The 60,948-nt window shown below is 41.7% G+C and overlaps 2 protein-coding genes and 1 long non-coding RNA gene across 3 annotated transcripts; 2 read left to right on the forward strand and 1 right to left on the reverse strand.

Annotated features, from left to right (window-relative positions):
- Window positions 1-39,294: 39,294 nt before the first annotated feature.
- Window positions 39,295-44,625, reverse strand: LOC133206699 (uncharacterized). The gene is made up of 3 exons (XR_009723841.1): window positions 44,471-44,625; window positions 41,624-41,813; window positions 39,295-39,499 (listed from the first exon to the last, which is right to left on the reverse strand). It is a non-coding gene; the product is annotated as an uncharacterized LOC133206699 (long non-coding RNA).
- A 3,420-nt stretch (window positions 44,626-48,045) lies between these two features.
- On the forward strand, window positions 48,046-50,038 carry LOC133206776 (transcription factor SOX-17-like). Its single transcript, XM_061343029.1, has 2 exons — window positions 48,046-48,416; window positions 48,744-50,038. Exons 1-2 carry the CDS (start codon window positions 48,119-48,121, stop codon window positions 49,649-49,651), a joined length of 1,206 nt encoding a protein of 401 aa, XP_061199013.1. The 5' UTR covers window positions 48,046-48,118; the 3' UTR covers window positions 49,652-50,038.
- A 6,599-nt stretch (window positions 50,039-56,637) lies between these two features.
- On the forward strand, window positions 56,638-58,362 carry LOC133206643 (transcription factor SOX-17-like). The gene is made up of 2 exons (XM_061342776.1): window positions 56,638-57,031; window positions 57,359-58,362. Exons 1-2 carry the CDS (start codon window positions 56,734-56,736, stop codon window positions 58,264-58,266), a joined length of 1,206 nt encoding a protein of 401 aa, XP_061198760.1. The 5' UTR covers window positions 56,638-56,733; the 3' UTR covers window positions 58,267-58,362.
- The last annotated feature ends 2,586 nt before the right edge of the window (window positions 58,363-60,948 follow it).

Genomic DNA, 60,948 nt, shown 5'->3' on the forward strand with positions numbered 1-60,948 from the left:
GTGTTTGCCCACATTTGTAAAGGTGCTATGAGACTTGTGGATGCTATTGAAATCCAGTTATTTTATAGTAATAAGAGACAATGAGTGGATTTATTTCACAGCCTAAGCATGGGTGCAATCTACCAATGGATGTGATAAAGCCGATTGAACTGGCACCTCAACCTCCCTTCAGCTGGCAAAAGAAAGAATTCCTGAGTGGGAGTTCCCCTACCAAACTTTCCTTAGCAGAAAAAGATAACAATACTTTAGAGTCATAACCTCATCCAGTTTAGGCATAGCCTCCTTCCTGATTAGTCAGTTGGAATATTGTAATCAGTGACATCATGGTAATGATGATAGTAGAGCATCTGTAAGAAAACACTTAGATGAACGGTCCAGAGGTTGGATAGTCTAAAATCAAACTCTTCTCTGAACAATGTTAATTCTTTTCAACCAATTTTGCAAATAAACTACTGGGATCTCTAAAAACAAGGAATGTGCCTCACGTATCAAAGAATACTGGTATTGAGTGGCTTAAAATCTTCTATGCTCTCTTAAATGAGCCTATCTCTAAAATGTCAAAGCTTGAAGTTTTCCAGGAACTCTTGCATCATGAAGGATAAGGTCAGAAAGAATAAGCACCATTTAAATGGAATCCCATTTATTTCCACACTTGGTAAGCATAATTCCTGAGTGATCCTTATTAATGCCACACACACTTGCTGACCAAAGCTTTTGGATTTGGTTTTGGTAATGTAACGTGAATTTGTTGCAACGGTTGATCCAAAAAAGGAGAGGGAGATAATATGATAATCTTTTAAAACAATCTAAAGAGTACTATGAAGAGAAAATGTATATACTGTCTGCTCAGGCCCAGTATTAAACACATCTGCCCCATCAACTGTGCCCTGCTCTGGTTCTCAGTTGTGACTTTTAGCTGTGTAGTTGTGTAGTGACCTCTGGATCCCAAGATTGGATGCAGTGTGAGAAGAGAGTCTGTGTGCTTGGTCCTCCTCCTGGTTTATGCCCGATGAATAGACAGTAAGGGATGAAAAATGAGGCATTTAAGTCTACCTATGCACTGGCCAAGGAAGATAGACTTGCATCTGGGCAAATACATTGTTCTTTGCAAAAAAAAATTTTCAGCATACATTAGAATGTTATGACCTTTGCCTTTTGTATGCTATGCCCCTGAAAAAGTCATGCACAGCTTTCAATGAATGTTATAAATGATCTTTTTGATACAGGCAATTTTTTTAATTAACGAAAAGTCACCATACTCTTCAGAGGCTATGATGACAAAAGAACTAGTGAAGTTAGATTGTTCTTATTTATCCACCTGGTTATTTAGTACCCATCTCTAAAGTGTCCGATAGCTGCACAGTCATTCCTGGATTTTACTTTCACTGTATTCTTGTGAGGCAGGGAACTAATCCCCTCTTTAGAATAAATGGACAACAATTCATTGACTTTCTACTGAAGGTTAGGACAATGAAATGCCATTTTTGAAAATGCAGTATTATGAGAGACTGTGAACCTAAACATATTATGAACCGTGGTAGTTGCTGGTAGTCTCTGAAATTAGACTACTTTGTGTATCTTGCCATATGGGAGTGCTTTTTAAAAAACTGGCTCCTGTTACAGGTACTGAAGAATTCCAAAATTCAATAAATTTATCCTGTAATGTATGCTAGTATGGTATATGATGAAGGAAGAGTCCTTCTTGTAAGACCTTGCTTCAAAATCAAGTATAATGGTTATAATTGAATGACTGGTTCTGTACAAATGTCTATGTATTAACTCATTAGACTGGTTCTGTACAAATGTCTATGTATCAACTCATTAGACACAATAGAATCCTATAAAACAAGGTAATTATGACATTTGCAAAAGCTAGATAAGGCAAAGGTTTTTTGAACTGCTCTAAAGTGAGCCCTACAGGTGATGGTAGCTATTTAGAATAGGTTATGTCATAGGGAATAGGACTGAAATTAATGTGGACTTTTATCATGTCTTAGTTGTACTTCCATCCAAATACTTATTAGTAGTCTTATTCTGTGCCAGAATTCCTTGAGTTTATTAATATTCCCTACACATTGTGTTTGTTTCTGTTTTTTAAAGTTATTGCCAGATTATAGCCTGTCTGTGCCTGATAGTGGTTGTGTTTGTATATTAGCACAGGGTCATCTGATAACAAATTGTAGCACTGCGCGATAAGCAATGTTTAAAATGGGTACAAGCCAGAAACCTATGGCTCCTAGTATACTTTTAGAAAGTCCCATCAACAAAAGAAAGAGTTCAAGGTATTTCGGAAAAGGTCATTGATTACAACCAACTTCATGATCGTTCTGGATGTGTTCCTTCCTGCAGAGACGTAATTACATTTGTTTTACAGTAGAACTTATTTTCAGCTTTGGGCAAGGACAATTGCTTTCAAACATGAATTTGACTCACATGTACCAGTTTAAGAAAGCTGTTAACTGTGAGTCAGCGGAGTAATAGTAATGGCTGTGAGATCTTGTCTGGACCTCTTAAATTTAAATTTATAGCATAGCATTTTGAGTGGCTGAAAAGCAGTTACCTTGCAGAATGCTGACCTTGATTTCTTCCAGGAACTATTTATTGTATTTAGATTATCTTCCAACACAGAGACTTTTCCCTTTCTCTTACTGCAGGAGTTCATCCATCTGTGTCATTTTCCTTTTTCACTTTCAGCTGAAATACAGCATTTTCTGTGAAAATTGCTACAGTCATAATCCAACTCAGCCAAAACTCATAAAAGCATATTGTTGTCATATTTCCTAGGTATTGTGAGTTTGTGCAAAGACAAATGTTTATCTTAAGCATACCTTTTACCTAAAATGTGCATTTATCTGTATGGCTATGATCTTAACAGCAGGTAGTGGGTGCCTCAGGCTTGTAATGTTTGGGGTTACATCCTTATTTGTGGTTAATCTGTCATTAGCATGATATCATGACTGTTGTCCTAGGTAGGAGTGGAAGTAGTTTCCAATCTGAACTGGAGCAATATGAAGAACATTACAGATGCTTTCAGAGATTTTATACTCACCATAAGCCTCTCTTACATTAGGTGAGTCTTCATTTACCCTGTTACAGTGCCTGTATACAGCTGTGAGGACTCAGGCAAAAGATGTTGCCTCAATACTTTATCTGCCCCAATTCCTCTTTGTTAAGACCTTAGTGTTTTGTTTTGTTTCTTCTTTTTAATCTTGTACATCAGAAGTCAATCTGTTATTAGTGACTTGACTACTACACTGTTTCAGAGAAGGTGCTGACCAACATTTTTGATAGTCAATAGGGAAATCTCTGTCTTGCTAAGGAAAGTGAGTTCATCCAGAAAGAGAGTTCTTTGCTTTTCTTTTAAAATTACAACAGATTCCACAGATAAAAGTGTTTTTTTCATCTTCATTTTATTTAAACTCTGATTTTATTTGGTTTCTGAATACCCTAAAGCATGTATGAAACCTGGGTAGAGGCATTAATAAGATTGTTTATTTAAAAAACTCACAGCCACCAAATCACTAAATTTATTTTTTTTTTTTTAATTATTAGAAAATTATGCTTCTTTCAAGACATTTGGATGGCAAGACTGCCAACAGATTCTCATGTGATACTGTGCTGCCTTTTAGTGTGTGGAGGTGGACCCTACACTGTCCTGAGTGCCATGCAGTGACACAAAAACTTCAATGCTCTCTTTACTGCTCCAGCTTAGTGATGATCAAAGAATTGCCTAAATCAGAAGAAATACAGGGAGTAAACCAGGTACGTTCTTTCCGCAACACAACCTGGAAAGAGGAAGGGAAATGCCAGTAGAGGCAACGTCTGCACCTATGTCTACAGTGGCAAACAGACCTGGCCTCTGGTCTGAAGGCAATATTCTGTTCTCCTTACAAAGCAAATTCCATCCTCCCAAAACAACCAGAAAGACCTATACATATCCTGTAATTTGGAGTCTGTTATAGTTGATGGGAAGACTCATTATTACCTTCAGGACAGTAAGAATATACAATCTACTTTTAAAGCATTAAGCCACTAATACTGGACATTCATTTTTTTAACATCCAACTTGTGCATATTACTTCTATGTTTCAGTGTTAAATGACTCCATATCAGGACCAGTTTCTACAGTTTCCTTTGCAAACTTTTTTTCTTCGTTTCTTTCAAAATAACATGCCATCCTTCCAACATAAACACTGAGGGGAAATAGATGAGTGAGTACGTAATCACTAAAATATCTCATGCAGTAGGCTTCTGAAATGTGTTAAAATCCCAATCACAACATGCTTGCGCTCCTGCCACTGATGACTATCCTTGCCATTTATGCTCTCTTCTGGCCACTTCCCTTGGAATACTTGAAATATAATTAGCTTTTTTAAACATAGTTTCCTATAAAACACCTGCAGTCAATGCGCAATTGCCAAAAAATAAGGCAATACATTACACATAATATCCAAAACGATTTATGCTATGTTGTGCCTCTGTTAACTGAAATCCAAGTGTGAAACACAATAAACTTTATATCCTTTTGTTTTTTATAATTGTAGAGAAAATCACAGGAATTTCTGTTGCTGTGTTTTCCTCCACTGAAATATTTATGACAGAAAAAAGCACGCTGGGTGCCAAATTTTTAAGTACCTATCTTAATGTGGGGGGGGTTTATTAACAAAATTTAACTAGAAACTTCTCACAAAATGTTTTTTTTTTTATTCAAATAGTAAATTTGGAGGAATGTGTGTGAAAAAAAGAGGTCAAATCAAAGATTTAAGTGCAAAAATGAGGAACCTTCACCCTTTCCTTTCAATCTTATTTCATATGTCAGCATCACTTTTAATCAGACTGCCCATTTTAGCACACTGGATAGAGAATCAGAGAATGGTTTGGGTTGCAAGGGACCTTAAAGATCATCCAGTTCCAACCCCCTGCCATGGGCAGGGACACCTTCCACTAGACCAGGTTGCTCCAAGCCACATCCAGCCTAGCCTTGAACACTGCCAGGGATGGGGCAGCCACAGCTTCTGTGTGCAATGTTTGCCTGCTCTCCTCAGTAATCTGGCAGAGACTGCTTGCAAATGGTGGCTGGGCTTCTGGTGATGGAGGGCAACATGCAGCCCCATCCTCACAGATTTTTTTCTAGCAAAGGGGTCGTATGGTCCAGTTTTTACTGGCCAAGACACCCACGGTGACCAAGGGCAGTCGGTTAGTCCTGCCTGCTTTCATTTTGGGTTGCATTTCGGAGCAGGTAGCAAAGCCCAGTAAGTGCCTGGAACCACCTCAGCTGACACGGCTTATCCCTTCTTCCGCCCTCTGCACCCACTGGTGGCTGGGCCATGGAGAGGCTCCCCTGAGTAACAGCTGTCTGAAAAGGTCTGTGTTGTGGGGGAAAGAGGCAAAAGAGCGTGAAGGATGAAGAATGATCCCAAAGGGGGGCAATGGTGAAGTGCTGGGGAGATGAGAGCGCCAACGGCCCTCAGCATCTGCATGCTGACAGGAAAGATGCAGTCACTCTCCCCAGGATGGAAGTTTATTGCACATTCATGTTGTTTTTTTCTGGATTTGAATGGAGTTTACATGGAAATAATGAGATTACAAGCATAATAAGGCCAGTGAGTGAGTGGCTGCTGCCTCTGAAGAAGAGCAAGGTGAAACCTTTGCAGAAGCTTCGAGAAGGAGGAGCTGCAGGAAGGTGAGTCTGACCCAGGCATTCATCTATGCCCCATTCTGCCCTCCACAGAGAAAATGTGATTTCTAGGGATGAAAGGGTTTTGTTTATTGTCTCTTCTGTTGTAGCTGGGGAGAGGGTATAGATAACTTCTCCTTTAATACAGCCAGACACAAGGGCATCATGGAGTTCTCTTTTAGCAGCACATCCAGCTGTTCTCCACAGGGCCTTAATAACAAGAAAGAATCAAGGCCAAATCAGCTAAACCCAGCTTCTAAGCTGATGAAAACTGGTATTAGGCAGCTTCCACATCATTTTTAGTATATAACGATGGTTGTAAAAATGTGTTTTTGTATAAAGAGTGTGCAATTAGTAAAAAGTGGTTATTGGATATGCTGAATTAAGAAACATCTGTTGCTGATGTTTTAAATCTTGTTGGTATGAATTAACTGGTGTCAATCAGCCGCCTTGTGGTGCAGATAAATGCTCTAAAAGACGCCAAAACTCTTGGTAACTTCATACATATTCTGCTGCCAGGAAAACTCAAAGAACAGATTTTATAGCATAGTTTCATAGCCTAAATTTTCTTACAGATTATCAAGCTAGAAAATACAATAATCTAGTTTGAATGCCTATAAAACACATCATGGGGTTTGTCAGTTTGTTGGTTGTTGGTTGTTGGTTTGTTGGGTTTTTTTCTTTAAATTGCAGTATATTTCTAGATAAAAATACTCATGAAAAATTATATCTTTGTAATTTATGTGCTAACAAGGGATAAAGAGAAATTAAAAGGATGAAAGAATTGCACAAAAAGATTTTAGGAAGTGCAAACTATGGAGGACCATCTGATGTTTTCCTTCCACTCTGCTCTGTCACATTCTCCATACTGTTGCAAGCTTTCTTCCTCCTCACTTTTATGTTGTCTTTGCAGATGACCCATAAAAATATTGAGCCAAAAAAAACCTTTGGACTTTTTTTTTCTTTCAAAAGCTGAAAATGTAGTCCCTGGAACTGCTTTCACTTTTAAGATAGAAACAGATACTTTTTAATTATTTTATTATACCCTTTAATTTTTTATAAGGTTTCAAATTGCCATTTGGCTTGTGACACACATATATCTAGACTTTTAATGTATATCAAAGAGAATACTGTTAGTCTACAGGCTAATAAGTTCCTTGAATTTATTCTCGGAAACGCTTTTATCTCTGTCATTTGTAGCACATACACTTTGTAAATAAACTGGAGTTTTCACTTCCCTGCTTTGTTATTGAAAGCTATGATTTGGAACTGGAGACATTCTGTCCCTCTGTAAAAAGACACTTGTTTATGTGTTGTCTAGAATATTGGGGCCTGCTTGCCAGAAGATGTACAGTAGATGTGTCATCTCAGCACAGCTTATTTTGTCTGCCTATGCCTTGTTTTAAACAGTTGGGTTGAGAAATATTTTTTTCCCACAGCAGGTTTCTGCTAGTAAAAAAGAAGATAACACTACGTTACTACTCTGATGTGCTGCAATAAACTTCATGGTTTCAGTTCTGGATTTTCTCCATAAAACTGATAGCCTCATTTAGCATTATGTCTTTCAAGAGTAAAGTTATTATCCAATTGAAATTTCTGCTTATAAAGTTAATTTGATCCCAATTCTGTAATATATAGTGTATTGAAAATGCATAACATCTTGCTAGTAACTGGAAGCTAATAATAGCTTGCAAGTACTTTGTTTTGTTGGGAACATCAGCTGCTTATCAGGTGACTTATAGAGTGGTGGCATTTAATTCCTGCAGGAATACGATCCCTATCTCCTTCATTATTTGAAGCTGCATACTATTTTGGGTCTGTTAACAAAATGCTGTGGTAACACAGATGTTGTCCCTGAAACAGCATTTTCAAAGTAACAAAATAAGTGACAGGCAGCTATTTCAGATGTAATAATTGTGTTTAATTTGCCCTCTTCTATAAGCCTGACATTCATAGCACAATTCAGGTGAAAGTGAAGGTCAGGAATCTTCCTCCACTCAGCTCAGGCCTCATGTGGGCCTCATTCTGACCCTTTAGAGAACCAGCTTCAGCAACCCAGTGCATAAGTCTTCAGAAGAAGGGCTCTTAGAAAATGGCTTACTACCATCACTGGAATTGCACTGATGCAAATTCTGTACTAGATTCAACATGTTCTTCATGGCATACAAGAATCTGAACTTTAAATATAACTGTGTATTTCCTTTAAACAGTGAAAATATACAGGGGAATTTAAAATTAAAGATACGTTTCATTTACTGCCAGAATTCTTCAGTAGAATTTGCAGGACAACTGCAAAATTGTATTTTGCACTCGAAGTCGAATATATGCGAATCTTCATATCTTTAAAGGCGATGAGCAAATCAGCTTATCGCACAAACCCTTCCGACCCAAACTGTTCGATGGTTCTATATGAGTCCTGGGTGAAAACAAAAGATTAATTTAAAAAGTGTCTTGCTATAAACTGATTATGACCTACTAATTTGTAAACCTTCAAGAATAAAAATTCTTTGTTTTCCATTTGTGCTAGTTCTCTCCCTTGGCCTCTCATCAGGTCCACTAAGTGCTGCTAGCTTGGGACTAATTACTCAATAGAATCCCCACATGATTTCACTGTTTTCCACATTTTTCTAACTTACCGGAATGTGATTTCCACAGTAAGGTATCTGTTTTCCCTTCAGCAGGAGGAAAACACCTTGAAATCTTTGTTTCTCTTTAAAAGCACATACATAAACCCAGCAAGTTTTGATGAAGACTACAAATAACGACATCTCACTAAAATCATTCAGGTTTAGTTGACCTGTCATTTAAAAAGCACTGCTGTCATTTTGATGTAATCTTGAAACTGGGTCTTGTGCCATGAATCAGCATTAAATCAGGAGGAGGCATATTTTAAAGTGACAGGTATAATTTCCAAGCACAACCTCATTGTTCTAAATTAAATAAATATCTGAGGACATAACCTAGCACTTTTTAATGTCATTTTGCTTGATAAACTCTCCCAAGACATAAAGTCAAAACCTAAGTCTTTTTCTTAAGTGTCTTAAAATGTGTTTCACCTGGAGTAAGTATTGAGGAACACACTGAAAAACAAAAGACAACTAATTCTAATGCTTCCTTGGACAGACTGTGCCAGTATCATTCCAAAACTAGAAATAAAGTAGGGCTTGTTTTCTGCAGTTGAGAGGCAAATAGTCATGAGAGAAGAGATGGCTTGTTTGTCATAGGTCCTCTTGTCATTACCTTTGGTTAGCTGCTCATATGAGGAGCCTCTGAGATTATTTTCAACAACAAGTGATTTTCATGGTAAAAAAATCAGAATTTTTAATATAATACTTTCTGGTTTTACTGCTTGAAAAACTATCTGTTGTCCCTAAATCAGTTTTCCTGCATTTGCTTTATGAAATACTGATTACAGTGGTAACTCCAGTCACGGCTTCTGTTATGGTTAGGCAGGACACTAGTGATCCTTACTCAGTTTTGTGGAGCATCCCGTCCTACAGCAGATAGTTTTGCATACAACTAGGTTAGATAATGCTTTAATATTTTTAAATGCCTGGCCTCTTTAAGTTCATCTGGGAAACACGTAATAGAAGCAAACACCTTGTGCAAGTTGATTACTAAAAGGAATGCTTGCAATGTCAACCTTCAAAACGCAGTGTGAATTCGTGAAGTCCTTACCTACTTTGCTTTTTTAACATTCATTATGTTTGTGACTGGTCTGAAAAGGGAGTGTTAATACCGGGTGTACTACTTGCAGACAGTGTTGCTAAGTGAGAAAAGAAACTTTCTTTCTAATCCTAAAGGTGTGGGTCTGTAGGAGAACAGGCTGTTCCTTAGCTAAACGATACGTGCAACAGCAAATAGATATAATTAATTTCTGGGGTGTGTTAACATAACTACAAGGAGTAAATGGTAGCACTCATATTTTATAGCAATAAAGAAAAGATTTATATTGCTGGTCTGCAACAAGCAGTATATCTAGTGGAGCTGTTGTATTTGCACATATAAGACACCTTCCAAATGGGTGACAGAGTTCTAGCCTCATCTCTTCAAACCCATTCAAAAAAGAGGAATACATATCTCACTTCTTTTCAGTGCCTGAACAATTTTATAACGTATATATCTAGATTTTTAGCACAGATTCTTGATGGCATGTAATACTACGCTTCAGCCTGCTACAGTGTTGTGAAAAATGCTATTAAACATTCCAACCCACACCAGTTTTTATTGTTTTAAACACCTATGTTTCTGCTGCTTAATTAAATAAGACGGCTTCTATACATCTTGTATAACTCTATGTATAAGTGGCAAAAAATCTCTTTACAATGAAGTTGCAAGACAACTATTTTCAGCAGTCATTGATACTGAGATATTTGTGTTGAAGCAAGAAATTCCCCATGGTAGTATGTACCTCTTCACAAAGTACTATCCCATTTACTTCCATCATTATACCTGCATCAGTACAGAACTTTAGGGTAGGCAGTCTGTGTTATTCAGTTTAGCCTGCCTGAAATGGGAGTAAGCTACAGTGATGAAAAGAAAATCCAAATGGGATTATGCCTTTATCATTCCAGTGAACAGCATCTGATTGTTTCACTGACAGCCCAGACAGCTGACAGAAATTTGTGATCATTAGACATAACCTACCAAAACTGGCTTTTTAGTAAAGCAAGGTCAGAAGATTCTAGAAAGTAAACAAATATTTTTTGTTAAATCTGACTACACAGTATGACCTGTGAAGCTATTTGTTTAACTGGGTTTTGTTGTGGGATTATTTCTTGTTTAGAGTAATGCTTGTGATATCACATAATCGAAACTCTAAGAGCCTCTGACTTTCAGTGATATTTGAATTCTTCAATGCATAGGACATGGCTGAAAATGGAAGGCAGGTTATGAACAACCAAGGTAGTTTTGAAAGTAAGATCAGCCAAAGTTTCAAAAGTGAAATTCCAGTATGTTTCTTATTGTTAGTGTTGTCACAAAGTAAAGAATTAGATTCTGACACCAGACTATCAACCAGTGTCAAAGTGTCTTTAAAGCAATTCTATTATTAGTTGATCATGGAATCACCAAGAGTCATTTTCTTCATGTAACACAGGAAGATAAAATGCAGATGTGTTGCTCTGATTTACATTAGGGTAAAATAATTGATATGATTCTATACATAGGCGTTGATCATGGGCTTTTTTAAATATTGGAAAGGCTTTGTGTGACTTCAGGTTAATTATAAAAAAGAAAAGACTGTATCAGAAATGAAAAAAATTACAACATTCTCCTTATTAGTATGTAGTAAACAGGAAACTAGAAAGGTTTGGACTTCATGCCTGCTGCTCCGAAGTGGAAAACCTTACAACTCCTTTTGAGAAGGGTTGTAGTTAAGATGCTTTTCCAAATCATCAGTTACTTAAAAATTGCTGCATTTTGTTTTTTAAAGTGCTATTCTTTTTTGCATTTGGAGCGAGGCCAAAAGTATTCTAAGTCTTCAGAAAGCGTTTTAGAAGTTCTACTTAATTTGAGAAGCTTTTTCTTGATCAAGCAAGCAGAATCAATATATGAGAGGTTTCTAAGATCTTGGAATGTAACTTTAAGAAATTACAACAGCTACAAATCAAGAGCCAAATCCCTGCCTTACACAAAATGTACCAGTGATAAATGGAGGTCTTACTGACCTAATAAAATGCTACAGATTGATATTCCTTTTGTTGAGCAGCCTGTAATTTCATTAATTTTATTGACAGTAATTATAACAAGTTGAATTTATGGTAGCCATAAAGAAAAGTTAGTCAACCACACGAAAATGTCAGCATGCTCACTTTGGTATGAGCAGGCTGAAGATTATTTTTTGGGGTGGTGGCTGGTGATCTGTTGTCTTCTTCCTGCAGTTGTGTTTAATGGTAATTTATAAAGGCTAGGGAATGGTACTTGCGGTGTCCCTCCAACAGTTCTGTTTGTAAAACTGAAAATTGGTTCTTGTAGCCTCATGACTTTGGACCTGTGGTCTCATTTTTGCCTTAAAATTCTTGAGAGAAGATCTGATAGAACTGAATGACACATCAAGTTATCTATTCAGCTGGATTAAAAAAAAAAGCTGAGAATGTAAGAACTAAACTTTGAGTAAGGATTTTCAGTTCTTCTTTCTGTACGCAAGTATGCAAGTAGGTAAGAATGTAATGAAACCATGCATTTTTTCTATCCAGGCAAATTCCGGTTCAGTGGTTTGTTGGAGATTTGCCTGCTCTGAGAACACAAGACCAGGCCGGCTTATATTAAACATGTGCCAAAATTTCTATATGTACCTGGGAAAAGACTTGCACAGGTTGCTACTGTTGGAGGATTGTATAAACCTGTAGGGGTACTGCTACTATATGTATCCTCGACTAGGCAGAGCAGCATCTCCTGTAAAGAATACCTGTGAATATGAAAATCATAGAATCAGAATGGTTAGAGTTGGAAAGGATCTTAAGATCATCTACTTACAACTCCCCTGCCATGGGCAAGGGCACCTCAGACTAAACCATGCCACCCAAGTCTCTGTCCATCCTGGCCTTGAACACTGCCAGGGATGGAGTGTCACAACTTCCCTGGGCAACCCATTCCAGTGCCTCACCACCCTAACAGGAAAGAACTTCTTCCTCATATCCAGTCTAAACTTCCCCTGTTTAAGTTTTAATCCATTACCCCTTGTCCTATCACTACAGTCCCTAATGAAGAGTCAATCCCCAGCATCCCTATAGGCCCCCTTCAGATACTGGAAGGCTGCTATGAGGCCTCCACGCAGCCTTCTCTTCTCCAGCCCAACTTTCTCAGCCTATCTTCCAATGGGAGGTGCTCCAGTCCCCTGATCATCCTCGTGGCCCTCCTCTGGACTTGTTCCAACAGTTCCATGTCCTTTTTATGTTAAGGATACCAGAACTGCACGCAAGACTCCAAGTGAGATCTCACGAGAGCAGAGTAGAGGGGCAGGATCACCTCCTTCCACCTGCTGGTCACACTCCTTTTGATGCAGCCCAGGATATGGTTGGTTTTCTGGGCTGCAAGCGCACACTGAACCCGGCTCATGTCCATTTTCTCATCAACCAACACCCCCAAGTCCTTCTCCTCAGGGCTGCTCTGAATCTGTTCTCTGCCCAACCTGTAGCTGTGCCTGGCATTGCTCCGACCCAGGTGTAGGACCTTGCACTTGACACGGTTAAACTTCATGAGGTTGGCATCAGCCCACCTCAGAAGCGTGTCAAGGTCCCTCTGGATGGCATTCCTTCCCTCCAGCGTATCAACCGAACCACACAGCTTGGTGTCATCGGCAAACTTGCTGAGGGCGCACTCAATCCCACTGTCCATGTCAGCGACAAAGATGTTGAACAAGACCCAACACCAATCCCTGAGGGACGCCACTCGTTACTGGTCTCCAGCTGGACACTGAGCCATTGACCACAACTCTTTGTGTGCGGCCATCCAGCCAGCTCTTTATCCACCGAGTGGTCCACCTATCAAACTGATGTCTCTCCAATTTAGAGACAAGGATGTCATGTGGGACAGTGTTGAACGCTTTGCACAAGTTCAGGTAGATGACATCAACTGCTCTACTGCTGTCCATCAGTTCTGTAGCCCCATCATAGAAGGCCACCAAATTGGTCAGGCATTACTTCCCCTTAATGAAGCCATGCTGGCTGTCACCAGTCACCTTGTTGTTTTTCATGTGCCTTAGCATGCCTTCCATGCTAGGATCATGTGCCTACTTCTTCGAAATAAACATCTTTTCTATATAAATCTATGACCTTGTTTAACATAAACTGGGAGGACAGTGTGTGTTCTCTAGGCTGAAATTAAGAAATTAGAGTTTTGTGCCTCTTAACTAGAAATTAACTGGAGATAACAAATACAAAAAGTAAAAGTTCATAAATGTTCTGATAGAATATTGCCTTTGTACCAGCAGTGCTACTGGGTAGTAAAATATTTTCAAGTTTCATCAGACTTCAAAGACAAAACTGTGATGAGCATGTCCTGAAAAGAATGTAGGGAAATGATACATGAAAGTTCAAAATAAACTCCAGCAGGTCAATGAAGTCAGTATTTTTTGTGAGATTTTAAAATAAAATTGCTATAAGAAAAATACTTTTAAGAATAAAACATTTGCAATGCCATGTCTTAAATATAGAAAAAAAAGATTGATTACCCATTACAGCTATGTCATGTGGCTGATTATAGGACAAAACCCACGAAAGCTGTGATTAGAGAGCATTGCTAGACATGAATTGCAGTAAGCTGTGACCCGTTCATATGCTGTGCAAAACAACTATTAATTCATACGTATCTGCAATCTGTTAGGTCTTTTGTTGCCTAAGGAGTTACCTCCAGTGCAACTGAAAACAGGCTTGAAGTATTGTATGCAGCTTATATCTAGCAAGTTAACTAATGCATATAATTCTAAATGTGAATGTTAGAATCATAGAATCATAGAATAGTTAGGGTTGGAAAGGACCTTAAGATCATCAAGTTCCAACCCCCCTGCCATGGGCAGGGACACCTCGCTCTAAAAAATATCACCCAAGGCCTTGTCCAACCTGGCCTTGAGCACTGCCAGGGATAGAGCATTCACAACCTCATGGGCAACCTATTCCACTGCCTCACCACCCTAACAGGAAAGAATTTCTTCCTTATATCCAATCTAAACTTCTCCTGTTTAAGTTTTAACCCATTACCCCTTGTCCTGTCACTACAGTCCCTAATGAAGAGTCCCTCCCCAGCATCCCTATATGCCCCCTTCAGATAGTGGAAGGCTGCTATGAGGTCTCCACGCAGCCTTCTCTTCTCCAGCCCAACTTTCTCAGCCAGTCTTCATATGGGAGGTGCTCCGGTCCCCTGATCATTCTCGTGGTCCTCCTCTGGACTTGTTTCAACAGATCCATGTCCTTTTTAGGTTGAGGACACCAGAACTGCACACAATACTCCAAGTGAGGTCTACGAGAGCAAAGGGGCAGGAAAATGTTGTAATAAAAGAAAGAGTTACCCCTGGAATCTTGTACGTCTAGTGTGCAGGAAGAGTAAATTGGCACTGCCACATTATAGGTGCTGCTTAGAGCAATAGAAAACTTAGAGTAGTGCCTCTAAAAAGATTTCAGTTAATCCTGCATTACTTTATTTCCTTACATTGTAATGCTGCAATGTCTATCAGCATGTGAGTCTGCCTCCCCCTTGCCTGATTTCAGTGCATAGATAAGGTATTTGAAAGCCAGTTACTATTCAGTAGAAAGCAAGTACATGTAGTATGGCTCCTATAGGTAGATACACAAAGGCTATAAAAATATACAGTGCACAGAGAATGTGATCATAATCTGTTACATAGCTGTTACAAATTTGATATTGTTTATTTCAGTTTACATTAAACAAGGATATGGTCTGAGTAGAGGGTTGTCTCAATTCATAATAATGTTGAAAAGCAGAAAATATACATCCTCTCAGTGATTATTTTTGCCTTTAGACATGTAAATATTTTTTTCATCACCTAAACCGTCATCCAAATTTGCATTCTTGCAGTTCTGCTTCATTTAAAAAGAAAGTTTATTTATATCCTTTGTATCTCTTATCTTGTTACGCTTTTGTGCTATTCTTTTGATTTTTATTTAAATAGGAATATTTTCTACTTAAAAAAGTATCACCCTTCCCAAATGCATCTTTGTCCTCTGTATTAGTGAATTGGCATAACTGAATCTTTCATTTTACTGTCGGCTCTTTTTTCCAGATACAGACTTCCTGGGAAGCACAGTTACCCTGCAAGCCCTACTCTATCCTCTGACATTCAGAATTCACCTGTTTGTTCCTAGAGCAACAGTACCTTTTACAGGACTGGCCAGTTCCAAGTTTTTCCTTTCTGCCATCATACTACAAACCACATTTTTTTCAGTTTCTTCCCTTCCGTTCTCTTACGTGAGATCAAACAGAATTGGTAATGCAATGTCACAGTCCAGGACTTCAGAATGGCTTTTGCCACTATTCAGGTCACATCAAGGCTATGCTTCTTCTTAAGTATCTTTGATCTTGTGCAGTTGTACAATTGCTAATACTTTAGTTTTATTTCTGAGGAATAAGATGTCAAGTTTTGAACAAAGACTTCAAAAAACATCTGCATTTTCAATATGGGCTGCAGTATTACAAGAAAAAAAACTACCCTGCAGCCTATATATTTGAGTGGGCAGAGAACCAGAAATTTTATTTTCTGGCTGGAATCTTCTTCTGGAATTCCCTTCTTGGATCACAGCACAGTGATCACACTGGAATTGATCACAATTTGCATTTTATCAAGCCCCAGCCCAGGTGCCCGTACCTCCCAGGTTAAGATCTTACTGTTACCATTATTACATAGTTTGGATGGAAAATGTCTTCTGAGTTTCTGGCTCATTCTTTAGTCATGTTATGGTGGTTTTGGTATTTAATTAATACTAAAGTGCAATAATCTAGCAGGTATATTATTTGGCACAGGGACTTGACCTTTCTCTTGTTTGGAGGAAGGCAGAGAATCACTGTGGCTCTATACCTCTTACACTTTTCATGTGGAAAAAAACGTAAGGAATTTTAGATGCTAATAATTTTCACTAAATTTTAAGCTAACATAGTCAGACTTGCTGCCACTATGAGTGTGCCACACAATACAGTACCAGACATTAAGGCAGGCCTTTTCTGCAACTAGTCTTGAGCTATGTAAATTGGACAGAGACAGTTCTCATGGTTTTCTTCTCCTCCGTCTAGAATGGTGGAGAAATGAAGGCAAGTTAAAATACAAAGAGTTGGAAAAAAAAGAGATGGCATAGTAATGGGGAAACCATCATGCTGGAGAGGGGACAAAGGAGAGTTCTAAAAAGAGGAAGAGTATGAAATTATTTAGGAGTAGAAAGAGAATTTGTAGGAATTGTATGCTGTTTAAGTGAAAAGATTATAGAGTAATAAAAAAAAAAAGTCAGTTGCAATAGCATGCCACTTTCCAGAGCCTGGAAATAAATGCAATGCTCTCAAGGTTCCACACTGTCCCCATATGTGGCAGATCAATCATTTTTCTGTTCATCCCACTTTCCTTGCTCCCATTGTAACAGTCCACAAGAGGGCTTAATAGCTTGGACTTTTTGCTGGAGCTGCTGAACCTACTAGTGGGCAGCTGTGGAAGGGGTAGTAGTACTGGAATAATCTGGGGCACAAATCACTACTGAAGTGTGGGGGGATGAGTGAGGAAGCATCAAAAAGACTGGGGGGGGATAGAGGAGCAGAAAGCAATGCTGACAAGAGGAGGAAGCCCAGGGAAACCTTAATACTCAAGAGAAGATACAATTGTGACATTGAAGTCCAGCTACAGCTTGAAGGGTATGAAGAAAATTCCTTTGATAAATTGCCTCTTGTTTGTAGAATCATAGAGCCATAGAATGGTTTGGGTTGGAAGGCACCTTAAAGATCATCCAGTTCCAACCCCCTTGCCATGGGCAGAGACACCTTCCACTAGACCAGGTTGCTCAAAGCCCCGTCCAACCTGGCCTTGAACTCTGCCAGGGATGGGGCAGCCACAACTTCTCTGGGCAACCTGTGCCAGGGCCTCACCATCCTCACAGTGAAGAATTTTTGAGTAAATTGTAATCACAAAACATACCAAAGCTTTGCTCTGATCCCATTCTGTCACGTGCTTTGCAGGGTTTTTTGTTCCTTTTAAAGTGCCATGTGATCTTTGGTACTTGCAGATATGAATATTGATTTCTGCTCTTTAGCATGGTGCTTCCTGACAATCTTGAAGCCACCAACCACTGCAAGACATTGATCACAAAATTCCTTGCCAACCCCTTTGCTCTAAAATTATCACTCAAGCTGTCACACCTGAACCCTGTAATGCCCTGCCTGAGACTTACATGGGTAAAAGGGGAGCGATGAAAGAATTCTAGCTACTTACTATTTTAATCCTTCTTGAGCTCATGATAAATATTTATTTTTACACCTTTTCTCTTACTTGATTATGGCTCCTAGAGCCTTCTTTCAAGCTGTCGTCTCTTGGAAAACTACCTGTTTTGCTGAGGATGTTTTGTTTTCTTTCTGCATGATTTGACAAGCAGCTCTTAATAAATTCTGTAGAAGGGGATAGAAAAAATCTGGCTTTCTCATTCTTTTAAATTCTGTACAAACACAGTCTGCATCATCACTGGGGCTGTGCAATGCATTGTAATAAAACGCCTTTCTGGAGTTGATTCAGTAGAGATCTAAAACTTGCCAAAAACTCCAAGGGCTTCACTGGAGTTTTACAAACCTGGGCTCCCTGTGCATTTAGGATGGGCTAGGTTGTGTTTTTTTGTCAAACTATGAAAATTTTCATTTTACATAAATGAAATAGAGTGGGCAAAGAAAAAGATAGTGTTTTCTGACCTCATTTTTAAAATATCGATATTAAGATATTTAGCAACGTGGATCTTTGGTGAAAAGTAGTATATGAGCAGATCAATATGAAACTGCAGCCCAAAGTGCTTTCTGCAAGAGGCTGAAGAAAACTTGACAATTAATAAAGGTTAATTAAGTCTTAGTTAAGGAATATGCAAGACCTGGGTTTAATTCTTTTTCATCTCAGGTTAGATAGGTTCTTGACTCTACAAAGCCTGTTTTTTAAGCTCTTGTACAGAGCTACTTCCCTTCAGCAAAGTATTTCATACTATTTCAGGCACAAATAATTTACTGCAGCACAAGTTGTTCTGCATTTGTTCGGGGCGGATGGTAGAACTGTAAGGCAGACGAGGAGCCTGAGCTCAGTTAGAAAAAACACTGCTGCTATTGTTTAAATAGGATTCTTCCTGGACAGAAAAATAGGTGCACGTGGTAAAATGCAGTATTCTGGAGTTCCATTAAATTTGACTGCATTGTAATTTGTTCAGTGCCTAAGGTTATAGTCCCTCTTGCTGCCTAATTTCTTGTACTCCTACCACAGTAGGAGTGCAAACAGTATGCACAAAGTATGTGTGCAAACCTTATGTTTGCCCTTGTGTTGCAAGCTGAATTTTAGAGTTGGCACATATTTTTGAGATCAGCAATTACATAGATGTAGCTCATCTTCCCTCATGTGGCTTCTATCGTGTTTGCATAAAGTGATGAGATTGACTGAGGAGGAACACAGAGGAGGACCAAGAGGATTCCTCTGGGACCAGTGAGCCTTAAGGCTATACTTCGGACAGCAACCGCTGTAGTCTCTGCTTTCACAATGAAGATCGAAATGTGATAAAGTGTGTAGGTCACGGTCATGAGTACCTAAGTGCTGACTGTTGCATGAAAGTTGATGTTCTCCACTAGCAGCCACTGTTTGCTTTTCACTGTTGACACAGAGCTGAGATGTTGTGTCTTGTTACCAGCTCTACACGGAAAGTGCCACTACCTTACTCTGTGCATGCAAATATTTACTGGATCTTTGGACAAGCAGCTGAATCAGTCCAAAGGAGACAATCAGAGAAGTGCATACATCAGGGTTACTACAGGGTCATGTCTAGGCTACTACCAGGTTTTTTGTATTGTCACTGCATAGAAACAATAGGTGTGACAAGGAAGAGGTTAACCCTTTGGGATTTCCTATCTACTAAAACTTCTAAAGGAATCAAAAGAAACCTGTATAATAGTTTATTTTTCTAATTGTTGAACATAAGCAATGGGTTTTTTTGAGCAATCATCTCCAAAAATGAGACTTCTAAGATGTGTCAGGTTGTCCAGAATTATTTGTAATTTTTATGTTGATACATCACTTTTAAAGTATTTTGATATGTTGATACATGCAACATAATAATTTATTTTAAATTTTACCTCTTTTATAATGAGTTGGGGTTTGATGAATATTATATTCTTCTAGAATATATCTGAACTGATTTAAGCTATCCAAACTTTAAATAAGTTTTTTATTTCCTTTGAAGCCTTTTCTTCTGAATGTCCTGTGACTAAAAAAAACATGGTGTGATACTAAAGTACTCATCTCACATTCTTGATTACAGAACAGCTTGAAAACGTGAACCCTAGAGGTTAAAAACTGAAAATACAAGTAAACCCCCTATTTTTAAAACATTACATTTAAAGCTAGTGACATTGTTTATTTACAAGATCTGTCTCAGATTGTGAACTATCATTAAACTCAGCAATAATAGTCTGAATTTAGGGACTTCTGATTTTCACTTTTGGTATTTTTGACATATGGATTATGCCTCTCATGGATAAGGTTTTCTCTTCACAGATCCAGGTTAAGTGTAGTGCCTTAAGCATAAGACCGCCTTTGCTGTTTAGGAACTGAAGTCTTGCTGCTATAGTGATTTTTACTTGCTAAACACATGAAAAATAATGTTACAAAAATAAAGTGAACTAGAGTTATGTAGCTAGCTAGAATTGGTGCTGTCTCTAATATTACTTGTATACCAATTAAACTATTATTATTTAGTAATAAGGTCCTAGGTAATATAAAATAAGTACAGGGAGGTAATTCACCTGCTGAAGCATTTGTTATTTTGTGATAAAATTAAGCTATGAAGAAATACCCCATGCTGTCTGAGTACAGGAATTGATTTGTTTAATGCTGCTGTAGAAATCTATTCCTAGTCTTACACTAATTTTCATCAATTTTAATAAATATCTGATGTGTCTGAAAAAGCAAATATTGTTATTCTCAGTGATTAGCTATATCCACTATTGTTCCATTTGCTGCCTTTTTAACAGAATGCTTAAGGAGAGCCTTAAATCCAGCACGGTGAGCTTTTATGTGTGTGTGCAAATGTATGTTTGAAAGGCATGTGATGGGTGCTCTTGAGGAAGCTGCCTGGACTGTAAAATGTTGTTTCTGTGGAACAAAGATAGCAGATGCTGTCTGTGCTATATTTTATTTGTTGGTTGGTAGCAGTTTTGGGTTGGGTTTTTTTTTCACATAGATTTTGTAAAGCGTAAGCTTTTACTCAACTTTGAATATCTTTGATTTACCATTACTGAAAGACAATTTAAAAATACAACCAGCACAGTACTTGCACTGAGACTCTCATGTGTTTTTTTCAGAGAATCTAACACCATCAGAGCAAATGATGGGTGGGAACATGATGATGCCACATCCTTGAACTCCTTTGTGTGTTAAGAACAATGTCTGCTTTAAACAGAACATATATCTTAAATAAACCTGGTAGAATTAAATAAAAATGAAAAAGATCTGAGAATATGCCTGTTCTGCCTCCAGTACTTATTCTGTATGATGGGTGGCGGTGATAGTAGTTTGCCATCACTTAAAAAGTGAGAGGAATATAACACTCATTTTGGGGTAGCAAAGTACAACTTTCTCCAATAACCCTGTCATCGGCTCATTTATTGCTTGCAGCTTTAAATAGTTCCCTGAGAGCCCAGTGTGAACACCACTACCAGAGCAAAGTGGAAAAAAAAAAAACCTGGGGGCTCGTAAAGAAGAAGTCATAAAGTCTGGAGCTCTCGCCAGATTTCCTCTGCAAGGTGAGGTGTGGCCCGGGCTGTGTGCGGGGCTGCCGGAGGGCCAGCCGCCCTCCCCGCAGAGCCCAGGGCCGGCCTGGCTGGGGGCCAGGCAGCCAGACGCCAGGCTCTGGGCTCCCAGCGCTGGGAGAGGCCGCTCAGCCTGCTTATACAATGGTATTATCTCAGGCCAACCACCGCTGCAGAAACTCTCCATGCTTCCTGTCCTTAGAGCAGCAGCACAAACTGTCCGCTTTCCAGCCTCTCGCTGACACACTCACCAGCACTTGGTCGCCAGACTAGCTGTATAAATGTCTAAAGCGATTTCTTTCCTGGGATTTACAGACACTGCATGCAGTAATGTATTGTATTTTTAGTCTCTTCTGTCATGATCGACAAGATCATGAGTCATACAGGGAAAGAGAATAAGCTTCTATTTCAGGTTCTGTAAAACCTGCAAAATCTTATAGTAAAAATAATATAAATTCTTTAATAATCTAATATTTCTTAGCAATAAATGTAAATTTTAATTATTCCTAAAGGGAGCAGGATATTTGAAATCCGTTCTTCTGTTCTTTGGCTTCATTTTAATTATACTGGGGATTTGAAAAGTTATGAAGGCTTCTTTCATGTGAACTATTTTATGGGTATAAAAGGTAAAAATCGTACTAGAAAGGAAGTTTTATTCCATATAGCATCTTAAAAAAAAAACCCAAACCTGAGGACAAGCCTGGTATTGTCTGTCATGCATGTTTCTGACTCCATTTTGTCTCTTGCTCTTGAGGTATGTTACATGCCTGTTGGTGATGAGGAATAATCAGGTCTCAATCTCTGTGAGATGTTAAACTGTAGCAATTGACTTATGAATATTTAATAAATATTCCCATTAATCTTAATTTAGAAAATGAATAGCTGGTTGGTACAGGTGTATTGTAAAGACACAGATGATGTGTAGAAAATCTAATTTATGATTTTTATATATATATGTATATACACATGTGTGTGTATTGTGTTATGATGGTCCAGATTCTCAGCTTCATTTGAGCTAGTTATGTGTCTGGTAGGGTATATTCCTGGTGGAGTGGGTTAATAGGCTGCATCAACAGTAGTTAAAAAGATGAACTTTTTACTTTGCTTTACTTTGCTTTCTGTGCAGTAACCAAGTCTCATTGCAGAAAGAAGGAGATTTAAAAGTTGACTGAAAAACCATTTATAAGGTCACATGCATGGCTGCTTCCTTCTCACCAGGTACCGTAAAATATTTGTATGATTCTTTCTCCAGTTATAATCTTTTAATATAAAGGATCCTCAGGCTACAATGTTAACACCACTTTGAAGTGGAGAAGTAGTTCATGAACATAAGAGCTCTTACATTTTTGTTTCTGTACTTGTATTTTAAACACATACGTAATGCTAGTTTGTTTAATGACTGTGTGTCTATCTGCCTGAAAAGATAAACTCAGGAATGGATGGGTATTTACTATGTTCAGAGATTTGTAGGTTTCCTGTCATATTAGGGATCTCATAAATTGATTTGTCGGCCAGCTTCATGCAGACATGTCTGTAACACTCACATGTGCACGGCCAGTGATAGTGAAACAGTCTAGCTCTTTGCCGAAGCATGTCAACTGCCAAGTCCACTCAGATGAGTGAGAAGCCGTGGCTATCACTTTCCAGCTTCACCATCTAAATGAAAGAGTTTGTCTTGTGGGAAGTCATGAGCATTTCTCAGGAGACAACTTAGATCTAGACTTCATTATCTCAGTAAAGCAGTTTGGCAACATTTTGATTTTTTTTTTTCAGTCTGAAGACTTATAATGCTGCTTCTCTTAAATGAAGGCTTAAAGAGAGCTTTTTCACTGAGCTGGGAGATTCTTCCCTCTTGAATTTCTGACAGCGTACTTAGCAGCCTTCTGTATGCATAAGCCTAAACTGTAGTTATCTAGATCTTTCTTGTCTTACTGGCTTGGTCATATGCATGACATTATGTAAGAATAAATACATATATGGCTGACATCCCCATTAGGATGTATATCAAAATCAAAACCGTATTTAGAATATCTATATAGAAAAACTTGTGTAGCATAAAAAAGATCTGGGACCTATCATCTGAATAATTAATCTACATTGACCATATTATGGAAATGTGAATTAATTTAATTCAGGCAGACAAGTTTCCTTCTGTTCCTTCTGTAGAGTCCGTATCACTATATGAGTTACATTTGTGACTAACTTCTTTCCTTCTGCCTATATATACCTTTTCTTTCTGAAGATGGCATGGTTGCTCATTTAAATGTATCGAAGCTTTGCCAGTTTAGAAACTGGTAACTCAGGATTTAGCCACTGCTTACTTGGAAACTTAGTTTGATTTAGCAGCTGATGTTGAACTTCACTGGGCTTGATACCCAGTGGTATTGATACCTGGCTTAAACTGTGTTAAGCAGGCTCTTGTCTGTCAACACAAGCTAGAGTTACATTTTGATTGTAGTTCAGATACATGTTGTGACTGCCTTTATCCCTTTATGATATTTATATGCAATATTTTTTAAATGTCAGTGCATTGGTAGCTATTAGTTTAAATATTTAGGGTTAAATATTTATAAATAAAGGGTAATCAGATCCATCAGAACTGACAGCTCAGTTTGATATGCTAGAACATACCTGAGGCCTTGTAGGAGTGTATGCAGCTTCTGCAGCAGGGGATAAACAGACTTGGGGGAAAAAAGGAAGAGGGAGAAAAGGATTAGGAGACATCAGTGGAGACTTTGAAGCTCTGGACTGGGAAAATCGGAGGTTTATATGGGAAGGGAAAGTGATCAGCTGGTATTTCAGAGAATGAGGATAAAGGGGTGTGTGTGGAAGTGAGTTTTGGAGGGCCATGGAAGCTCTGGGGAGACTACAGGCAGGTATAATAAGATTCTTCTGGTCTCATTCCGCTGAAATACAGGATCTTAACCTTTTATAGCACTTCCTAAGCTTTCCTTACAGTCTTGTATTGGTTCTAACTTCGTGGGCTGCTGGGAAGGAAGGGAAAGAATAAATTCCTATTAATTATGAAGAAAAAGGGGATTTGGTAACACCAGGTATAAAAGGGTAGGAGATGTGGACACATGGACTGCAGCCACCTATAAAGCCTGATTTCTGTCTTACTTTCACCAGCAGACAGCAAAAGAAAAGAGTAGGTGTTTGATTCTGGAAACCATCTCTTTTGGAATAAATAAAATATTGCATCCCTGTTGCACAGGCAGCATAAAGTTGTCCCTGTTTCAGATAAGTGGCTTCTGCTGCAGCTGTGTTTGCAAGTACTACATTTGAACCTTTCATAAATTGAGGTCACAGCATTCTGAAATGAGGATTTCTTTTACTCATACAAGTTCATGTTCATTGTGGTTCCCAGCTGCTGTACTAGTATTTTTGACTTATTCCTATATCTCTGGTGTTACCTCCCATACCCAGGTAAAGGACCAGTGCAAAAGACAGTTTTCATGTGACAGATGAAGTTACTTTCAGATGGCTCCTGATGCTTAACCAGTGCCTATATCATTAAGTTCTTATTATAAACACATCGCTATAAATTAAGATAAGAATTAATGAGGAAATGAAGGGGAAAAGAAATGACTGGGATCTCGTATTTCTGAAAAGACTCCAATAAAACAATTCTCTATGTATGACAATGGAATACTTGAAACTACTCTAAAATCCCTACTCCAAATTTAGTGAAAATTTGAAGTAAGTAGTGTCCTGTTACATGTGTATTTGACCACTGGCTTTAAGCAAATCCGTTCTATACCTCCACCTTTCCTTATAAATGTGCCTCCTTAATGGGCAATTGCCATTTTAAAGGGTGATTGGTTTAGACACTGTTTTGTGGCTCAAAATGTGCAACAAACATTTGTAGAGAGTCAAAATCTAACTTATGACTGCATATTTGCACAGAAAAGTATGCATTTGGGACTAAGATATACAGGGGTTAATACCCCAGTGAGAGGTGGAGAAGTGCTAGATTTTTTAGATTGCAAATCTATGGTTTAGTTGGATGATGACCATAGTTTTGGTCCAGATTATGGTCCAACTTATATAAATTGGTCCAAATTGTGGTCCAACTTATGTAAGTCTTTGTAAAATTGTCAGGTCTTGTACAACTTTATTGTGTTTTTCAGTCATACGATTACAGAATCACAGAGTACGAGGTTGGAAGGGACATCAAGGATCATCTGGTCCAATGTTTCTTGGCAAAGCAAGATCTAGACTACATAGCCCATCCCCCATCATTGTAAAATAATAGTTTTGAGTCAGTATCGGTGTTTGAGTTTTGCACTAGTTTTAGTGGAAGTAAACTCCAAATTGCATTAAAATTGAGTCTGTTATGTACCTTAAGAGTTTTAAAAGAACAAAGCCTTACGCACATGCTCAGCTGCAACTTTAGATTAGTAACACCATTTGTATATTTAACCATTTTCAGTTTTGTTGTGTAGGTTGTAACTAAAACCCAAAGGCCTGTGCTTGGAGAATACGATTTATGTAGTTGGTATCACAGACTTTATTTTTTAAAATCAGGAAAATACTCAGAAGTTCCAAAGAATGAGTGTAAACCAGAACAATCTAGTAGAATTAAAAGTTTTAATCTTTTTAATAATTCTAGATGGAAAAATATGTTTCTTATTTCATGTACAATATTATGGACAGTTAAAATCTGAAAGGAGAATAGCATTTTAATAAAGCTTTGGCTATTAATAGTAAGTTTATCTCTTCTTACATTTCAGCTTTAAATAAGAATGTAGTAATAGGAAGTAATGAAAAATCTAACCAGCCTCTCTTAAGAGCTTGTAGAATTGAGGTGATGATGAGGCTCGGGCAGATAAGAGAATTCAACACAAGAACAAGACAGAGATGGACAAATGCCAAGATAAAGAAACCAGTAGCATTATACAGATATATCTTTTTTTTTTTCTTAGACCTACACTTATTCACCTTGGGATACTCCCAATTATTTTTAGGACCTTACTCATTTCCTAGATGACAGATTAGAGATGTTACATTGTCAAGTCCTTGTGATTAGTGAAAGAAATTTATGGAAAACCCCTGTGTCCTTTTGCTTTCTTTAATCTCCTAGAATATAACTGTGATGTCTCCAGGCTTCTAGTCTGAGGCCAAGAATTGTCCAGCATTTGGAATTGAATTAAATAGGTTTGTCCATCTGAGTCACAGTTAAAAAGTTTAAAAATCTTGCACTAAATGTAATTCAGAAAAGTTCATGCTGGTACTGTTTACCCTTCTTAGTAAGCAATGTTTCAACTTTCAGCTTTAAACCAGAAATTGTAATAGTTGACCTCAAGCAAAATCATGTCATCACTAAGAATATGCTGTAACGGCACCTTTGTTTTTCATATTGTTGTTTACAGCTAGATTAAAAGATGCAATTTCACTTTGTAATCAAATTATACCATATCTGTACCTCAATTGTTTTGCTGGAGCTAAATGAAGTTTGACATTTGGAAATGAAGTTTGTGTTTGGAAAGTAAATTTCTGTGAAAATATTAATATGAACAAATAATTTTATTGAATAGATATTAAGTTTGGTGCAATGATTTTGCAAGGAGAGTTGTGCTAATTAAGGAACATCTACTGAAAACATCAGTGCATTCTCAAAACAAAATCTCAGTCTGAATGCAAAATTCACAGTTTAAGCTTCTTGGATGGAAACTCAGATCCCTGACACATTTTCTGGCTTATGTTCAGTAGCATTCATGCAAATTCATGCATTCAGTAGATTCATGCAACTACATCAGCTTTTTAAAAGGGTTTTTCTCAGTATCTCAAAGTAGCTTTCGTCACACCTATCCTGCACAGGACAGATGCTCTGGTTTAATATGTTTTGTAAAGTGTTAGGCATCTTAGAGAAACTGATTCAGACTTGGCAGGCTCACTAGCATTAGATTTGACAAAAGAGAAAGCAGTAAACAAAAGATGTTATGGAGAAGGAGAAACAGAGGATGTGATTATAAGCTGCAGAAATGCCAGAAAGCTTGATCTTGGTGTTGAAGTAACCAAATGAAAATCAAAACTCATATCTGCATGAAGATAAACTTATTTTTAAATTAAAAAGCATCTTAAGATTCAGATGAAGCCACAGTGAGTCTTTTTTATAATAAGAATCCTCATTTTGACTTTTGATTACTCTCCTGTATGCCAAATAACAGTTAAAAGAAAAAAATGTCCAAAAGCTGCTTGACAAATGAAGTTGCATACATTCTTTCTGAAATAACAGTATTGTGGGGGGTGAGGAACAGAAATATGTAATACAAGTAGGGAAAAGGAGCTCATTCTACCTCACCTTCCCAGTAGCCTGCTGTATTTTACCACATATGAAACAGATTTTACAGGATCTTTCTGCTCAGGAGTCACATTGCCATTGAGATGGTTAGCTTCAGTTCCTGGTAGGAATTCTTGTAAAGGCTCTTCTTCAAGGCAGGCTTTGGTTCTCCCTTATAAAAGGATAGTTTAAACAGAAGTTTGTTCATTTACTATTCAAGAAATAAAAAAATAAATAAATAAATAGATAAATAAGTAAATAAATAAATAAATTCCTGCATCAAAACCTATGCAGATAAAAGATAATAATGTATTGTTATTTTAATGTTTATAGACCGCTTTTCTTTCATGTAAGACATACAAAACTGACAGATAGCTTAGCATTTTTCTGTTCCACATTCCTGTCAAGATACTGCACACCCTCAGAATGCTGCAGGCATTTCAGGGGAATGACAGTTTTTTTACTTATTCAGAATTAGTTTTTCTTGGTTTTGTTAAACCTCACTTTTACAGCATGTACATTTTAGACTACACTTGTGGTCTCTTAAAGGTTAAGAAAAATACAGTTCCTAAAAGTATTATTTTTCCCTTTTATGGATGAGCACCAGGCTTTAAGACATCAGTGTAAATAGAGTTTCCTGTTCAGGGAAGTTTGGCTACTGCAGGAGCCCAAAAGTCCTTTGGGAAAAGCTTGATAGGAACTATGAGTTGAATATGACCTGAGGCTTCAGGAACCAAAGAGCCAGAACTGAGGGAAACACATTTCACAGCCCTTTTGTGCAATCTTAAGTCCCTTAAGCACTTCTGGGAAAGTAAACCCTTCATCATACACACAGTATTTATTGCTACAGAGAAGTCTTGCTAATGGCTTTCAGAAATCATTCTGTTATCTGTAGATCTGTGACTTCTTTCCGTGAAGCTTGCTGTAACTTCAAAAAAAAATCTGCAGATTTGCAGAAATGCTGAGCAGGAATAGGAATGCTAAGCCCTGCTCTGTGGCTGGTAGGGACCATGCAGGATCTCGTTCAAAATGCAGCTTTGCATTCAACATTTTTAGGAATTTTCTGAAGAGAGTATAATTGAATTACTACATGAACTGTCTTACTTTAGCAATGTTAATATATCAGAACTGTGTGTTTACTGATTCAGAAATCAGTGTTGATTCTCTCCTGCCTTGCTCACCCTCTCCCATTCACAGCTGGGCAAAATTTGCGCATGTGGAGAAAGAAGAACGAAAGCGAGCTGGGTGGGTGAGATGACTTACTGCCGTGCAAAGCAGCCACCACATATTGATGTTAATGAGGTTCTTGTGTGAGTATCACTTGACTGCATTTCTTTCTTCATCTAACCAAGTTTTAATTGGACCTCTGCCACTGATTTTCCAATGTGACATGAAGTGAATTGTCTAAGTTCTAACTCTGCATCATTTTAAAAGGAGTAATAATAGTGTATCTTTTTATTTTCCTGGATGTGTTTTGAAGAAAGGCGTTACTATGCCCCATCTCTGAAAGAGCTGCTGTAATGCAAATGATTGAAACATTAAAATAACTTGGAATATTTGAAGAAGAACACTGATTATTTATTTAATGTTTCCACTTGCTTTCATATTTCCATTGGCTTTCAATTAGCATTATCAAAAATAACAGTTAAAAAAATTAATTAACATTATTAAAAAACTCAAAGTATATTTTGAAAAAAATAAAGCAGATAAATTACATTAATTGTCGGGATTGGAATGAAATAATGCACTCTTCCTTTTCTTCATAACTTTTCTTTGTTGAAAGTTGTTCTTTGGAAGTCTGAGGAATAGCTTTCATAACTAGAAATTAATTCTGTTAGAATGCCTCAATTTGATAATGCTGAAGTTTAGTATCCTTTTTAATGACCTAAACTTTAAGAGCAATGTTCTTTCTCCTTCTCCAAACTTTGGGTGTCCTAGGCAGTGTGTCCATAAGGCTTATTTGTGTGAAGCAAAACACTGGGCGTGTGCTTTCTAAAGACCTCTGTAAATCAACAAAGCTATACATAGAACAGTCTGATGTAGTTACCAGCTGATAGTTCTGCAAAGATACTCCAAATGAGAAAGGAAATTCCAAACTTCCTTATTATTCCAACATGCTGAGCTTGCTAGTCAATAAAAGTTTTCCAAGTTTTATTTAGTATATTGGTGGCATTCGGCTGGTTCCAATGGCAGGTATCCTTTGTTTCCTACTCTTTGTTACCTATGAAATTTTCATTAGTGTTGCATTTGTGAAACACTCAATTTTTATCATATGAGGTATAGTAATCAAACTATTTCCATTTAAGCACCCCAACTACATCCCCTTTGGCTAGCCAGTAGTAAAAAGCAATATTACAATGAATAGTTTCACAGACTATGTGCTTTTCTGTATAGAATTTTGAAGGATCTAATTTCAGGATTTTGTTTTATGAAATAATATTACCTGTAGAAGAGGGGAATCAAGCCTAAAGATTGCATAACGTCAGAGTTCTCTTTTCAAGATTGGGTATTAGTAATCAGAAATCAGTCAGCTTCTACAAACCCAAGCAATCCAGGCTGAAGAATAATGGGGAAAAAGATAGAAAAAATAAATAATAAAAATAAGAAATAAAGAAAATAGAAACACACCAGGTTGATAGGAAAGAGATGTGGTTTTTAAAGACACTATAGTGGGAAAATTGTGATGTTGGAATAACAGGGAATAGAACAAAAGCAAAATCAGAATAGTCATGTTAGTGACTAGAATGGGCATATGCTTAGACAAACTCAGAAATGTATCATCCTATTTCTAACACACAAGCAGAACAAAATTGTGGAAATATGCTAAATAATCCACATAGACATGATTAGATTGTAATAGGAAAGCATCAACCAAAGAGTAATTAATAGAACAGACACCCAAAAGGACATAGCTAGTGAAAGGCTGTCTCCCAGCTGGAAAAAAGATGATAGTTCTAATTTTGGTATTCAGCTCCCAGCTCTGCTCTCTGGGGTGCAATTTTCAGCTCTGTGCTGGAGTAGGTTATCAGCCCATTACCAAGTACATAACCGTCAGCCAAGCAGATGTAACTTTTTGCATCCTTGTTGGGTTGTGGGGTTTTTTTTGCTTAATATATGTGGCTCTACTTTAAAAGGTAACTTTATTTAGTGTATAAATGTTCTAACGTCACTTTGGGGTCAAATTAAGAAGTTGAGATGACCGGGTTAGGATATACTAGAAGATGTGGAATGATATTGACAGATTTTTCCTTTTAAAAGGGCAGAGACAGTTTAATTTTTCAGACATGGAAACATCCTAGAATTGTTGTGGTGGTGAAAATTAAAGGCTCTGTAATTAGCTGATAGATTCCTTTTGTGGATCTGCATTTGACAGTTCTTTTTCATTTCCTTTTATTTTATTCCTTCTTAGATTCAAAAGCAAAACATTCCTTTTCAATTTTGTAAGGCAGATGAGCAGTTAGTACCTCTGTGGCATGTTTTGCTGTTATTGATATAGGTGCTCCAAAATAAACTTCCAACTTCAGCTAATTTCTGAAGTTGGAAGTTTGTCAGGATCCTCTGTATGTGTTGCAGTCCTGAATAAAGGCATGTTTGGCTAAATCTGCTTATCTTTTACGCAGATAGTCTGGCTGGAATTGCTATACAGCATTGTTGCCAGGTATTTCTCGAGCAAGAATATATGTATATTGTCCATGAACTCTTTGAATTAAAATTCAGTGGTCTGTCTCCTAAAGAGCTTTGGAACAAGTTTTTCGTCAGAAAACCATACCAAACAGTAAAGCTTGTCAAGAGTTCAAGAAGGTAGCATTTGAACTGTGGTGTCCAATTTAAAGGCTCTTTTTCATAACAAAGAATGAGTTAGAGTATAATATTTGTTGAATCTGGGCTGAAAAACATTTGTGAAGAGTCTTGACTTGCCGGGTTCCATTGTACTTGCAGAAAAAATGTATTCTGTTTGTATAACTATGCAATTTCTACTGAAGATGAATTTTCATAAACTCCTCTCTTATTACTACTTGTGAGAAACTAAATCCTATGGATTTTTGCTGCTTCATTTTCACACCATTTTTTATAAGTCTGTTACCAAACATGCTACATTGTCTTTGGTCATCAACACAGCTTCTCTGAGGAAGGGATGTTTGATCATGACAGACTATAGAATAAAACTCTGTAACTGTACTCTACTCCAGGCCACCATGATACTCCAGTTCCTACAACCTGGGTGAAATTAGCCATGTCCTTTAAGAATTATCACTATTAATCTTCTACATTTCATTTCCTGGGGTACTAAGCTCCTTCACTCTTTCAAAGATGCAGAATGTGTTTTCTTATTCCCATATTGGTATAGAATCATAGAATAGTTAGGGTTGGAAAGGACCTTACGATCATCTAGGTCCAACCCCCCTGCCATAATCAGGGATGCCTCACACCCTAGACCATGTCACCCAAGGCTCTGTCCAACCTGGCCTTGAACACTGCCAGGGATGGAGCATTCACAGCTTCCTTGGGCAACCTGTTCCAGTGCCTCACCACCCTCACAGTATAAAACAAACAAGATTCCAGAAACCTACTGTTTCAATGTCAATTCCATGTCTATCTGTTTCAGTAATAACTACTGTGTGTTTTGCATTCTTCCTAGTTAAACTCCTGTCTGACTTGATTCTAAACACCGAAGGGCAGCAAGCTAAAATAGAATTGCAAACATAAAGTCATAGGATTCTGCTGAAGCCACATTTTTATGGGGGATTTGGCATTAGTCTCTTCAGCAAGTGGAAAATGCAGTGGCTGGTGCTGTGAATGTACATGCCTAAGTATAGCAGTGAGTTATTAAAACTGTGACTGTTACCAGAACTTTTAAAACTTACTGTATTCGTTAGCTCTTGGGAGCACTCTGGGAGAGAAATAACCCCACAAGTCACTTGGGTTGTTAAAGAGAACTAAGAATTCTCACTACAAAACTGGTACCCTTTCTAGTTAGTTAACATCCTGAATGACAATATATCCATCCAAGTGTATTTATTCCTATGCCTCCATCTTCTGAAAAATATATGACTTTTGCTAATTTACAGTTGCACAGTCACAGGCCCCTGTTTTTTTCTTTGCCTCTTCTGATTATGGGAAGCATGAGAAAAGTGACCTTCCCTTTCCTTGCCCTCCTCATTGTACATCAGAAGCTGGTATTCTTGTCTGCTGGAGTTCGGACAATGTCAAAGTGGAGGGGAAAAAACAAAACAACTGGGGCCGTCTGCCCATCCTTTCACTATGTAGACAGGGAGGGTTTGAGACTTAGCATTTTGCATTGGACAGGATTGTATCAAGACCTAACAAATTAAAAAATAGTGTTCAGATGCCTCAGTAAAACAGTGATGGGGGGGGGGGGGAGGGACTTTTAGAAACACATTTCAGTTATGGCTTACCGTACAAACAACTGGTAGGAGTGAAATCTTTGTTGTTTAAACTACAAAGAACAATGCAAGCCAGGCTTTAGCTGCTAATACTTAGATTCACAAACACAGTTTTAAGCTCCTACTTTAAAAGGTTGACTGATAAATTTGGGCATGTTGTTTAGTGCTGTGAATTTGTCATGAATTGAGTTTCTGCAGTGTTATTTACTTTGTTAAATAAAGTTCCCTGATGCCTGTTGCTATTCATCTTGGGAAGAGAGATACACTACTTGAGTAGAAAACTGGTATCTATTTCCTGAAATTCTTAATAAAAATTATTTTGCTGTTGTTCTGCCATTTGATGATAATTGAGTTTTCTGGGGGGGGGGGTGTCTGTGACTTGGTATGATTGCATCTTTTCATTACTTTGGAGGGAATTTTTTTTACATGTTTTAAAACCTGTGTCTCAAATGGTAGTTATACATTAAGGTATAAAGTAACTTCAAAGATAGCTTTAAGAAAGAAATAGAGGTTTAAATTTTACCTCTGTCACAAAGTTTATTTGTTGATTCTGAAGGAATTAAATTGATAAATGCAGTGCTCAGGTAGCACCCTGTGACATTTTAACCTGGGTTCAAAGCTTCTCTTGTAGTTAGCTCCCTCAGAGATCCTTTGATGTTCTTACATTCGTTCACCCCCCATTTGCTATTGTCTTAAGTATTTACCTTCTGGAGTTTATTTAGGAAAGGTATTCTAGGATGTAGCAAAATATCTTAAACCAGAACTATGGTAGAATAGAGATGCTTACAGAGATGTTAATCGCCTGTGATCTATCATGAACTTAGATATAAATTGCAAGGTCAATACTAAACAGATATGATTCTGGATTATTAAAAAGAGAGGAAGAAACTGTATGCTTCTTTGAAAGCTATCTCTGTCATTTTCTTTTCATGATGCCTTCCAAGCTTGAGCACTGATTTTAATTTTTTTAACTCCAACATTAAATTTGAAGTACAAAAAATTCCTTGAAGCTCACTTGAAAACTAAGGTTTTCAACATACACTTACTTCTTGTATCCCTTATAATTTTCAATATTAGTTTTTCACCACATTTTTGTTAACATGTGTATGCAGAAGATTTGTTCTGTCCTGTTCACTGGAAATACTAAATAGCTCATTTGATATCTAAAACGACTGGAACACCTGCCTTCTCTTCATTGCAAGACTGACCAACAGGACTAACGTACTTTATACATGAGGTTGAAAATAAAACTGTGAGGAATTAGCATAATCTGAGTACATAATATAAAATCAGAATTGCATAATTTTAACTTTTTCTCAAAGGGAACAGTGCTGAGAGATTACATCTTTGCATAGTTCCTGGGTATAAGATTTATTTATTGAATTTTAATTATTGAATTTGATTTCAGAAACCTTTTTTTTTTTTTTTTTATTCCATGCAAGAAACTTTAAGGTTAGCTTGGTGAATTCACTATTTTGTTTTAAGGATCTACAGAAAGGGATTATTAAGTATTGTTGAGGGCTCAGTGTAACACGGGACATGATTTGTCTTCTCTCCTGTTTCTGAATACCAATTTCTAAATTAACAATGCCATACTATGAAAATGAAATGTTAAACCAAGGATTTACATATGGACTGAAATAAAAATAACATTTAGTTTTAAAGTCAAATCTAAAAATTATCTTATTTTTTCATTAACATTTAGAAAACTAAGGATAGAAAGAACTTCAAGGGCTGGCTATTCTGCCCTCTCACAGGTTGACCAGAGAGGTTGTGGAGTCTCCATCCATGGAGATATTCAAGAGCCATTTGAACATAGTCCTGGGCAACTGTCTCTAGGTGTCCCTGCTTGAGCACGAGGTTTGGATCAGATGCCTTCTAGAGGTCACATCCAGCCTCAAACATGTCATGGTTCTGTGACCTGATCAATTGCAGGTTTGCCATTTGTAACAGGTGTTTGCCAGCCTGTTTTTAAAACTGATTTGGTCTCTATAAAAAACTAAAATGTTTTGTATTCCCCATAGGCAATGTATTCTAACACTTTGCTATCTTCACCTTCTTTAGACTTTTTTTTCTTACCATTAAAGCTAAATTTTCCTTAATGAAGTTTAAATACGTTATGATTTTCTGTCCTATCCTCTACAAATATAAATCTAAAATGCACCAGGCATCTAGGAACGTGAAGAATGTCATTTTGCTCCCTCTGAGAAGAAAAGAAAGGCTACTTCACAGGCTGAAAAGAACATGCATATCTACATAGCCTATTGTGAGGAGGAGTTTCTCTTCTTTTCCTCCCAGCAGAGTGACATTGTTGACTGGTGTTTAAACTGCCACCTACCCCTGAAATTTTTTGTGCTTGCTGCTAGCTTTTAATTTCCTCACCTTTAACATAGATTATTCCTATCTCACTAAAATACCTTGCATTTGTCCATGTTGAAATTTATCCTATTCTGTTTAAGCCATTTGTGTAGTTTTCAAGATAATTTTAATTACAGTCTCGTTCTTGAAATTTCTTTATGCCTTCCTCATTTGCTGGAATCTTCCATCAGTCAGCTTGGTAAAAACCTTATTTTTCCTGCTGGTTGATCCATGTGAACAGAGCCTTAGGTGTCATGGTCTTGGGTGAGACATCCCTGACCATGGCAGGGGGGTTGGAACTAGGTGATCTTAAGATCCTTTCCAACCCTACCTATTCTACAAGTCTATGATTCTATAAAGCACCAGGATATTTGTCCTTCCGTTCTGATAGTGAACCATTGATAAACAATCTCTGATTTTCATTTTACAAAGTAAATACTTATGAAAACATTACTGTGTTGGGGTTTTTTTAGCTGGGTAATTTCTACTAATATATCTGTGAAACTTAATGCAAGCAGTATGTGTGTCTCTAATGACTATACATATTTATAGAGGACTTTACCCTGAATTATATCAAAACTTCTATGTAAATTGTATACAAAGGAATCCTTATCATGAAAAAGGAGATGTTGCTTGAGGGGGTTATAGCTAGTTTAATAATTCAGAAGTGGCACAACCCAGAGTTTAAAAATGCAAAATAAAAAAAGGTGTATTTTTTTCCCCAGGGGAGTCTTCCTACTTATCTTTAATTAACTATCTCAAATCCCTAAGAGCCTGAAATCAGTCTGCATGGAAACACTGTGTAAACAAAATGGCAAAGGGTCGAAAGAAATAATCCAAATTCAAATTTCACCTATACCAAGTCAGCAATATCAATTGTTTTATTTTTATAAACAGGTAAAAATATTTTCTTACCAAATGGTCAAGATTGTTTCTATTATCCAAGTTTTAGTGTTTCTATGTGTAAATTAATTTTTTGATATCTTAAATGTTTTTTTTCCTAAGAGTTTTGTATCTTATATGCTTTGGCATCAAACAGAATTTATAAAGGAAATAATTACATCTGATTTATTCACTTATCCATTAGCAGAATCAGTTGAAAATTCATTATTTTCTAGTTTGCTTTTCTTGTAGTCAGAGCTGTTGGCACTCATTTAAAATCAAGCTTCAGCTTGGCATTGCACTTGTTGTCATGAAAATAATGAAAACAATCAAGTACAGTAGTATTGATTATGTAGTAATTATGTACTAAAGAGTAAATGCTTATTTATATACAGATATTGCCATTTTTGTCCTATCTATATGATCTGCCACTTTACAGCTTTCTAGGATCAATGTGGAAAAAAAGTAATCAAGGTTAAAAAAGAATTAAGCTGCAGTTCCAGAATAGCTCACAGACTGCGCAGTAGAAGTGAAGGTTTCAATTTGGTTTGAGTTCCTAACTGCTAATTTTCTTTTGGACCATTGATCACTCTTTTCCCAACTGGCTGTAATTTGCCTGTTAATCCCTGACTAGTTGCCCTACCAAAGGCAAATCTGCTAAAGAACCCTAATTAATGATGCCCTGATTCTCCCAGAGTTTTAGTAGAAACATGGCAGAAAGGGAGTCTGAGACCAGGATCTTTAGGTTCAACATGGAAAGGCACTTAAAACTGGAGAGGGGAAAGGGAGAGGCACATGATCCACAGCGTATTTCTGCTCTGCTGCAACTTTGGACTGGTCAGTTAGGGCATCTGTTTGTCCTGAGTTCCCAAAGGTCCAGAACAGTGTTAACAATATTAACATATGTCTGTGAAGAAATTGTTGGATGAAAAATAGCATACAAATATCCTTTGTGGTGCAATGGTATGAAAAAAAGGGGGTTGGAAGTGTCCTCAATTATTAAGTAAGAACAGTAGGTAGAGGCCTGAAAAACACAACTAATAATCATCAAGTGTTGCAGTCATATAGGAACTCTCAAGGAGTGCTATATCCCCTTAGGATCTTGCTTTAGTTCTTGCTGAAGTGGATGTTCAAAATACTGTCCAGTTCAGCTTGTGAGAAAGCAGTGAAGCTGCAGCTACTTTTGTGATCTTGGTGTTCTCAGATGTGGACCCTTCAGAATCTTCTGAAATGGTAGTTCTCAGCTTCTTTCTTCCTGGACCACAATTCCATTGAGACATGCAATTATTCCATGGAACTGAGATCTGGTCAGAGCACTTCCTCTTAGATTTACCCAAAGAAGTGGTTAATCACTTCAGATTAAGAAGTTAGAGTGTTTAATAATATGTTGCTGTGGAATTTATACAATTGACTCTGAATTTTTTTTTTTTTTAGTTTCTGGAAAAATGTGTGAACACTATTAACCTTGCCTCCAAACCGCGTGCTGAGATTCCAGCTGGTTAGGCATTTTTTAATTATTTTTAACAGTGGAGAAGGTAATAATTGGTTCTTGAAAGAAAACTTTCCCTAGTGAATGCATCATGCTTGTAAAGTAACCAGGATAGATTTATTGATTCCGGCTAGAAATTTAAAAAATAACCTTGAACACTTTGTGATCTTCCCAGAGATATATCCAATTTACTCCTGGTGCCATATAATGTATTTAAATCACATTATCGTTTAAACCTTTTCTGTAAAAATATATTTAACTAACTTCTTTACTAAGATATATCAACAAAAATTACAGAGCTGAAAAAGTAATTTACTTATAATTTGTAATATATTTATATATTTATATAATATAAATATATTTGTAATATATTTATAATGCTATCAAATTCTGTGATACAGATAAATCTACTCACCTCTTCTTTCAGTATTGTGGGATAGATTTTGACCTACACCTGTATAAATTATGACCTTAATGTATGGCTATTCTGTGGGTGAGATCACATTAAATATATGTGAACCTATAAACTCTTTTTATGTGGGTAATAATAATGTGTTAAAAATAATCTGTACTTTGTAAGAGTAGTCAATAGTCAGCTGTCTGTGTCCCTAAGCTTTATAATAATGGAGTTTTTAATCCTAAATAAGTATACATCTTTGCAACTATATACATCAGTATTGCATGTTGAGTTTTTTTTCAAGCAGTGCCATTCTTGCTATCTAATCAGTCACTGCTGCAACATGATTAGGTTTTGATGGTAGTACTACAATAAGAAATGTATCATATACCTCTTCCCATCACTATGGTTTTAATCCAGTGTGCAAGTACAAGTAATAAACTGTGAAAGCGTTTCTGCAAGGTTTGTGCAAGTAATCTTCTTCTTCTGTCTGGGACAGCCTCAGAGCACATACAGCTATCTACTAGTTTTCAAATACAGATTCCTCAAATTTCTATTTTATTGAAAATCTGGCAAAGAATAAAATAACTTCGAATTGTCTTTTTCTTGGAATAAGAAAATGACAATGTACGTTTGCCAACTGCTTGCAAGTAACTACGAGCAGCAGTAATTGCTTTTAATTAAGGAAACTTCAAAACACGAAACTTGAAATTTCAGGCTGTGCCAGTGACATAAGAGGATGTGGTTTATAAACACATACATAAAACCAATAAGCATCCTATCAAATGTTCTGTAACTTAACTGTTTAGTGGGAAAAAAAATGTATTGAATATTTTACCATTTTGTGTGCTTAGCAGCGAGGGATTTCTTGAGATGTAAAGATAAACCCTGTATGCATCTGTCAAAGGGATTCCGCAGATTCCATACTTATGTCTGTATAAAATTTAGTAACTGAGTAACTTTATCTTATCTACTTGTTCCAACTTCATATTAATCTCTGAACCTGCTCCTGTAAAGTGAGTTTCTGATAGGCTAGTGTCTAGCCAGTGCTGTGTTAAGATTTAGTATCTAGTTAGAGAAAGTTGATGGGCCAGTGAGCCTCCATTAGTATGGAAGCCTTGCAAAGAGAGGTGATATATCCAGCTTTAGTTATTTAACCACATATTTAAGTACAAATGAGCTGACTATACTTCAAAATGTTTCCGAAGCTACGGGATGCAAAGAAAATCCTGAGAGTTGGTTCAAAATAATTCATACAACTATTAATTAACAATTTATGTACAACTATCACTTACCCAGATCAGAACTTTGTTGCTTGGATTTGCTATTGAGTAGTCTGTGAAGTGGCCAAAGAATGTGTGGCTGCACTGTTGGAAAAGGGAGATTCAAAAACCTACACACCCCCAACAAAAAGTGATTAAACAGGTAGATTTACTTTTTATAGAAAGCAGATAGTCAGTGGGGCTCGATGTTTACCTATCAGGAGGTCAGGTCTGTGCTGTGGCATCTACTGACTGCTGGCTAGGATTATCTGCAAAAAGGAAAATTGAAGAGGAAATCTATTAATTGGGAATTAAGAAACAGACATGTAAAGAACAAGGAAGACACTAAAAGCAAAAGTAGCAACTTCATAATATTTCAGGACATTGAAGGCAAAAAAAGGACAGATATCAGGAGGTATGCAAGAGTAGGTAATCTTATAGTGCCAGAAACACATGCTTGCTGATGTAATTTCATCTTCACTAGCAAGGTTTTCCTGTTTAGATAGGCAGCAGCATAGTTTTACTGCTAAACGGATCTTTTGTTTAGCTGGCCTAAGATTAAAACAAAAAAAAAAAAAAAAAAACCAACTTTTGCAGCTCTGTCAGGTTCTGGAAGCTGCCAAGAAGCCTCTATATTATGCCTTGTTCCAAACAGTGAGTGTGCACAAACAGTCTGGCCCTGGAAGGAGCTGCAGGTCCTTCCTGAACAGGACATGTTCTAGTGTTGGCTGTGAGATCAGGCTTTTTTTCTGTGCTTAGTTGCAATGTGAGTTAAATTATTCTAGTTTCTTCAGCTGGTCTTTAAAGGATATGTGAGAATTGCTAATGCATTAGAAGGCTGGCTCTTCCTCTTGGGGAAAGAGAAAGTGAGAAGTGTCTTTCTTTGAAAAATGTTTATTTTTCTATTGAAAAAGTAATACTTCTCTTGCAAGAACCTACCTTGAAGTATTCAACAGCAATATATCACATATAACAGAGTTGAGAAGGCTACTTAGGACAACATAAAATGTCTACAACTGTCAGTGACATGCTGCAGATACATGACTGGCTTCCCTCTGAAATGTTCCGTTTGAAAGGCAGCATCTTTTTCATTAAATTACCTTCCATACTGCAGAAAGTATTAATCAAGCAGCTACAAAATCCTTTAGAGCTCTGTGCTTTCCTGTTCATGGTATGTCTCCATGACTCCCTTAGCTGGCAGCTACTGCTCCAGCAGCTGCAACGTTATTAGAGGGGTAGTCCTGATGCCCCAGCAGGTAGCAGGTTGGCCTTACTACAAATGTTGGCTTTTGATGAAAATGGGCTCCCTCTGGTGAGTGGTTGAGTGGTTGTCAACTGAACTACCTAGGTAGTTTGTCTTGGCTTCATTTTAAATGGACTACCGCAGTACTTGAGCACCCACATACACTGGCACCTAAAGTATTGCTAGCAACCGACAGTACTCATTCATTGTCTTTGTTCCCTGAAGTGGCATAGGGCTTGCAATAGTAAATCTTGCCATTTTTCACTAAATAGGAGGGAAAGCAGGAGACTGGCTGCAGTTGTGTAGGGTAATTTTGGTGTGCTTCAGTTCCAGCTCTGGCCTTAGCAAATCACCAGTGTAAATGGTTAATATTTCTTAGGCATTTTTCGGTTTATCTTGTGCTGAGCAACATACTACCTGTATTTTTTGCAGGATGCAGGTCTGATAAAAAAACAACCCACGAATATGCTTTGATTTTGTAGCACTTATATTTATAAACATGTAAAACCAGAAATTAAAGCTCTGTAGTCATCCATTTTGCTTCATTAATTCAGGTACCTCCAGACCTTAATGGTAGAGGGCTGTCAACATGGTACATCTGGGAACTACATAAACAGTCTCCTAAACTTTTGACTGAGAAGGTCATTAAGTTTGACATTGAAGCAAGGTTTCTAAATTGAATGTTCTCACATTTAAATCTAGACCCCATTAAACAGGCATCCTATCTGAATGGGACTGGTAAACTGGAGACAGCTGGGTAGAAATCGTCTTAGATCTTACAGGTTGTTTGCAGGAGGAATGAGGATCTCCAGTTCTTGATCTAACTACGGAGTAAGTTTATTGAAATTCCTGGGTCTGTTGGTTTGGTTTTTTTTAAGTTTTCAGTTCTGTGTGATAACTGCTCTCTCATCCTTTCAGTAAATACCCTTCAAAGGCTGTTGTGAAGATAAAAAGGTGATGTTAAGGGAACAAAGCAGGAGGAAGGGGGACTTTCAGTCTTAGGTTTGATTCAAACAGAAATAAGCCACGAAAGTAAAATAAGTGTGACTGCTGAACCACAGCTAGATAATTCTAAACGTATATCAAGCCCAAGTAATAACGACTGGATCAAAAAAAAAAACAAAACCAAAAAAAAACCACCCAAACCAACCTGCATTCTTCAACCTAGCTTGGAGCTTTCTGCAGCTTAGTTGTCTTTCACATTTAGTTGCCAGCTGTGTCAGACATGATCCCATGAGGGGCTCTTCCTTTCTCTCTCATGGCTCAGTGGTAGTCAAAGGTGTTCAGAATCTTCAATATTAATGCATTCTAGGCAGAGAAACTGTAGACTTCATTGTGCCCTGTAAAGCAAGCAGATGTCTGCCACTGAAAATGGTGCAAGTTTGGTAAAATGGGTTAGAAACAGGATCAGATTTGCTGCTTTGGATTTGGAAGATGTGCAGGTGTTTTCTTACAGTCTGCAACTTTATATGATGTTTCAATGGAACATCACTGGAATATTAATTTATATTAAAATCCTAAATTAATATTAAAATAATTAATATAAAAATTAAAAATCACTTTATGCATTAAGAGTACTCAAGGAAAATAAATATGAGAAAACCACACAGCTGCAGCCATCAGGAAATGAAGCCAAGTTCATTTCTCAAAGTTCCCAACTGCCTGGTTTTTCCTTTTGGTAGTCTATTTATCTAGGTAATTGTCCGATATCAAAAGTTGTAGTGCACTTAATCATGGAATGCAATTGCAAAGGTACAGTGAAAATCCAGAGCATTTCCACCGGGCAAATTTTCAAATGACAGCCTTAATCAATTTGATGTTTTGATTTGCAAAACCAGCATCAAACTTTGTGTTCATATCTTTTGGTTATAGCAAATGCCCTTTTAGGTGGTGTAACTGAACAAGTATTTTCAAACAACATTACCACTGTCTTATTTCAGGGGTTGGCAATATATTTAAAAATAAATGTATCATATTGTCCATCTTGGAAGGTTTTATTTATTCAGGTTTAGTGGTGTTGAGGATTTAAATCCATTCTTAATTACTCTTTGATCTTACTTGTTCAACACTGCTGCTTCATCAGAACAGCAGATGGCAAGCCACTGACGTATGGATTTAGTCATTTAATAGTTTTTTTAGTATCACTAACTTCTGTTAAACTGATAGTGTAGGATTATTTCCACATGCTAAAATCCTAGCTCATCTCTTCCGTGACCCTAACGAATTGGCATGCTGGAGCAGTCACTGCCCAGCTCCAGGCTGAGCTACTTTCTCATTTGTCTAACATAACAGCTTAATTCTGGCTAAAGACCAAGAACTTTGCACTTTGAAACTGCTGAGAAGTATTGCTGCCTACTAAAAAGAGCAACATACAGATATACATTACAAGACTGAAGTAGTGTTATATATGGTAGGAGAGCCTACCTTCTAGAGAATATCTTTTGATATTCATTCTTCTGGCCTTGTTAAGGATATTCTGGAAGCTGAGTGATGCCAATGAACAAATCTTTTTCACTTCAGTGTAACTAGGGTCAGCTTTTTAATAGTACAGTTACGTGACTTGTCCTTTGCTGAGCTGTCACTTTAGCATTTAGCATGTCAGAATAAATCTTGCATTAGCACAACTCTGCAGTAGCTCTGCTGACATAAAACCAGCATAAGTATAAGGAGAGGCTAGGCCAAATTGTTTAGTCCAGATCCCTGATCTTTTGGAGTGGCTCCAGCATTGTATAAAGCAGGTTTTTCTTTCTTCTCTCTTTTTTTTTTTAAAAAAAAAAAAAAAAACCAAACAAAACTTCTTTGTGCCTAAGTATGAAAACTAACAGGATTTCTGTTCTTGGAAATTCAGTATTGGGGAGTTTATTTCACTCCGGCTATTGCACTGCTTTGTGGTCCTTTGTGACTAATTCTTAAACTGAGGGGTACCGAAATCAGAATATCCTTGTGTAACCAAATTGTTGGAATTTCATGTTACAGAGGAAAACGCAACAGGTCTGTGATCTTAGCCTCAATAATTAATCTTTATGTTAAAGGAGTATTTATGAGTGTAACGTGTGATGAGACTCAGATCTAGGTTGCATTCTTAGCAGTCTGAGGAAAATGCTATTTCTAGGCTTCCTTTCAATGTAATTTAAACCGAGAAGCGTTTACCGGTGATTTTATCAGAATTTGTTTGGGTCCACGTATTGTCTAACTGGAATAGATATTACAGAAGTACCTCGCACTCGTGTGAGTTAAACATGCCATTTCCCGTTGATTCCCATACATATGATTTATGTTTTCAGACTGATGTAGGGAAGGCGTTGCAGCCGCATGAAAGCCAAACCCAAGCCCAAGCAGTCCCGCCGGCGGCACAGTTAACTCCTTCCTAGGAGCAGGCACGGTGGAGGTTCTCTCCTCCCCAGCACCTCAGCTCCACATACTGGGCACTGCCAGAGTTCAGCAGAGGTGCAAAAGCTCAGTAGCTTCACAGAAAAGCCATTTCCTTCAGACAAGGAAATTTTGTGTCTTTCAGTGCAGTCACACATGGTACGTGCCCCTGTGTACTTGGAAGAACGACAGATGTCAAGATGTCGGTTTTGTATTTGTATATGTATAAAGTATTTCCTAGCACAGAGAAAAAAGGATAGGAGAATGGGAAGGTGGTCCAGGACTCTGCATCCTCCCGTGCGCTCAGCTGTGTCCGGCTAAAGGGACAGCACTGCCGTCCCTGCACCGACCCCAGGGTGTCTGCTTGAGACGGAGCCCCTCTGCGGATAAATGAACGGCATCTCTCAGTGCCTCCAGTCCGATCGGTTCTGGAGCTCGCCCAGGCGGCACAGAGAGGGCAGCGGGACAGCTGTCAGCCCCTCAGGGAAGTCCTGCCCTGCCTGCCCCGGCCCCAAGCCCGCCGGCTGCAGCGGAGGGGCCGTCTCGCCTCCAACCTGCTGCCCGGAGCGGGTGGTTCGGCGTGGGGGGAACCCCACTCGTGTCCACCTGGAGGCAAAAGCGCTCTTACCTTGGAGTGGGAAACGCCCTTCAGCCCTAACACGCGGGGACACAGCAGCTTCCGCAGCGTAGCGCAGCCGCGCACAGCTGCAGGTAGCGCGTTGTGCGGGATCGGCGGCTGGCCCAGGGTATTGTCTCACCCAGCAGCCGCTCAGCCCTGGCGATGTGCGGGCTTCCACCACAGCGTTCTCGCTCTGGTTGTGAGAGGCAAGTTTTTGCTGGTTTGGGGTTTGGGGTCCGTTTGGTAGAATGCAATTTGCAGATAAAACTAACTCATGAGAAGCAGTAACTATTTGATTGGGGACTATTACTTCCCTGTAGAGTCATTCCTGAGCAGGACCTCCGTGGTACACACACTTTCCTAACTCAAAGTCCCGCCAAGCCTTCATTCGGGGGATTTCTTGCCCTATGCAGCGTTATCGAGCTGGGCTGGTTTCATTTAGTGGTTTTGAGCTGCTTTAAAGAGGCAAAGCGTGTTGCCTTTAAACACACGTTTAAAAAAATAAAAAAATAAAAAAAAAGGGGGGGGGGTTGGCTCTTGTCTTGAGAAACTGCTCGGTTTGCAGGAAGCCCTCCGGATGTTTGCTGCTTTTCATGTGGCATTTGTGGTCGGCTCTGATAACGCCGGGAGCACCACTTCCAACACCGCGGGCCGCAGCCGACCTGAAATAGAAACACATCTCTGGCCGGAGGATCCCCGCGCCGTGCCCCGCCGGGTTTAAAAGGTCAATAAATCAGGACGATGAACTCCCGGCGGCATTGTTAGGTTGGGAAAGTTCACGAATGACCCCAGGAGTCGTGCGACCACGAAGGTTTCGGGAGCTCTTCAGTAAACGCTGACGAAGAGCGGTCAGGCGAAGCTCTTCAGTAAACGCCTCAGGGAAGCGCGGTGGAAGTGGAGAGCGCAACCACAGTGGGAGCCAGTGCTGTGAGGGGTGTTTTAATGTTACTGTTCAAAAATCCCTAAAGAGTCAAAACAGAAATCGAGAAAATATGTGAGATCATCTACTTATGACGCCAGAGGCACTGAAAGGGTCACAAACTGCCGTAATTTCTGTACAAAAGAAGGAGCTTTTACTTTCTCGGCTTCGATTCAAAACACACCTTTCTTTCTTTGATCCCAGATCAATGAGCTGTAGAAACGGTTTGCACAAATCTGCCGAACAAAGTCAGGGCAGTTGACTTAGTTTACTGCCTCGTGTTCATTATATAGAAAAACATTTTCTTTTATGCTGGAAGTGACAGCCCCCAAACTGCTGTAAACCGTGTTTGCAAGAGGTCCCTTGACCCGCTGAACTTTTCCAGTACTAGCTCTTGCAGGATTTGTTCCCTTGCCTGCCGAAAGTGTTCCTGTTCAGTAGAGTGAAAGGGACAGTTCGGCGTTTTAATAAGAAATAAAAGGTTGAAAAAATCCAAGGCAGCCGGTTTTGGCCGGGTCAGTAACACGGTGTGAACTAGGAAAGGGACCAAGCTCTCCCGGGCAGCGCGTTGTGACCCTCTGGGGTTTTGCTTCGCTTGGGAGTTATCCCGCTTTCCCCCTCAACTGAGTGTTCTGTTCACAGCAGGGAAAAACACACACACACACAAATTCTCCTGCGGGAATTTGCTTCAGACGCGATTCGAATTCTGGTAAATTCAGCGTTTTCTCTGGGTACCGGCCGTGTGTGTCATACCCTGCGGTTCTGCGTCCTTGTACGTCGGATCGGGAAATATCACTGCCTCAGCCATAAAACCAAAATCACTGGCGCACCAGCCTAAGGGGTGCCCTAAGGCCCCCAAAGGAGAGGGACTGAAAACTAATAGAAAAAAAACCCAAAACATTTAATTCCTTAAAAGCGTTCCTGGTTATTTTTGACAGCTCTGTGTTGACGGTCGGTTTGCAAGCGGAACACGTCCAGATGTGTTTCTTTCACAGTCGGTTTTGAACGCATTATACTTTTGCAAGAATGGGGTAGTTAAATACTTGTATGAGGTCAATTTATACATCCATATGTGTAGAAACATTGTTTTCGCCTCCGCTGTTTTTCATAGCATCTGACAGAAGAAAAGCAGAGTTCTGTGATCGCTGCCCCTCGTTTCCCCTTCGACGGGGGAAGGGGAAAATAATACTAAAACCTGCTCTCTGCTTGATTTTAGGCAGCTACCAGAATTTTGGCAATGGTTTCGGCTTGTAGCAACAAGGATAAATACAGGGTTACCATTAGGTTGGAAATATATAGGCTGTATATATTATAATCTAACAAACAGGGGGAAGCAGAAAGCGTGAATGCACAAGTGCCGCCGGAATTGTCGTCCCGGTGTTTGTCTTGGGCAGGTACCGAACGCCGCTGAGGTTTTCTTCTTCGTAGGATATTGGAAAATATTTAGAATATTTAGGATATGTTGGGAATACACTTGACTGGCTGTCAAATGTAAAGGAGCGGGTTTTACTCTGCCCAAACCGGCATTTTCAATGTTAGAGTAAGTGAATGGTGATGCTGTTTTCATTCATTACATTTCATAAGGATCCTTACAATCTTGGTTTATTTGTTCGAAGTGGCCACCCAAACAACGGTGTCCTTAACCAAATAAACCGCTTTGATCTTCAGTTTAGAGCTCGGCTCTTTCTCAAATAAGCGTCTATGCATTTAATAGCATCACATAACAGTGCAAATATTAAACAGAGCGCCCGTGAAAACGCCGTATTTTGCATTGGTTTGTGTGCGGAAAAAATAACATAAATGATAGCGATATAGAATTTGTGTTTATTCTGAAGTGAAGGACACTTTTCAAGCCTCTGTTTCTGTTTACAGTTTGTTTAGGTGGACAAATGAGAGCTCCTGAAGAAGGCAATGCAGTAAGCAACGCCTGTTGCAAAGCCCACGTAAAAAATAATCAGGTCAGTTTACCCTACATATAGTAAATATTTGCACTTCTGGCAGATACTGAGTAACTTTATTATGAAGTATGAAGAAGTGAGATCGGATGTATTTCATAGGCTTTACGGTGGATACAGTACCCTACCCTACATCTTTTAGAGCTTTCGAGGTGAAATTCGTTAAGGTGCACCAGAAGGCAAGAGGCTGCAGGGTGATGGCTGCTCTTATCCTTCCCCAGTCCCTTTCCAAGCCGGCCCACCAAGGGAGCCGCCTGTATCACTCCGGGAGTTACAGGGTATCTGGCTCCTGATGGAAGCAGTCTGAATCTTCCACCATTGTCACGTTCCCCCTGGTGAGGGTTCTTCTTTTCTGGTTGGGCAGGTAACCGGTGGGTATCTACCTGAAGACATGCCGGTAGCGGAGGACCGCGGCGGGCCATTCTCTGCGGCCACCATGAGAGCGGGAATGAGCTCCGAGCGCCGTTTACGAATGCGCTGTGGGTTCACACGGACGATCCCCCTCACAGTTCCACGGGGAGGGGGCAGTACTGGGCACACAGAACCTCGACCTGCTCAGGTGCCGGCCGCGCCGGGAGGAGCCCCGGGGCCGCCCCACGCCGCAGCGGGAGCCGCCGCCGCCGCCACCGCCACCGCCCGGTGTCCCCACCCCCGAGGCCCCATTGGCCGCGTCGCCGCTCAAATAGGGCCGCGCGACGGCGGCCGCCAGCAGCGAGCGGGGTCCGAGCGACGAGAGCAGCCGCTGCCCCCCCGGAGCTCTCGGTCCCGGCGGCGCAGCCAGACATGAGCAGCCCCGATGCGGGCTACGCCAGCAGCGAGGACCAGGCTCAGGGGCGGTGCTCGTTGCCCGTTATGATGCCGGCCGTGGGCCCATGCCCGTGGGCAGAGTCGCTGAGCCCCCTGAGCGAGGCGAAAGCGAAGGGCGAGGCGGCGGCGTCAGGGGCGTCGGGCAGCCGGAGCAAGAGCGAGGCGCGGATCCGGCGGCCCATGAACGCCTTCATGGTGTGGGCGAAGGACGAGCGCAAGCGGCTGGCGCAGCAGAACCCGGACCTGCACAACGCCGAGCTCAGCAAGATGCTGGGTGAGCGCGAGGGGTGCCGGCAGGCGAGGAGGGGGGCTCGGGATTCTGGCGGGTAGTAGGATGCGGCGGGCGGGTTCATGAAATGGGGGACTCGGGTGGGTGTCGGGGCACGGACTGCGGGCGGGATCCGGGGGCTCCCGTTGTGCCGGGGTTCCAGGTGTGCGGCGTTCCCGATATGCCAGGGGTCCCTCGGAGCGGGTTCGAGAGCTCGAAGCCGGCGGCCGCGCGGGGCTCGGGGCCGGGCTGCGGACGAGACGGCGGCGCCGTCGGGGCCGGGCGTGGAGTCCCGCCCGTGTGCGGCCGGTCTGACGGTGGTCGTGTGCGCAGGTAAATCGTGGAAGGCGCTGTCGCTGTCGGAGAAGCGCCCGTTCGTGGAGGAGGCGGAGCGGCTGCGGGTGCAGCACATGCAGGACCACCCCAACTACAAGTACCGGCCGCGGCGGCGGAAGCAGGTGAAGCGCCTGAAGCGGGTGGAGAGCGGCTTCCTGCAGCACGGCCTGGCGGAGCCGGCGGGGCCCGGGCTGAGCACCGAGGCAGGCGGCAGCGGCGGCAGGATGTGCGTGGAGGGCCTGAGCCTGCCCTACGGCGAGCAGGGCTACGCGGTGTCGGGCGTGGGCCACTACCGGGACTGTCCGCCGCTGGGCGCCGGCTTCGACGGGTACAGCCTGCCGACGCCGGACCCGTCGCCGCTGGAGACGGCGGAGAGCGAAGCGCCGTTCCTGGCGGCGGGGCTGCAGGAGGAGTGCGCTCTGGTGCCCTACGGCTTCGCCCCGCACCCGGCGGCGGCGGGCGAGTACTCGGCGGCGGCGGGCGAGAGCCCGGCGGGCGCGGCGCTGCGCCGGCACTTGCCTCCCGGCGAGGCGCTGGGCCCGGGCCCGGCACTGCAGGGGCTGCAGGGGCTGCTGGGCTGCCCGGCACCGCTTCACGCCTACTACGGGCAGGCGTGCCAGCCGCCGGGCCCGGGGCGCGGCCCGTTGCCGCCGGGGGCCGTCGGGCAGCCGTCGCCGCCGCCCGAGGCAGCGCCGTGCCGGGAGCAGCTGGAGCAGCTGCCGCCGGAGGAGCTGCTGGGCGAGGTGGACCGCACCGAGTTCGAGCAGTACCTGCACTTCGCCTGCAAACCCGAGCTGGGGCTGACCTTCGCCGGGCACGACGTGGCCGAGGGTGTGGGTCCCGTCTCCTCGGCCGTGTCGGACGCCAGCACCGCCGTGTACTACTGCGGCTACCCCGACGTGTGAGGGCCTCTCTCGGGGACACGGCTCGTCTCGGCTCTTCTTGGGTTGGACTTGCGGGTGGGCGCCCGGCCCCACTCCTATTTATGTAATTTATTTGAATCTTGAGGACTGACAGGGTATCAGCGACCTGCTCGAGGTTTAAAGTGACGCGCCGTTTCACTGTCCAGGTGGTGCAGGTTTTACCACCGCCTTCTGACAGTGCCATGTCAAACTGTTCCTGCTGTGGAATCATGTTAGTAACACACGTGGAATACAGAGTCTGAGATCTTGTTAGAGATCCACATGCTTTTGTAATCTTGTACAGAGTGCTGGGTTTTATATGTTGGATTTGTACAGAATAATTTTGCACTTTTACAAATAAAAGGGAAATAATAAAACTGGTCGCTGATATCTCCTCTAAGAGATGATATCGTACTTTGTGGTCCATCACTGTTGCTTTTTAAACTACTTTTACTAATGTCCCTTGCACTAAGCATTCGGTCCCGTCACCCTCTCTGTAGACAATCTTCTTCCATCCCTCTTGCTCAAATGATAAACAAAATTTCAAGGGTTCAGAAAGTGTCTACTTCACGCTGTTCTTTATTTGGTGGTTTCTCACATTGTTGATTAATATGAATTAAGTTAAGAATTAATAAAAAGGGCGACCTATTTTATAGCTGAAGTGTAAAAACTGTGTAAAAATGATCTTACCGAAATAGGTTGAAGTTTGGGTCTGTTTTTAATGTAACCGTGGACACATGGTATGCCATCAAGAACAGCTCCTCGCTGAAATGGCCAGCGAAGCTCCCGGTCATTGAAGCACCTCCCCGGCGAGCCTGTGTGCCGTGTCCGGGGAGCTGCCCGGAGCAGGCTGGCCGTGGGGGCAGCACACCTCTGCTGTGCTTGAACGACAGCAGTAAGTCGGTGCTAAAAGTAGGTGAAAAATTTCGACACGAGTCTGTGAAGGGGGAGGCTGGGGAGGGGCAGCCCCCTCGGGCACCTCCCGCAGCGGCTCCTTAAGCTCTACCTCAGAGTCTTACCTTTGCCTTCCTAAAGTAATCCTTCAAATTGCCTCATCACGACTATAAATAGAAACATCTTTGAGGCTGACAAATATGCATCCTGCAGTTAAACTTCCGTGGCAGAGGGAGGGGAGAAGGAGGGGCAAGATTCTAGTGTCAGGACCGAGTCCAGCTGTGGGGTTGGACTGATAAATTCGTGCTGTTCATTACTGAAATCGGAGGGAGCAATCATCTGGGTCGTTTGCTTCCTCAGATAAAGTTGTGGAGCTGAGTCCTGGGAGGAGGGGGCCAGGCCCGAAGTGGCAGACTTGCCCACTGATTAACCTGTCTTCCACAAGAAAGGGAAATTCAATTGGGGACGCTTTCACATAACTTTAAAGAGGCTGATGTTTGTACTGGTGACAGATGAAACAGCGTGTACAGCCTCAGATGCCGACTGCCTCGCTCAGTGAAATTCGAGCATTGCCTCGCTGGCAACTGCATACTATTAGTAGTGTTGAATTAAAATGAGTTCAGACCCTTAGTGTTCTGTCAAGTCTAGCCTCTAGATTCTCAAACAGCTTTGTTCCAGAAGGTACACCTTAAATACCCACCCTGCCACCGTCTTCACTCCTCTATGTGTACTGCAGAAAACCGATGTACTCCTGTATGAGATGGTAGCTCAGGGCAAGGTCATTAGATGTCTGCTTGATACGTTAAATTTGGAAAAGGTGCTCCTAAACACAGACACGTAAATCCAGTAAAGAAATACGCATGAGAAATTATGTTTCATATTGGGTGAATTTTCCTTTTATCATATGTTTTTAACCTACAGGATTGAATTAAATTCGTTTGCCTTTTTCACACACGATTTTCTGAAGGAAAATCACTTTAGTTGGTGTTGGAAATCAATCATTACCATGCTTTTGATAAGTTTGGCCACCATTTCTTGCCGTTTTTCACTTAGGTGCAGGTTTTGCTCCTCTCCTTTCTTCTTCATCCCAACTTGCTGGACAACTGGAAGCTGCAGAGAACTTGAAACTGTCAGTGGGCTCATGACAAAGGTCGAAAACCTTCTACTTGCCTTTGATTAATGATAATACCTGAAGTGGCTGGCAATAAATAGTGTTGAATAAAGGCATGGGTTTTGGGAAAAGGGTTGCCCAGCACAGCAGTCCTGGGTGCCAACCGGTTTGTATTGCATAGGTAGATCTTACAACAACCCTTAGCCCACAGCTTTTGCAGATTAAAATCTAATTCTTGCGTGTAGAAGTGTAGTCCTTCCCTTGAGAAGAACTCCCTTCTTCCCTGACCCTTCCATAGCACATCAAAAATGCGGCAGGCTTATGCACTGCCAATACGTATGGAGCAAATTTTTCTGAAGCTCCGTCCCAGCCCCGCTTTTCCATAGGGTGTGTCTTGACTTTCCAACTCTGGATGATGCTCACCCAAATCTGCCCTGCAGCCCTTCTGAAAACATTAAACCTTCCGCACGTCCCCTGAATGCCTCTGGTAATTGGGTATTAAGAGGACCCAAACCCGGCTGATGACCTCTTCCCAGGGCTCGGCTCCGGTGTTGGCGTGGGGGAAGTGGTTGCTTCCCCGGCAGGAGGCGGAAGAAGGCTGCAAGTGGGGGCGGAGAAGCAAAGTGCCCCGCGGCTTCCTCACTGCCGCCCCCTGTGCAGGGCCGGGCTCTGCCGCTGCTGTCCCGGAACCGCACCGCTTCCCGGAACCGCATCTGCTCTGCGTTTAGTGGTTCTGGTTGACTCCCAAAAGTAAGGGTGACACCTTCAAAACGCCTCTCCAGCCTTGCCAACACAGCCGCCCCCCAGTTGCACTTTAGCAAGGCAGCGCCTCAGGCCCCTTCCCCTAGGGACAAGGAGTGCTCTTTCCCTGCAGCTCCCCGGGGCCACTCGGGCCCAAACGGTGTCCAGCTCGGTTTTTTTGAGTCACTGTTTTAGCAGTTCCTCGTGTTGCAAGGGGTCCGTACTCGGATCTCGATTTTTTTCCAACAAGCTCCTTATGTGGGTGTCACACTGCAGTTGGAGTCCTTTCCCTATTTATTTTCTTTTTCATTTTCTTTTTCCTTTTCGTGTGTGTGTTCCCTTTCCTCCTTAGGTTTGTCGGTAGAAGAGTCGGTAGGCCTCAGCTGACGGAAAGAGTCTTCAAAGTCGCTGAATTGAAACGAGTTCAGGATTCGTCTGTACGGGGCAGCTGGCAGGGAGAAGTAAGGTGGTGAGAATGAACCCTCACTCAATAATGGGGGTAGCTGGACTGTAAATGTCAGGAAGCGGCAGTGCTGTGCTCTGAGAAACCAGCATTAGCTTTGGGGCAGATTTATGCCCGTTGTTCGTTTCTGGTAGTTGCGTGCTTTTCGAACTAGAAAAAGAGTAATCCATAGGCTGCAGAATTTCTCTTTCTAGATAAGTTTTACTTATTTAGGTGTTGTTTCGGAACAAATCGCCCAGGAGAACTGCTGATGGGCTCCCCTTGAGGTTTGTACTGAGACAGTGGTGTGCATTGGGGCTCAACAGTGGGTTACCACCACGGCGCTGCTGTGCCGAGTAATGTGTTACAGACGGGACTGTGAAATCCAGGATGTACATAATCACATTTGCTTAACGTTAAATAGGCAATTAACGTGTTCACTAATTAAATGCCTGCAAGATCAGAGCTCTATTTCTCCGCTGCAGCTTCCCATCTGCAAGAAGTAGACAGTTTCTTTCACCTTCTCTTTGAATAGAAGCTCTTAAATACGGCATGTGGTTCCTCATCTAATGCAGTGTGGTGGTCCATCAAGTCTTCTTGACGACTGATACTCTTTTATCACGGAATCATAGAATCACAGGATGGTTTGTGCTGGAAGGGACCTTGAAGATCATCTAGCTCCTACCCCCGTGCCACGAGCAGGAACCCCTTACATTAGACCATGTTGCTCAAAGCCCCATCCAACCTGTCCTTGAACACTGCCAGGGATGGAGCAGCCACAGCTTCTCTGGGCAATCTATCCCAGTGTCTCACCACTCTCACAGATGATACTTTAACTGTATGTGTTTTACCCTGAAAGATTAACTCAGAAGCTCACAGGAGGTCTGCGGCACAAGGAGATTTCAACTAAATGCGAATCCTGCTCCAGAGCAAATGCTGTGTAATTTTCCTTGTTCCTGTTGACTGCTGAATGACTTCTCTCTAGCTTGGCTGCAGCTGAATATATCCTCTGTTTTGGGATTTAAAAAAAAAAAAAAACAACACCACAAACCACAAACCAGCCAAACAACAACCAAAACAAGAAACAAAACAAAACAAAACAAAACAAAACAAACAAACAAAAAAAAAACAACCACAAAGCCTACATCTTCCAAAGACAAAAATAAAAGGAATTTAAGCGACTCCTACGCTGTAGGGAATAAGCAGTTTCTACCCTGTAAAAGGACAGGTTACACGAAGGAGAAAGGCGGGTTACCTGTTTCCTGTGCGTGCCCCGAGGGGCGCGGAACCGCCCGGCCCCGGAGCTGCCAGCACAGACCGCACGATCCTCTCCCCACCCCGCACAGCCCTGTCCCCCGCCGCTTCTGGCTTCCCACGGCTGAGGAACGGGCTCAATTACACCCTTATATTATTTCTGAAACTTTGTTTTGAGGAGTAGGTGATTTATCCGCCGCCTCTCCTAATGTCCTTCCTTTATGCTGCTGAATCCGTATTTGAAACCTCTGGATCTACTTGAGAGAGTCCAGAGGAGGTCCACAAAAATGGCCAGAGAGAGGTCTGGAACACCTTTCTTGTGAAGAGGCTGAGAGTTGGGGTTGTCCATCCTGGAAAAGAGAAGGCTCTGGGGAGACTTCAGAGCAGCTTACAGCATGTAAGGTTGAACTACAGGAAATCTGGAGAGGGACTTTTTACACGGGCATGTAGTTGATAGGACAAGAAGAAATGGCTTTAATCTGAAAGAGGCAGATTCAGATTAGACATTAAGAAGAAATTCTTCCCTATGAGGGTGATGAGACACTGGAACAGGTTGCTCAGAGAAGTTGTGGCTGCCCCATCCCCGGCAGTGCTCAAGGCCAGGCTGGATTGGGCTTTGGGCAACCTGGTCTAATGGCAGGTGTAGGTGTCCCTGCCCATAGTGGGAACTAGATGATCTTTAAGGTCCCTTCCAAACCAAACGATTCTGTGATTTTATTTTGGGCTCTCGGAAATCACCCGTACCTGCTCGGGGGAGGTGCCGGTGACGATGATGCACAGTGGAGCCGCTTTACGGGACAAGTCCTAGGAGCTCACACTGTTGACTTTTGACATACCGTGAGGGAATGGCATGACGCAGCTCACATCTCGCCATGATGCCGCTTCCTGGACGGTGCCGTAACCTGGCCAGTGCTCATTTAACCTAATTGACTGAGACATTTTGTGTCCGCCTAAGGGAAGCCCCAGAATGCTCGGGGGGTGGGTTGCGGGTGTCCTGCCCAGTCTCTCTAGAGCGTTCCTCAAAGGGACAGCGGACGCCCGCTCCACGATTAACAGGGCTGGTACGCTCTTGGCGACCAAGCACCGCGGTAGCCCTTAGGTGCCGCTACCGAACAGCAGGGATAGAGGGTGCAGCGGCGGGCACGGAGGACAGAGGCGGCCGCCAAGAGCAGCGGTGTGGCTCCAGGCTTTTAAGGCAGTCAGCTAAAAGCGATGAGGAGCGGTGAGGCTGATCCTGACCTCGACTCTGTCCCTGCTCTTGAGGTTGTCAGAGTTTTCACTAAAAATCGACTCCCGGTTACAGCAGTGAATGGAACGGTTGCCTGATTTTACACTGGGGAAGTTTAAAATGAGTATTTAAAGGATACAAGTCATCCTTTGTGCTTGACTGTTAAAAACTAGAGCGGAGAAGCTATTTCTCCCTGCACTTTCAGGCGTTTAAATATAAATATGTTAATCTACGTTCTGTCCGAACTCAGGCTGTCATCGTTATCGCCATTATCATTATCGTTAAATGGCCGCTCCATCGTTTCTCCAGTATTTATCCTGCCCCGACCCTTTCCCGTCTTGCAGGCATTTATGTCGACTCTCGGACTTCCGTGCTCCCCAGGGAAGCCGAAAGGCTGAGTAATTCACATCAGCGTTGATGTTCTTTTAAGAATTAACCTGAAACTACTTAGTCTCGACTTCAATCCACACACGACCGAGCAAGAAACTCTACGATGCCTTCAATAACACCCGTGTCGGTTTATTATGGACACGATCTATTCAGTATTTCTTCCCAATCCCCCACGTAACTGCCCACCCCTGATACTTAATTAACAGGCAGTAATCGCATGGATAAAGGCACCGATGTTGTGAGCTTTGAACTGTAAAACGGCCCAGGGGGGGGCACACTGCTCTTGCCAAGGTCGCCGTTCGCTCGGCTGCTCGTTCATGGACAAATCTAGGCACACAAACTGCATGGAATGTGGCCCTAATAACTTTCCCAGATGTGCGGTGAGAAATAGTGTAATCGGCACGATGGAAAACAACATCCAATACACATTCAGTGGTGTTTTCCATTGAGTGTCCCACTTCTCAGGACCACGTTTGCAATGATGGCAGGCATACAGTAAGAAAAATATTTTTCAAAATCAAACCCAAAGCCACCTCTTTCTAAGGAAAACCATACACTATCACTTTCACAACCTTTCTAAATGTTCCGATGAACTAAGGGTTGGCTTGATTTTGCACACACCGCGTTTCAGTGGAACCAGCTGGCCAAGGAGGAGAGCCACACCGACAGAAAGAGCGGAGAGGATGCCGCGGGCATCGACAGTGACAGCGGGTTGGGGATAGAACCTTCCCCGGGCGCGGTGCTACGCTGGGAGAGGCTGGTGGTAAGGGCGAGGGGGACCCCACACGGCTCCCTCTACCTGCTCAGGTGCCGGCCGCGCCGGGAGGAGCCCCGGGGACGTCCCGCCCCGCAGCGGGAGCCGCCGCCACCGCTCGGCGCCGCGCCACCGCCCCCGAGGCCCCATTGGCCGCGTCGCCGCTCAAATAGGGCCGCGCGACGGCGGCCGCCAGCAGCGAGCGGGGTCCGAGCGACGAGAGCAGCCGCTGCCCCCCCCGGAGCTCTCAGTCCCGGCGGCGCAGCCAGACATGAGCAGCCCCGATGCGGGGTACGCCAGCAGCGAGGACCAGGTTCAGGGGCGGTGCTCGTTGCCCGTTATGATGCCGGCCGTGGGCCCATGCCCGTGGGCAGAGTCGCTGAGCCCCCTGAGCGAGGCGAAGGCGAAGGGCGAGGCGGCGGCGTCAGGGGCGTCGGGCAGCCGGAGCAAGAGCGAGGCGCGGATCCGGCGGCCCATGAACGCCTTCATGGTGTGGGCGAAGGACGAGCGCAAGCGGCTGGCGCAGCAGAACCCGGACCTGCACAACGCCGAGCTCAGCAAGATGCTGGGTGAGCGCGAGGGGTGCCGGCAGGCGAGGAGGGGGGCTCGGGATACTGGCGGGTAGTAGGATGCGGCGGGCGGGTTCATGAAATGGGGAACTCGTGTGGGTGTCGAGGCACGGACTGCGGGCGGGATCCGGGGGCTCCCGTTGTGCCGGGGTTCCAGGTGTGCGGCGTTCCCGATATGCCAGGGGTCCCTCGGAGCGGGTTCGAGAGCTCGAAGCCGGCGGCCGCGCGGGGCTCGGGGCCGGGCTGCGGACGAGACGGCGGCGCCGTCGGGGCCGGGCGCGGAGTCCCGCCCATGTGCGGCCGGTCTGACGGTGGTCGTGTGCGCAGGTAAATCGTGGAAGGCGCTGTCGCTGTCTGAGAAGCGCCCGTTCGTGGAGGAGGCGGAGCGGCTGCGGGTGCAGCACATGCAGGACCACCCCAACTACAAGTACCGGCCGCGGCGGCGGAAGCAGGTGAAGCGCCTGAAGCGGGTGGAGAGCGGCTTCCTGCAGCACGGCCTGGCGGAGCCGGCGGGGCCCGGGCTGAGCACCGAGGCAGGCGGCAGAGGCGGCAGGATGTGCGTGGAGGGCCTGAGCCTGCCCTACGGCGAGCAGGGCTACGCGGTGTCGGGCGTGGGCCACTACCGGGACTGTCCGCCGCTGGGCGCCGGCTTCGACGGGTACAGCCTGCCGACGCCGGACCCGTCGCCGCTGGAGACGGCGGAGAGCGAAGCGCCGTTCCTGGCGGCGGGGCTGCAGGAGGAGTGCGCTCTGGTGCCCTACGGCTTCGCCCCGCACCCGGCGGCGGCGGGCGAGTACTCGGCGGCGGCGGGCGAGAGCCCGGCGGGCGCGGCGCTGCGCCGGCACTTGCCTCCCGGCGAGGCGCTGGGCCCGGGCCCGGCGCTGCAGGGGCTGCAGGGGCTGCTGGGCTGCCCGGCACCGCTGCACGCCTACTACGGGCAGGCGTGCCAGCCGCCGGGCCCGGGGCGCGGCCCGTTGCCGCCGGGGGCCGTCGGGCAGCCGTCGCCGCCGCCCGAGGCAGCGCCGTGCCGGGAGCAGCTGGAGCAGCTGCCGCCGGAGGAGCTGCTGGGCGAGGTGGACCGCACCGAGTTCGAGCAGTACCTGCACTTCGCCTGCAAACCCGAGCTGGGGCTGACCTTCGCCGGGCACGACGTGGCCGAGGGTGTGGGTCCCGTCTCCTCGGCCGTGTCGGACGCCAGCACCGCCGTGTACTACTGCGGCTACCCCGACGTGTGAGGGCCTCTCTCGGGGACACGGCTCGTCTCGGCTCTTCTTGGGTTGGACTTGCGGGTGGGCGTGCTGTCCCACTCCTGTTTATGTAATTTATTTGAATCTTCTCGGAACAGTTTCACAAACGCTGTTTGGGCGGAAGTACATTACTGTCATGAAGATTAAAGCATGGGTCAAACTGGTTTTAGACTGATGTGCCAACATGTTCACCTTTTTTTTACCTCCATGCCCAAATGTTCTTCATTGTTGCACCATCAGCATTGTGACTTGTTTGCCCAGAACACGGCTTTATTAGCTGTTTTTAACTATATTTATATTTTTTTTGTACTTCAGGAAAATAAATTTATGTGCAGCTTTTATGTGTCATTCTTCTTGGCTGCTTGGCTTTTATGGAGACTAATCTACAGTTAAATCAGTCATGCTCGAAAGTAAAATGAATGCAGATACTGTGTGGCAGTTTCTTTCACCATGACAATGGCTTTAAAACGGTCTCCAGCACCTAAAATGTTTGTTCCCAGGTGTGGCTGTATTTCATAACTGAACGACTAAACTTGCACAGCTCTCTGTCTCTTGGAGTACAGAACTGTACCTAGCTGCGGGTTTTGTATTTTTTTTCCCCCTTTTATAAGTGCCAGCTGGAATTTGCAGCTGCCATTAACGTACTGGGGAAATCCTGCTGCCTGAAACTATAGTCTCTAACAGAAGAAGCTAGGTAAGTCTCACACTTTTAAAGTGTGCCTGGAAGCCAAGGGGATTTGCACTCTTGTAGACATGAAGGTGGTTTTGCTTTACACAGTGATTTATGTTTGACTTGAATGATTCACAAAGAGCATTGTTATTGTATTTATAAACCCTTTTACTTTCTGCCACCTACCTTCACCTAGCATTACGTCGTTTTATGTAATGGGGTTCATGCTTATATTGCTAAGGAGAAAATGGAGCCCAAATGCTCATCTTAATTGCTCTCAATCAGCTGACAATATCAGCCATTAAAACAGGAGAGGTTTCAGCATGTTCAACTATGCTGCTCTGTGACAGTTCTGCCCGTGCAAGAGTGCAACTACCTCGCCTTCTCATCATAACCCTGTCAGGTAAGCACAAAGCTAACAGCACTTCTGATGTCTCTCTTCTGAAGGCACAGTTTGGGGTCAAACTACAATAATTGTAGCAGAGAGTTTCAAATATTTTGATTTGCAAATGACAGTTCAAAAGTGATATCAATGATGTTTATAATATAAATATTGTTTGTAAGTGTGCTTCGGCTTGCGCTAGATTCTTAGACTACCGAGTCATGGATGGAGAAATCCTACAAAAATTCCATTTATGTAACCTGTGCTTGGATTTATAAAAATTCTATGATTATGACCATTTTCTGAACACCTGTTACATACAAAGAGCCAGGTGCATTATTTTCAAGCAAATAACCTACTAGAAATGCACTTGAGGAATTAATGTCTTATTTAAGTCAGGAAGTGTAATTGCATTTGGTCAGAAGAAACCCTGATAATGTCCACTGACTTCAGTGACACTTGTAAATTGCATATGAATGGAATAGCAAAAGCTCTCTTGAAATCATGTTTGCCTCCAATTTTGTAACTTTTTTTTTTTCCTCTCAATTTTGCAAGAAGCATGAAGGCCAGTATCAAGTTTATGATACTAAGCTGTTACCTTGTAACAGTCTACAATACCTAAAGAGGGCCTACGGGAAAGCTGGAGAGGGACTTTTTACAAAGACATGGAGTGATAGAACAAGGGAATAGACTTAAACTGAGGGTGAGCAGATTTTGATTAGATACTAGGAAGAAGCTCTTTACTATGAGGGTGGTGAGACTCCGGCACAGGTTGCCCAAAGAAGCTGTGGCTGCCCCATCCCTGGCAGCGTTCAAGGCCAGGTTGGATGGGTCTTCGAACAACCTCGTCTCGTGGAAGGTGTCCCTGCCATGGCAGGGGTGGGGTTTGGAGCTAGACGATCTTTAAGATCCCTTCCAATGCAAACCCTTCTGCATTTCTATGAAGGTGTGAAATAAGACTGCCTGTATGTCACTCTTTTAATAACAAAATAGTCATACTTATTTTAATATGCTATATTTCTTTGGAACGAAACATTGAAGATATTACAATTATAGGCTAGTATAAATTTAACAGCAGTGAAAGCTCTACAGTTGAACAGGTTGGGTTATCCAGTTGTGGCTCCTAGGTTAGCACCCCCTGTAATGACTACCATGGTACTCATACTCCTTCAGTTACTGACTATTAGAACTACAGGAGGTGTTCTTGCTCATGCCATTGCACAAATATTGCTGTTCTAACCCCCCAAAAACAATAACAAAGACAAACACTCGTAGACTCTGAACAGATGTTTAGGTGCATTAAAACAATATGAATTTTATTTGTATTGGGATTTTTTTTTGTTATATTAAGTAATTACATATGTCTTAAGACTATTTTTTTTGTATCATACAATATTATTATAGCCACAGTGCCTAGCAGAATTATGTTATGAAATTTAAAATAATCTTCCAGTAAAAGAAAATTAAGGAAGGAAAGTAAACTTAATTCAGGAAATCACAAAATAAAGGTTAAATGGAGATCTTCCAAAGCTAAGCTTACGAGTACAACTCTAATATTTAGTGAGTAGTGTTATACAGGCATTAATTGTAAATGATGTACACATTTTCTGTGGAACTC

Source organism: Neopsephotus bourkii, unplaced genomic scaffold, assembly GCF_033783945.1.
Source record: "Neopsephotus bourkii isolate Nb327-2 ecotype Australia unplaced genomic scaffold, CSIRO-AGI_Nbou_v1 NB_1820, whole genome shotgun sequence".
Taxonomy (NCBI): Eukaryota; Metazoa; Chordata; class Aves; order Psittaciformes; family Psittacidae; genus Neopsephotus; species Neopsephotus bourkii.

Bases quoted from the DNA above. Each gene is read 5' to 3' on its own strand.
- LOC133206643 (XM_061342776.1), top strand. From the start codon at position 56,734: ATGAGCAGCCCCGATGCGGGGTACGCCAGCAGCGAGGACCAGGTTCAG. The intron at 57,032-57,358 runs GTGAGCGCGAGG...TCGTGTGCGCAG, and splicing joins CGAGCTCAGCAAGATGCTGG to GTAAATCGTGGAAGGCGCTG.
- LOC133206776 (XM_061343029.1), top strand. From the start codon at position 48,119: ATGAGCAGCCCCGATGCGGGCTACGCCAGCAGCGAGGACCAGGCTCAG. The intron at 48,417-48,743 runs GTGAGCGCGAGG...TCGTGTGCGCAG, and splicing joins CGAGCTCAGCAAGATGCTGG to GTAAATCGTGGAAGGCGCTG.